The following is a 72,089-nucleotide window of genomic DNA, read 5'->3' as shown; positions in this document are numbered from 1 at the left end:
TATCTATTTCATTTCAGACAATAGTTGTTGTGGTATGTATATTCTACTAGATTGCTCATGCACTTGCAACACTGGATTTTGAGAATTGCTAGTAAATATTTATGGTTTTTGTCTATTAATATCACTATTTCACTCTTATGTTTTACTTTATGCTTTATATCACCGTGACTACTTATTTTTGGTTTCTTTAATAAATAAAATTCATGACTTTAAAAATAATAAGATGAACAATTAAATGGATAGTTCACCGTTGACTTTTCTAACGGTGACGTTGGGCGCCATTACGACCTATAGTGGGAACTGGGTCGTGACATACACAGTCGTCACCTCGTGTACACGTCTTCCACATAATACAAATAACACAAACAACCCAAATCCCAAGAGGTAGTTTCTCCCACACAAGGTTAGACAAAATACTTACCTCACCTAGGCCAAATCAACTATCGAAAATTGCTTTTCCCCTAAAATTTGCCTCAACATGGCTCAAATCTAACAAAAAATGACTTAATATCATCAGACAATGCAAGTGAAATAAATTACGATAGATAATGCTATGATCTTTACACAATTTACCAAAAGTCAACCTTGGGCCTGCCCGGTCAAAACTCGGGTCCAAAGGTAGATTTTGACTACCCATAACCCTACGAGTCTATATATGTGTTTTGTTTTCAAATCCGAGTTCAAATCGACTCTCAAAACGCAAATTTTTATTTTTAAAAACTTTGACAAAAATTCCCAAATTTCCTCTTTGATAATTTTGATGTTAAATCTGAGATATAATCATGAAATATAGTTGAAAATTAATTAGAATCACTGTGCAGATGTCAACTGATAAAGGCTGTCATATTTGGCATTCAAACCTGTAACATCCCGGAAAATTTCGAAGTACTTAAGTGTAAAGTCCGGTAAAATTTGTAAAAGAAAATAATGTTTCGTGATGCCGAATTGGGCTTACGTGTTGAAATGTTTTTGGGTTGAACAATGCACCAAAAAGTAAAGAAAAATATTTGGCAATGAAATGCGTTTCTGCGGTCCAATTATGCGACCACAAAATCACTCTGCAGACCTCATAATGGCCGCATAGTGAGGTAGTTAATTGGGCCAGTTGGAAGCAATTATGCGGTCGACTATGCGACCGCAAACACAGGCAGATATTTGGTCATTTTGGACACCAATTATGCGACTGATATGCGGTCGCATATGTGACCGCAGAACCTGTTCCGGAGCTCATTTTTGAATTTTTAAAACCCGACCCTATTTGGTTAAATACACTCTTTGGGCCATTTTTGAGCTATAATCTGATATTTTAGAGTGAGAGAGAGAGAGAGAGAGTGACCTAGAGTAAGAAGGTATTTTTCAATAATTATTCTTCAATTCTTGCTTAAGTTTTGGAAGATTAAGAAGGGAAACTCACTAGGTTTTCATCCTAGAGGTAAGATTCTACAACCTAACCCCTAATTTCAAAATTTTCTGAAAATGGGTAATTAGCAAGATAATTCTTGGGCATGAGAGTTGTTTATTTTACATGCATGTGATATGAAGGGGTGTAGGAAGATTGTTGAACTAGGAATGGTAAAGATTGGGTTGTGAGATGATGGAATTTTCCATAAAAGGACTTTGAAATCTTATGCACACATAGTGTTTGATAAAATACTCAAATGAGTTAGAACCATGATCATCGTCCTAATTTTGGTCCAACTTGTTATATTTCTACAATAGATTCAAGTTGCTAAGAATTCCGGAACATTTCGAGTGTAAGGAAGCTCAAGTGAGGTATATTGGCTAAACTCTTCTTTAAGAATTGGAATTCCTATTATCCTTGTAAGTTCCAAGATGTTGATTACAAATCGAGTATTCCAATAAGTTTTGTGATAAAGATATATGTTCAATTCGTGTTTCAAATGCTCTTATCATATTGCATTATAAATTGAAGATGTGTTCCAAACTATGGATTGTGTATCCATATGTTATAATTTCAAGTCATGATTTATGTGAAAGTTGTTATGCCAAGCTGTGTAGAGATTGTGATTGTGATACACCTCCACCCGTATATATTGGGGTAAGGCGACATGACCTCTTTGTGTGGGGATTATGGTATAGATATTGTGATTGTGATAGACCCCCACCCGCATATATTGGGGTGAGGCAGCATGACCGCTTTGTGTAGGGATTATGGTATTGTGGGACTGCACCTCCACCCGTATACATTGGGGTGAGGCGGTACGATCGCTTTGTGTATAGTTTTGATATTGTTGTGGCACCACCACCCACATATATATATTGGGGTGAGGCGGCATAGCCGCTTTGTGTTGGTATTGGTATCATTGATGCATTTCTACCCGCATACATTGGGGTGAGGCGACATAGCAGCTTTGTGTTGGTATGGGTATCGTTGATGCATTTCCACCCGCCTACATTGGGGTAAGGCGGCATAGCCACTTTGTGTTGGTATTGGTATCGTTGATGCATTTCCACCCGCCTACATTGGGGTGAGGCAGCATAGCCGCTTTGTGTTGGTATTGGTATCGTTGATGCATTTCCACCCGCATACATTGGGGTGAGGCAGCATAGCCGCTTTGTGTAGGTTCTTGGTACTGTGGTTATACATTCACCCACATACATTGGGGTGAGGCGGTGGGGCCGCTTGAGTAGAGTTGTGATATTGTACTTACACCTCTACCTGCATACATCGGGTGAGGCGGCGGGGCCGCTTTGTGTGAAGATAGTTACAGAGGATATCATCTTATATCCTATAAATGATATTGATAGCTCTTAATAAGCTTGCTCTAGTTTAAACGGTTAGCTATATCATGCTATTGTCGCCCGAATTCATCATATTCATATTGTATTTCTAAATTCTTAAATTGGTGTTTGGTTTTCATACTAGTACTATTCGATGGTACTAACGTCCCTTTTACCGGGGGCGATGCATCTTTAAATGGATGCAGGTGGTTCCACAGCAGTAGGTATTGATCAGTGATAGCAGCACACCTTCTTCCCAGCTGACTTTGTGAGCCCCACTTCATTCCGGGGTCATATATCTTTTGTTCTTTGTGTATTCTATTTGAGGTATAGCCGGGGCTTTATTGCCGGCATTATCATTGTACTCTTCCTTATCTATAGAGGCTCCGTAGACATAGTGTGGGTTGTGTATTGGTGCTGGGAATTTCAAAACATGTTATGTTGTGGCTGTATTATTTGTCCATTTGAGACATTAAAAATGATGAAAACTATTGGTATTGAAGACATGATCACATTTTTGTCTAATTAAAGAAAATATATATCATCTTCATTCGTGGATGAGTTTGGGTAGAAGAAAATTTAACAGGATTGCTCGGTCGGGTTCACTCGGTTGAGCGTCGATCACGCTCCTCGATTTTGGGGCGTGACGAAACCTACTGGGCACAAATTTTTGTCCTTCCAAAGAAGCTTATGAAGTTAATTGAGGCAATATGTAAAACATTCCTATTGACGGGTGCTGCTATTATCTCTAAGAGAGCACTAGTGGCATGGGAGAAAGTATGCAGGCCAACAGCTGCTGAAGGGCTCAATATACTGGACATCAAACTGTGGAATAAAGCAACAGTCATAAAACATATGTGGGATATAGCAAGAAAGAAGGTTTGCTTATGGATACTGTGGGTGCATAGCTTCTATATAAATAATAAAGACCTGGAAATAATGGCTACACCTAAGGCTGCATCTTAGGTGGTGAGGAAGATACTAGATGGCAGACTCTTGATTATGGAGCACCAACAACTTCAAGGTGACATCCATAGCAGATTAAAGTCAATGTGCACTGATACAAAGTTCCAGATAAAGCGAATGTACTTGAAGCTGATACCAACATATCCCAGAGCTAAATGGAAAAGTTTGATGTTGCATACCAACATACACCCCAGATATATATTTACTCTAGGGCTTGCAGCACAACAGAGACTAGCTACAGTGGAAAGACTATTGAAGATTGGCATCCAAATTCCTGCAGCATGTGCATTCTGTAGATATAACCTGGAATCTTTTAGTCACTTATTCTTTGATTGCACCATCACAAAGCAGTTGTGGTCCAGACTATGTTCATGGTTGGGATATAATAGGAGAATTAGTGATTGGAATGCAGAATTGGAATGGGTATGCAAGAAAGCCAAGAGCAGAGCAGGAGCAAATGCAATTACCAGCTGTGTGTTTGCCATGACTGTTGCATTGATTTGGAGAGAGAGAGAAACAAGATCAGATTTGAACAAGCTAAATTTGATGATTCTAAAATCTGTAGGGAGATAGTACTGCACCTGCACATTAGAGAAAAGGACATAGTCAAGTGGAAGGGAGCATTGCAGCAGCTGGATTGGGTTCCATAGATAATTAATTGATACACTAGGGAATCCTTGTTGTACATTGTTTTGAAACAAGTGTCTGTATGAAATTTTATAGTGTAGGATAGATAGACACAAGAATTGATAGAAGCAAAGTGTGATGTATATCTGGAGTAGCCTATCAAAGCTACTCCTCGGACTTCATTGTACATTTTTTTTTGAATATCAATAGAATTAATATTTAACTAAAAAAATTAATTAGAATCACTTACCTAATATTTCTAGATGAAAATTCCCTCTCTTTCGCCTCATATCGAGTCTAGGATTCTAAAATAAGAGAAAATGAGATGAAATTCTGACTTTCTAACCTTTTGTTCCGTTGCAGATGTCACAATTGCGACACTGGGTTCGCAATTGCAAACCCTCGCAATTGCGAAGAATTCATCGCAAATGCAGTACTGACAGTCTATAAAGGATGTCGCAGTTGCGACATTGGATTCGCAATTGCGGAGTCTGCTCCCTTCACAAATACGACTAAAATGTCGCAATGCGAACTTACCCAGAATGGCATACACATCGCAATTGCTAGTGGGGTATCGCAATTGCGATACCTGACCTTCACCTGTTCACTTCACAATTGTGAGGCAGGTACTCACAATTGCAACATTAGAGACACAAGTACACCCACAACCTGTTTAAGTACAAAACCATTCTGAAACATGTCCGAAACTCACCCGAGCCCTCGGGGATCCAAACCAAACATCTACACAAGTCTAAAAATATTATACGAACTCGTTCGTGCAATCAAAATACAAAAATAATATCTAGAACTGCGAATCGGACATCCAAACGCATGAATTTTAAAGAAAAGTTCAAGAACTTCTAGAAATACAACCAAGCGTATCTTATCAAATCAACTCCAAATGACATCAAATTTTGCAGCCAAGTTCCAAATAGCAAAACAAACCTATTTCAAGTCCCAAAACCAAATTTCAAACCCGATGGTCAAAAAGTCAACCTATGATCAAACTTGGGTAAACTTCTAAATCTCAAATTGTCAAATTTTGACAAAACAACACAAATCAACCTACAAACCTGGCCTCCGAATTTATTTATGGGCATACGCCTAAGTCTAACATCATGATACAAACTATCACGATCCAAAATCTATCTAGTCATGATGGCACCTAACCCAACCCACTAGGTAAGCCAAGTAACAGTCAACACATCTCAAATGAGAATAATAAAAGTAAATGAGGAAAATAACTGAAGTCCTATACATTTTCCCAAGTATTGGTAGTACAAGTCATGAACTTCTAAGACTTAGAATATAAAAAGCTGGTACAAAATAGATACATCATATGTTCCAAATATACATAAACACATTTGCAAATCTAAAGCTACTAAGGAAAAGTGGCAGCTATAACCGGAACACGTGTACATCTTCCATGCCAGCTCCCGCCATACACAGCAACATCAACTCCAAGATCTGCACGCAAAGTGCATAAGTGTAGTATGAGTACAACCGATACCATGTACTCAATAAGTAACAAACCTAACCTCAGGTTGAAAGTAGTGATGAGCTCGGAAGAAGGTTAGAGTCCAACACTAATAGCAAATAACAACTCGTAATAATATAATGGGAACAGTAAAGGTAAATAACTCAAGAGATATATGCTCAGCTCGTTCATAGTTACGAGAAAGTAGGCATGCTTTTCAAGTATAACAGTCAATTCCAAATCTCACCACTGAAATCAACTAAACACGAGTTTATCAAAATAACTGTATTCCCAATTCACAACACCAAATAAGAATTTATGTTTACTAATCAGCATGTGGAAAGTACATCTTTATGCCTACATATCAATATATATGTCAAGTCCTTAATTATCATATACCATCTATCATGAGGAATATACATCTGTATGCCTACATGTCAAATATACATGTAAAATCATTAATGTCACATTACCGTCTAACATGAGAAAAATGCATCTCTATGCCTACATGTCAAGTATGCATGTCAAATGAATGATTTCACAGTGATATTCTCAGGTACTCTCACTCTCAACATACTCATGCTGTCTGTCTCAATGCCCACTTCATCACACACAGAGACAATCACTCAGCACTGTACGAGTGCCTGGCACCAATACCTCTCACCAAAGCACGTGCATGTATATCATTGTTCCTGCGCTCACTGCTGGTATGTCAAACTCCGGAGGGGCAAATCCTGTCCAAGCGCTAATCAAAAGCCAATACGGCCTTCTGCGGTGTGCAGCCCGATCCACAACAATAATAATAAAGTCAATATGGCCCGCCGCGACGTGCAGCCCAATCCACAACAACACTCTCAACACAGCTCTAAAGCCTACCTCAGTCATCAACCTCTCAAGTCTCATGGGCTCACAATCTCATATCACTCAGCCCCGACAACACCACATATGGGAAAATAATAATAACATGCGATGTAACAATGAATCATGAACAGAGACTGAGATGTGATATGTAGTTGAAGAATCATGATTGAGCGTATAATTACAGTTAAATAAGATAACCCCAAACAACAGAGATAGCCTCATCATATCTTAACCATAAAGCCTAAATATGTTTTCTAACATGAATCATAGCTCAATTAATCTAACAAATAGGAAAAACATGGATAAGACAAGACATGATAGCAATACAGTACAAAAGTGTCACGACCCCAATTTTCCACCTTAGGATGTTATGATGGCACCTAGTCTCTAAGACTAGGTAAGCCTATCATGCATAGAGAGATAGATGGAATAATAATAAAACTTCAAATTTAAACCATCTAAACTATCATAATATAACTTAATAGTACAACCGACAATAAGTCCCAAAATCTGGTGGAACTGAGTCATAAGCTCTACATGAATATACTATAAAATCCCTAGTACAACACTGTCTAGATAAAGAGTAAACAGTAACAAAATAAGGATAGAGGGTGACTCTGAGGCATGCGAATGTCGGGAAGGTATACCTTGAAGTCTCCGAACTGAATGATCCACTCACTGATGCCTAGCCTGAGTTAAGGTACCTGAATCTGCACAAAAATATACAGAAGAGTAGTATGAGTATACCACAATGGTAACCAGTAAATATCAAGCCTAACCTCGGTAGAGTAGTGACGAGGCCAGGTAAAGATACCTACTAGGATAAGAAAAACAGAACAATATAGTATAGTCTAATAATGAAAACGAGGAAATAATAAAGCAATACAACAAGGTAAGTTACAACTGAATTTAAAGCAATATAGGCAACAAGGAAGTAACACATAATAAAGACATCAAGAAAATAATGCGTACAAATACAACTGAGGTAAATGAGATATAATAACAAGAATCACAACCGAGGTACCGCCTTGTAACCTCATTTCACAATCACAATCACAATCTTTCCTTATACCGCCATGTAAGCCTTACATTTAGATAATTTTGGAAATATTTTTCACGAAATAGCTACACACACTTTAGCCTACCTTATGTCGCCGCATGACTTCAAGTAATTTCCTTACTAGAAACACGCACATAAATTCCACCTTATGCCGTCGCATGCACATTAAACCCTATTCTTATACCGCCGCATGCACATCAATATCACAACACAATAACAACTCAGACCACAAGTGCCCATATGCCACAACTTGTTAAAATAATCAACAATACCAATAGTTCCACAACATATAACCCACGACTCAACCACAATGTGAACAAGAATCTCAAAAATAACAAAATAAAAGTGAACAGCTCAACAAGAAAGATATCTCAACAATTAACAACTTCACCTCAATGTGATAATGACTTTTATAATTTCTACACTAGTAACTCAACACAAAGATATTCTGTGAAATAGCAGCTTCAAGTAAGTAATTCAATAATTAAAGAAGTAACAGACAATAAGGAAGGCAATAACGTCGACCTAAGCATATAAGAAAAAAATAACAAGTAAGAGGTGGAACAAGTATTAACAATGTCAAATAAAGCATGTAAGGGTAGATTTGCACATATAAGGGTAGGTTAACAATGAAATGTATAACATATTATGACAATTCGATTAAGGGCATGACAAGAGTTTATTCCGAATAATAAAGTTGCAATCTTTACAGAAATTCAAAAAGTCAACTCAAATTATTAGACCAAACATACAAAATCCGAATACACATTCGGTAATGAGTCTAACCATATTAAAATTATCCAATTTCGACCTCCAAATCCTCAATTAATAGTTTAGGAAATTTTCACAAAAATCCCCAATATTTCCAATTCAAAACACTAATTAAATAATAAAAACAATGATGGATTCATGAATAATAAGCAAATCCGAGTAAATAACACTTACCCCGATCCAATCCTTGAAAATCCCCTCCAAAATCGCCCAAAATCGAGCTCTCTAAATCAAAAGATGAAAAGTAGAACAAAAACCTCGATCTCCACTATTTCTGCCTAGGTATTCCGCACTTGCGGCCTCACCGTCGCATCTGTGTCTCCGCTTCTGCGGTTAAACTTCCGCACCTGCGGATTCTACTTAGGCACCTGACCAAGTGCACCTGCGGCTAAGATTACGCACCTGCGAGTCCACTTCTGCTGAGAGTCCACCGCACTGCGGTCTCACGCTAAAATTCAAATTCCGCATCTGCGGAGCCATTCCCGCTTCTGCGATTATGCATCTACCCATCTTCATCCGCACTTGAGGAATTTGTGCACCATGCTCAATCTCTCTTCTAAGGCTCAGAGGCCGCTTTTGCGGTGCCGCACCTACGACAAAAAATGCGCAGGTGCGATTGCACCAGAACTAAGCAGGCCTCCAAAATCCATCAAGTCTCCAATGGGTCCGAACTCACCCCAAATCACACTCGGGGCTCCCCGGGATCCCGTACGAACATACCATCAAGTCCCAAAATACATAGTGAACCTACTCGAGGCCTAAAATCACATCAAACAATATCAAATCTATGAATCACACCCTATATCAAGTCTTTTGAATCCATGAACATTCAACTTCCAAAACTAACGCCGAATCATATCAAACCAACTCCGAATGAGTTTAAATTTTGTACACAAATCATAAATGATACAACAGACGTATTTCAAATTTCAAAACCGAAATCTGACCCCGATATCGACAAAGTCAACTCTCGGTCAAAGCTCTCAACTTTCTAACTTTTGCCAATTCAAGCCAAAACGACCTATAGACCTCAAAATCAATATCCGGACATACTCCTAAGTCCAAAATTACCATACGAAGCTATCGAACCATCAAAAATCTATTCCGGAGTCATCTACACAAAAGGCAAATTTCGGTCAACTCTTTCAAGTTAAGCTTCCAACTTTGGGACTAGGTATCCCCATTCATTTCGAAATTCATCTGAAACCAAACCAACTACCCAGACAAGTCACATAACTACAATTTAACATAGAGTAGGCAATAAATAGAAGAATGGAGCTACAATACACAAAACGACCGGTCGGGTCGTTACAAAAAGTTAATCCGGATCATGATTACCCCGGTGCACGCTCACACGTCCGTCACATAGCATGTGCGCCACCCCAACACAACACAAATAATATGGTTCCTAGGGATAATTACCCTAAATTCCAAGTTTGAAAATGTTACTTACCTCGAACAAGCCAAATTCAATACGAGTCTAACCTTATAAGTTTCATCCAAATCCAACCTCAATTTCATGTTCAAAACCCCAAAATTCATCCTCTTAAGTTCAAGTAAAAAACCCCCAATTTCTTCTCTTCAAATACTTGATTTAGGTGTAATAATCCATGAAAAAATAAAATATATAATAAAAAAAAGATAAATTTACTTTCCCTCAAGATTTGGGTATTTATCATCTCCAAAATCACCTTACTTGTGCTCCAAGAACTCAAAAGGTGAAGAAAATAAACTCAAAATCCCCAAATTTGATGTTTGAATGCACTGCCATTGGTCTTTCTTCGTGATCACGATATCCAACCTCGCGATTGCGATTCAAAAAAAAAAAGAATTCCAGCACAGTTTTTACCTGTAAGGCCCCGTAAAAGTTTTTCTAAAACTCGGGGTTTTGTGGTGCTGAGGTAGGCGTATGTGTTAATGCGTGGTACGAACTTTTTGGGTCAAACAGTATGCTGGGGAGTTGAAGGAAAATGCTTGGCAGAAAAAGGCATTCTGTGGCCCACTATACGGCTTCAAAATCACTCAGCGGGCTGCAGAATGGCCGTAGAGTGAGGCAATCAACTGGGCAACTTTTGGATGTCATTTCGCGGCCAATTTTGCGACCGCAAAATGATTTTGCGGGCCACACACCGATCGCAGAACCAACATGAAATTTTTTAGAGGGAGGTTCTGCGGCGCATTATGTGATCGTAGAACAGGTCTGCGGACCGCATAATGGCCACAAAGTGGGGCAGACCTGCCCAGTTCCGAAGGGCCATTTCGCGGCCTATTTCGCGAATCGCAGAAGCATTATGCAGTCGCATATGCGACCGCAAATCCCGTTTTGGAGCTTCATTTTTTTGGGTTTTTATAACCTTACCCCCTTCTCATAAAACACTATTAGGGGTCATTTTAGAAAGATAAAACTTACATTTTAGAGAGAGAGGAAGGTGGTCTAGAGTGAGAAGAGGAATTATAAGCCATTGCCATCAATCTTTGCCCAAACCTTGAAGATTTCTCTAGAAAAACTCACAAGGTCTTCAACCAAAAGGTAAGGTTCTATACCCTAGCCCTTAATTTCAAAATTTAACAAGAAATACGTAATTAGTAAGATAATTCTTGGGTATGAGAGTTGTTTATTTTGCATGCATGTGTTATCAAGGGGTGTGGGAAGGTTGTTGAGCTAAAAATTGTAAAGGATGGGTGGTGGGATGATGGAATCCTCCATAAAAGGACCTTGAAACCTTAATGTACACCTAGTGTTTGATAAAATGCTCAAATAAGCTAGAACCGTGATCATCTTCCTAATTTTGGTTCAATTTGTTATATTTCTAAAATAGATCGAAGTTGCTAAGAATTTATGGAACATTTTAGAGTATTAGGAAGCTCAAGTAAGGTATGTTGGCTAAACTCTTCCCTTAGAATTGAACCCCATAATGTCATTGTAAGTCCCAAGTTACTCATTATGAATCGATTATTCCGAATAAACTTTGTGTTAAAAGAATTTTGTGTTCAATATGTATTCCAAATGCTCTTGTTAAGTTGTACTACTATTTGGTAATGTGTTCAAAGTATTGGTTGCTTAGCTGAATACTATGGCTTCAAGTTGCATTTCAAATGATAGCTAATACCAATTGTGTAAGAAACCTCAATGATGTTAAGATTCTTGTTTGCTCATATGTATGCTTAGTGTCTTGAACATAAATGCCTTGTTGTTGATAATCCTTGATAATGACTAAAAGTGGAATAGTGAGCTTGAATTATGAAGTACGGCCAATGTGCCAAGAATGCTATTACGTTATGGCCAATGATGTCAATAAAATGAATGACATATGAAAGAATATGAATTGAGTGGTAAATACTTTTAATAACAAATTCTTTGGAAGTATCGATTAGCCACCGAGGAAGGGTAGGTCGGAACAACCTAACCTCAAAATTACACGTGCTGGTGTAGGAGTGATTGAGGGGTAAATCCCCGTGTTAACGTGATGAGATTGTTTCCCCTTACATGGGATGAGATTGGCGTGTTGAGATGTTTTCCCCTTAAATGGGATGAGATTATTTCTAGCTAGATGTGATGTAATGTCGACCCACACTGCATTGTGGTGAGACGGCTTAGCCCATCGGGTTGAGATCAGACGCCATGCCGTGCACATGGTGGGATTATGAGTGTATGTCTCGGGGTGAGACGACTTAGCCGATCGAGCTGAAATTAGACTCCTGCTAAAACACGGTGGTATATTGACGCTAAAGATCTCCCAACTTAAATTACCGAAACCTACTTGGAATTTACGTTTCCCCTAATGTGACACTTTGATACCGTTTGAGTCTCTTATTGATATCATGTTTTATTCTTCGTTTATTGTTGCTCGTTCTATTGAGAGGTTACTTAGTTTTACATACTAGTACTATTTCATATGTACTAACGTCCCTTTTGCCGGGGCCGCTATATCTTTAATGGATGCAGGTGGTTCCATAGTAGGTGGTATTGATCAGTGATAGCAACACACCCTCTCCTCAGCTGATTTGGTAAGCCCCACTTCATTTTGGGGTCCTGTATCTTCTATCCTTTGTAAATAGCATTTTGAGGTATAGCCGGGGCCTTGTTGCCAGCACTATCATCGTACTCTTCGTATTTATTAGAGGCTCTGTAGACATAGTGTGGGTTGTGTTTGTTTTGGGGAAGTTTAAACTAAAAATGTTGAAATTTTTTCATCTGTTCCACTTTAACTATGATTGTACAATGTACTGTTTTGAAAACTTGTTAATGACGTAACTAATGGAAATGAACCGGTGTTGTTCACATGACTTCTTATTGACTTATTAATGATCTGCATTCTTCTCTTTATTTGTGGGTGAGTTGGGTAGACAGCACTGTGCAGGCTTGCTCGACCGAGGTAACTCTGTTGAGCACCAGTCGCGCTCCCCGAGGTCGGGGTGTGACATTACCCTTCACGATCGCGGCCATATCCCCACGATCGCTATGAACAAATTCCAACATGCTTGCCCAACTCTTCCAGATATCCTCTAGTATAATAGCCATAACATTTTTTGTATATAACTCCAAATGACTAACATTTTGATATTTCTGAAATCTAGACAGAAAGAGCTACAACTTTCATTTTTACATCATCTCCAAATTCCTTATAGTTTGCAAGATATAAGCTTCCAAAGTCAGTCCTATAACATCGAAAATTCCTCTACGCGATCGCAAGAATGGCTTCCGCGATCGCGATTCAAAATGCCCAAACAACAATTTTCTCTTCGCGAATGCGACCTGAAGTCCGCGATCACGATGCACTCCCCTGTAGCCAAAAACTAGCAACTGAAAATGGCATAGAAATAGTCCGAAACCATCCCGAAACTCACCCGAGCTCCTCGGGACCCCGTCCAAACATACCAACAAGTACCAAAACATAACACGAACCTACTCGAAGCCTCAAATCACACATGACAATATCAAAACCATGAATCTTACCTCAAATCAAACTTTATGAACTATTAATTTTCAAAACGCGTGACGAATTATATCAAATCAACCCGAAATGACCTTAAATTTTGCACACAAATTCCAAATAATATAGCGAATCTATTCCAACTCCCAGAACAATAATTCGAATCTGATATCATCAAAGTCAACTCCCGGTCAAACTTATGAACCTTCCAAACCTTTGAATTGCCAACTTTCACTAATTTTGGCCAAAATCTTATAGAAGCCTCCAAATACAAATTCGGACATACGTCCAAGTCCAAAATCACCATCCGGACCTAACAAAACCATCAAAACTCCGATCCGGGTTCAAATATTTAAAAGTCAAACTTGGTCAACTCTTCCAACTTACAGTTTCTTAGATGAGAATTATTCTTCCAAATCAATACCGAATCACCCGAAAATAGAAACCGACGATACACACAAGTCGTAATATATCATGCGAAACTACTCATGCCTTCGAAACATCAAACGAAATGCAAATTCTCAAAACGACCGGTTGGGTCGTTACACAAACCTATCAGAGCCATTAAAATACTGTTCCAGGATCGTTTTCACAAAAGTCAAACTTTGGTCAACATTTCTTACTTAGGCTTCTAAGCCAAGAACCAAAGGGTCCAAATCAACCAAAAACCTTCCCAGAATGAAACTAACCAACCCCGCAAGTCATAGAATACATATGTGTGATGCATCAAAAAGGGAAACATTCCTCAAATATACAAAACGAACGGTCGGGTCGTTACATTGAATCCTACAAGTATCTGATATGAATATGTAGCCCTTCACGATTCTGAATGTATAATATTTCTTTTAACTTTGGAGTTTTGTCTTTGTTCGTTAACATGAATCTTTGTACGTATATATGAATCTATAGTCCTTCCTTGTTTTTATGACTTTGAATGTGTAATAATTCCATTAAAATTGAAGTTTTTGTCTATCTCCGTTTGGTAGTTTAGTAAATTAAAAACAATATATTAATTGTAGTAGTTATAAATTTATCTAACATGAAATGTTAGGCATTTACCAACAAAGGATATATTTTAGAAACCTTTGTGAAATTATTTTTTGAAAAACGTTTGTGTTAGGAGTAGCTTGAGAACCTACCTTTTCAATGTTTTGCATTTCAAGGAAACATCTTCTATTTGATTTTCCAAGAAAAAATAATTTCTTTAAAAATAAATCATAACATTTTTAGGAAAAAGTTACCAAAAAGTACTTTAATTCCAATAATACTCGTTTGACCGAGGATTTGATCTAATGGAAAAATGGTTTGGAATGTGTTTATCTCACAATATTGATTCTACATGGACAATTTTGTATTAATGAACATAAATATGCTTTAATTATTATTTTTTTATAATTTTTAAAATGTTTATCTTCATTAGTATAAGCTGAGTGTTGTATGGAGCTGAGTGTTGGCCCGTCAAGAAGTTCCATGTCCAAAAGATGAGCATAGCAGAAGTAAGGATGTTGAGATGGATGTGTGGACATACCAGGAAAGAAAAGATCAGGAATGAAGTTATTAGGGACAAGGTGAGAGTGACATCCGTGGAAGTCAAGTTGCGGGAATCGAGGTTGCGATGGTTTGGGCATGTGAAAAAGAGAGACATAGATGCCCCGGTCAGGAGGTGCGAGAGGTTGACCATGGCGGGCTTGAGGAAGGGCAGGGGTCGGCCAAGGAAGTATTGGGGAGAGGTAATTAGGCAGGACATGTCAGTGTTTCACCTAACCGAGGACATGACTAGCGATAAGAAGGTGTGGAGGTCGAGAATTAAGGCGGTGGGTTGACATGTAGTTGTGAGTTTCTCCTAGGTTTACCAGTAGTACTAGTAATATTCTTGTTGTGGGTTGAAAGTTACTTCCTTCTAGTTTGTTATTGTATCTGGTACATAGCAACCACGTCTATTATTTTTGAAAATTGCTACTGTGTTGCTCCATGATTATTACTATTTGATGCTACTTTTTCTCCCCTTTTACTGAATATTGTTGCTCCCTGATCGTTACTATTTGATGCTACTTTTTCTCCTCTTTTCTTATCGTCTTTTGCCTCCCTCTTCCTTCTTCTCCTCCCCTATTCTTCCTTTCCACCTTTTCTTGAGCCGAGGGTCTATCGAAAATAACCTCTCTACCTCTCCAAGTAGGGGCAAGATCTGCGTACACACTACCCTCCCCAGACCCCACCCATGTGATTATACTGGGTATGTTGTTGTTTTTGTTTTATCTTCATTAGTAAAAGATATACGCGCATTAAAAGTACAAAGCTCCTTAGTGAAATGTCGTTCGTTTTTTTAACCTTTAAAAAATAATTTTATATTAGATAGAATTATAATTAATTATTTTCCTAATTTTTAGGACTTTAAAATCATCTAAAATTTGGTTATTACATTCTTCCTAATTCGAAATATGTATATACTTATCTCACGATATTAGATTATTTAAATCTCCTTTTATAAATGAACTACTAAAATTTAGGAGTTTGAGATCATTAAATGAATTTTCCACTTCTATTCTCAAACAAATAAGTTTAACTTTAAAGTCTATATAAACGGAAAAAGAAGAAGTTAAAGTCTAAGGAGCTCCAAAATATGATTGTCATGATCTGAATCCCATCTTAAGACCATAATGGCGCCTAACCGAATTTTCTAAGCAAGCCAACTCGCATTTCACAAAAAAAAAAAACGAAATCTATTTTCTTAAATTAATGTTAAAATAACATAAATAGAGATAGTAATAATCCAAAACAATAACAAAACCTGATAAAGCCATAACTCGGCCTAAACACAGCCAACATCGCACAACCCCAAGACTAGGTAGTACAAGTACATGAGCTACTACGATCAGAGAATATGTCTGAATACATAACAAATTATCTGAAATACAAATAGACAGGAAAAATACTAGAACAGGGACTCGGGAATTGCGAAATAGATCCATGAAGTGCAACTCACCTTGAGTCTCTGTGTGAACTCTAAGCTCAGTCCGAAACTCTGCTAGAACCCATCTGAGGATCTGCACAAAAAGATGTGCAGAAGCATAATATGAGTACACCACAATCTGTACCCAGTAAGTATCAAGACTAACCTCGGTGAAGTAGTGACGAGGTTCAAGCCACATGATACTCACTAGTCAAATAACTTTCTCGATAAATCAATAAGTGGCAATATGATATGAAGTGAAAAATAATATCAATAATTCTTCAAATAGAAGAGGAGGCCTACGAAATAGCACGATGAACAATATTCCATAATCTTATGAAAATACAACACAAAGTTTCAATGAAAACGAGTACACGATTAACATATTGCGCTCGTCCCAGCACACCAATAATATCAAAGATAACATCCAATACATCACATAATCTCAGCAAGAATAACCCCCGAAAATATCACGTACAACATCACAATACCATCTTTATCTCACCACGTGTGCTAAAATAAAGTAAATGACGGCCTTGTCTCGCCACATGCATATTAATAATCCATCCCACCTTGTCTCGCTACATGAGCAAACCCGATATAGCCCGCTTGTCTCGACATATGTGCACTATCAACAATAATAATAGCACGGCAAAGACTTCGTACCAACACCCAAACAATCTGCCCAACATGTCCACATGTGTCACAATATAATAAAATAATAATATCACAGTCTCATCAAGATATAAGCTCACAACTTATCAATAGAGTGTACGAGGACATAACAATAACATAAAAGAACGGATGGGTATCTTAACAAATAAAGCATGACTATGACTAAGTCAATATAGTGATCATGATTATATAGTCACAAAATGATTTAAACATGCTTCATACAAAGTTCCTTATCAAATTATGGCATATTAAAAGCCTACGGTCTAACCCGGTCATAAATCACATATAGCACCCGTGTACACGCTCGTCACCTTATGTACATGTCATGTAATGACCCGACTGATTTATTTATGTATTTGCGCCCCGTTTTCCCTTTTGATATTTCACACGCGTTTTTGTTCCGGGAAGGTTTTGGGTTGATTTGGACCCTTTGATTCTTATCTTAGAAGCCTAAATTGATTATATTGACCAATATTTCACTTTTGTGAAAATGACCCCGGAACCGTATTTTGATGGCTCCGATAGGTTCGTATCATGATTTTGGATATGGACATATGCCTGGAATTGAATTCGAAGGCCCATATGCCGATATGGATATGGACCCTTTGATTCTTATCTTAGAAGCCTAAATTGATTATATTGACCAATATTTCACTTTTGTGAAAATGACCCCGGAACCGTATTTTGATGGCTCCGATAGGTTCGTATCATGATTTTGGATATGGACATATGCCTGGAATTGAATTCGAAGGCCCATATGTTGATTTGTGTTATTTTGCCGTAAGTTGGCTATTTGAGGTTTAGAAGATTTCTCAAGTTTGACCGTATGTTGATTTTTGTCTATCGGATATGAAGTTTGGTTTTGGGACTTAGATAGGTCTGTTATGCTATTTAGAATTTGTCAGCAAAATTTGGTATTGTTTGGAGTTGATTTGATCGGATTCGGACGCTTGGTTGCAATTCTAGAGATTCTTGAACTTTTCTTTGAAATTCATGTATTTTGATGTTTGATCCATAGTTCTAGGTGTTATTTTTGTGTTTTAATCATGTGAGCAAGTTTGTATGATAGTTTTGAATTTGTGTGGATGTTTGGTTTGGAGCCCCGGGGGCTCGGATGAGTTTCAGACGCGTTTCAGTATGGTTTGGACTAAAATAGGATTTTCTAGTATGTTGGTGCTTTGATGTCACAATTGCGAGCATGGCAGGGAAGGCTCAGGTATTGCAATTGCGATACCTTGTTCGCAATTGCAAAGTCGTACCTGGGTAGGGAAGGATCGCATTTGTGATAATCATGTCGCATTTGCGAACCCATTATCGCATTTGCGACTTAACCCTTAGGTTGTCAGTAGCTGCTTTTGCGAGGAATTCTTCACAATTGTGAGGATTCATAATAGTCGCAATTGTGACATCTGCAACTGAACAAAAAATAGGAAAGTCGGGATTTTACTCACATTTTCATATTTTAGAACCCTAGACTCGGTAAGAGACGATTTGGAGCGGGAATTTTCATCTACAAATATTGGTAAGTGATTCTAATTAATTTTCAATTATATTTCATGATTATATCTTAGATTTAATATCAAATTTATGAGAATCAAAGAGGAAAATTAGGAATTTTGTCAAAGTTCTGAAAAATGAAGATTTTAGTTTTGAGAGTCAATTGGGACTCTGATTTGAAAACAAAGCACATATATGGACTCGAGGGGTTATAGGTAGTCAAAATCTACCCTTGGACCCGAGTTTTGACCGGACGGACCCAAGTTGACTTTTGTTGACCTTTTGGGAATTATGTAAAGATCAAAGCTTTATCTATTGTAATTGGTTTTCCTTGCATTGCTTGATGATAATAAGTTATTTTTTTGTTAGATTTGAGCTGTGTGGAGACGAATTTTGAGAGAAAAGCTATATTCGAGGGTTGATTTGGGCTAGTTAAGGTAAGTGTCTTGCCTAACTTTGTGTGGGATAACTACCCCTTAGGATTTGGGTTGTTTGTGTTAATTGTATTATGTGGAAGACGTGTACACAAGATGACGAGTGTGTACACGGGCTATATGTGGTATTTGACCGATTTAGACTTTTGAACTTCTTCCATGTACCTAATTGAACTTGTTATAACATGTTACATCTTTCATCGTTAAATTTACTCTTACATGCTTTAATTGACATTACTAGCACTTGTTCTATCCTTGATTGCTGTAGTTTCTCTTATATGCTTTAGTTGAAGTGACTATCTCCATTATTGTTTTGTTACCCCTGTAATTGTTGAATTACTCTTACTTGAAGTTGTTATTTCGTGGAATATGTTCTTGTTGAGTTATTGGTGTTGATGTTGTAAAAGCCATTATCATATTAAGGTGAAGTTGTTAATTGTTGAGGTATCTTTCTTTGTTGAGTATCCCTCATCCATCTTGTTGTTATCGATATCATTGTACACATTGTGATGGAGCCATGGACCATTTGTTGTGTAAATATTGGTATTGTTGATATTGGCAAATTGTGACATATGGACACTTGTGGCGCGAGTTATTATTGTGTTGTGATAGTGATACACATGCGATGGTATAAGGATAGGGGTTGATACGCATGCTATGAGATAAGGTGCGCTTGATATGCATGTTTCTAGTAAGGGAATAACTTGAAGCCACGCGGTGAGATAAGGGGGCTAAAATGCATTTAGCTATTTCGGAAAAAATGATTTTCAAAACTAATTGTAAGGCTCACGCGGTGATATTAGAAAATATTGTGAATGAAATTATGAAATGTGAACATGAGGCAGTACCCTAGTTGTGATTCTTGTTGTACATTCCATGCTAAAAGAGGCTTGTTGGTTGAACAGTTCTTGTTGTTTTCTTCATTGTCTCACTTGTATTTGTCCATGCTGACTATTTGTTGTTTCATCATGTGTTCACTACGTGTTGCCTTTACCGCTTAAATTTCCACTGTTAGCTTATATTATTGAATTGCTTATCTGTCATTTACTTCCACGTTTTCCATTATTAGACTATGCTATATTCTGTTAGGCTTTCTTATCCTAGTAGGTGTTTTAACCTGGCTTCATCACTACTCTACCGAGGTTAGGCTTGATACTTACTAGGTACCATTGTGGTGTAGTACTCATACTACGCTTTTGCACATTTTTGTGCAAGTCCGGGTGCATCTGCTCGTGTTGGACGCCAGTGATTGATTAGCTTTGTTGGAGACTTCAAGGTACAGCTACTCAACGTTCGCATGACTCAAAGTCACCTCTGCTTTAGATGTTCTACTGTTTATTTCTTGTTCTAAAATAGTACTTTATTTCGAGACTATTAATACACTCTTGTAGAGCTTATGACTAGGTTCCACCAGGTTTTAGGGGAGTTGTTTACAACTGTACTGTTAAGCTTTATTATGACAGTTTAATGGTTTAATTTGAGGTTTTATTATTATTTCTTAATGTATTCTAGGCTTACCTAGTCTTAGAGACTAGGTACCATCACGAAATCCTAAGGTGAAAAATTGGGATCGTGACAAGTTGGCATCAGAGCTCTAAGTTCATAGGTGTTACGAGTCATAATCAAGTTTAGTAGAGTCTGGCGGATCGGTACGGAGACGTATGTACTTATCTTCGAGAGGCTACAAAACTGTTAGGAAATTCCACTTCCTTGATTCCTTATCGTACAAATTAGTTGACTTTGAACACTGAATCTTTGCCTTTCTATTCTCTCACAGATGGTGATAACATGCACTGCTGGATCCGATGATCAGACACCCGTGCCCCCTACTAGAGCCACAGGAGCCCCGGGGCCGGGGTAGAGGCCGAGGAGGGGCACGTGTTATAGCCATATCACCTGCTCGAGCTGCGACTGAGGAGCCACAAGTAGCTCCGATTGGGGACAGGCACCGGGACTCCTATTACTGCCCCTGAACTTCAGGAGACCCTAGCATAGTTTCTAAGCATGTTCGTCACTCTAGCTCAGGCGGGATTGATTCCCCTTGCACTAGCCACATCTCAGACTTTGTTTGGCCGGATATTATTTCCATTTCATAGGGGGTTTCTAATCTATTGATGTACCGTTGACGAGATTATACCTGAAGGGTACTCTTTTCAGATGGTATGAGGAGTGTGAGGCGAGTTTTCAAAAGCTCAAGACTGCTTTGACTACAACCCCATAGTTGGTGTTGCCTACAGGCTCAGGGTCTTACACTATGTAGTATGATGCATCACACATTGAGCTTGGCGTGGTGTTGATGCAAGTTGGTAGGGTAATTGCCTACGCATCTCAGTAGCTGAAGGTTCATGAGAAGAATTATCTGGTACATGACTTGGAATTGGCAGCTATTGTTCATGCATTGAAGATTTGGAGGCACTATTTGTATGGTGTTCTATGTGAGGTCTATACCGACCACCGAAATCTCCAGCATATGTTCAAGCAAAAAGATCTTTACTTGCGGCAACAAAGATGGTTAGAGTTGCCAAAAGACTATGATATCACTATTCTATATCATCCCGGGAAGGACAATATGGTGGCCGATGTATTGAGTAGAAAGGCAGAGCGTATGGGTAGTTTGGTATACCTAGCAGCAGTAGAGAGGCCGTTAGCCATGGATGTCCAGGCCTTAGCTAATCAATTTGTTAGAATGGATGTTTCGGAGTCTAGCCGGGTTCTTGCTTGTGTGGGTCTCGGTCTTCCTTGTATGAGCGCATCAGAGAGCGTCAGTATGATGACCCCCTATTTACTTGACCTTAAGGACACGGTATAGCACGACGATGCCAAAGAGGTTTCTATTGGAGATGACGGGATGTTGCGGATGCAGGGCCGGATATGTGTGCCCAATGTGTATGGGTTGCATGAGTTGATTCTTTAGGAGGCCCATAGTTCACGGTACTCTATTCATCCGGGTGTCGCTAAGATGTATTAAGATTTAAGGCAGTATTGTTGGTGGAGAAGAATGAAGAAAGATATAGTGGAGTTTGTGGCTCGGTGCTTGAACTGCTAGCAGGTGAAGTACGAGCACCAGAGGCCAGGTGGTTTGCTTCAGAGACTTGAGATTCCCAAGTGGAAGTGGGAGCGTATTACCATGGACTTCGTTGTTAGGCTTCCACGGACTTTGAAGAAATTTGACGCAGTGTGGGTGATTGTGGATAGGCTAACCAAGTCGGCACATTTCGTCCCACTAGTGACTCCCTATTCTTTAGAGCAGCTGGCTCAGATCTATATCCGTGATATTGTTCGTCTCCATGGCATGCTGGTGTCCATTATCTCCAATCGAGGCACGTAGTTCATATTGCATTTCTGGAGGGCCGTATAGCGTGAGCTAAGCACACGGGTTGAGTTAAGTACATCATTTCACCCCTAGATGGATGGACAATCCGAGCGCACCATTCAGATTTTGGAGGATATACTACGCGCCTGTGTTATGGATTTTGGGGGTTTATGGGATCAATTTGCCGCTTGCAGAGTTCGCGTACAACAACAGCTACAAACTGATTATTCATATGACTCATTATGAGGCCCTATATGGGAGGCGGTGCCGTTCTGCAGCTGGTTGATTTGAGCCGGGTGAGTCTATGTTATTGGGCACTGATTTAGTTCGGGATGACTTGGAGAAAGTCAAGTTGATTCGGGATCGGCTTCGTATACAATAGTCAAGATAGAAGAGTTATGCCGATCGAAAGGCTCTTGATGTAGCATTTATGGTGGGAGAGAGGGTTATTTCTACGGGTTTCACCCATGAAGGGTGTGATAAGGTTCGGGAAGAAGGGCAAGTTGAGCCCAAGATATATCGATCCTTTTGAGATCCTAGAGAGAGTTGGTGAGGTGGCCTACAAGCTCAAATTGCCACCCAGCCTATCGGCGGTCCAACCGGTGCTCCATGTTTTCATGCTCCAAAAGTATTATGATGATCTGTCCCATGTATTAGATTTCAGCTCAAACCAATTGGACAAGGATTTGACTTATGTTGAGGAGCCGGTGGCCATCTTGGACAGGTAACTCCGAAAGTTGAGATCAAAGAGTATTGCTTCAGTGAAGGTTCAATGGAGGGGTCATTCGGTCGAGGAGGCGATCTGGGAGACCGAGCACGATATGCGGAGTCATTATCCTCACATTTTGATCACTTTAGGTATGTCTCTATGCACGTTCAAGGACGGACGTTTGTTTTAAGAGGTGGGGAATGTAACGACCCGACCGGTCATTTTGTGTATTTGTGCCCCATTTACCTTTTTGATGATTTACACATGTGTATTTGTGGTTTTATCACTTGCGGGGTTAATTAGTTTTGTTCCGGAAAGGTTTCAAGTTGATTTGAACTCTTTGTTTCTTAGCTTAGAAGCCTAAGTTGATTATGTTGACCAATATTTGACTTTTGTGAAAAAGAACCTGGAACGGTCTTTTGATGGCTCCGATAGGTTCATATCGTGATTTTGGACTTGAGCGTATGCCTGGAATCAAATTCGGAGGTCCGTAGGTTAATTTGTGTTATTTTGCAGAAAGTTGGCGATTTGAGGTTTAGAAGATTTCTCAAGTTTGACCATAGGTTGACTTTTAGATATCAGGTTTGGAATTTGGTTTTGGGACTTGTAATTGTTCCATTATGCTATTTAGAACTTGTCTGCAAAATTTGGTGTCATTTGGAGTTGATTTGATTGGATTCGGACGCTTGGTTGCAATTCTATAGATTCTTGAACTTTTCTTTGAAATGCATGTGTTTTGATGTTTGATTCATAGTTCTAGGGTTATTTTTGTATTTTGATCGCGCGAGTGAGTTCATATGTTATTTTTGGACTTGTGTGGATGTTTGGTTTGAAGCCCCAGGGGCTCAGATGAGTTTCAAACACGTTTCAACATAGTTTAGACTGAAATAGGATTTTCTGGTATGTTGGTGCTCTGATGTCGCAATTGCGAGCTGATAAGTGAGGATTCTGACTACTTATTAGCACCTTTTAGCTTTTGTTTTAGTTTAAAAGCATTGAATTGTGTTCCCAAAACTGATGAAATGTGCTAAATGGCATGAATATTGGAAGATAGACTCCCGAGATAAACTCCAACTCATAAAGGAGTAATCTAAATGCAAGGCACAAAAGCTCACAAAGTGCGGACAGTAGAATTTCATCTGCGGCCGCAGATGATGAAGGAAAGTCCAGCAGACTTTTGTGCAAAGAGCGGACCGCACATGAATTGTGTGGCCACAAAAGCTGGGCTAGGAACAAAGTTCAGAGAATGTGCAAATTCCCAAGTTCCAAGTCCCTCAGAAGTGCGAACCGCACAAAAAGCCACAAAAAAAGTGCTTTGCGGCCACAAAAGTAAAAGTGCAGACCGCAGAATTACGACCGCAGTTACAAATCTGCGGACCGTAAAAAGAATGCCTCGCGGCCGCAGATCAGAATTATGCAGCCGCAGACCTCCAGTTCCTAACAAGTTGAAGAAATCTGCAGACCGCACATGGAATTGTGTGGCCATAGAACCTCCCGAGGGAATTTTTGTCCGAAGTTGTCAGCTTTGTATAAATAGAAGAGTTTCACGAAAATAGGTCAATTTTTGACATCAGCAGCTACAGTAGCCGTTTCTCCTTGCTTCTTTTAGTAGTTTTTCATATTTTGGGATATTTTAATAGAGATTTTATCATTTTAATTTTTACAATATGAGTTTAATTAGCATTTCTTCTTCTATTTCTTTAATTTCAAGCATGAGTAGCTAGATTTTTACTAGGGTTGTGACCCAACCCTAGTGTGTAAATCTTATGGGTGTTTAAATTAATGCTTGTTTATGATTGGGTATTTATTATTTAGTCTTGTTCATGCTTTAATTTGTGGAATTAATGGTTGCAAACATTAGTTCATGCCTATTTGACTTAGTCTCTACTTGAGAAAGAGAGGCTTAGTCTGGGACAACTCGGCTAACAAGAAATTGGGTCAATCGAGAGATTGATAATCCCAATTAAAGGGTTCAACCTAGAGATAGTAATAACCCGACTTAAGCTTTTATCAACCGTTTTGTGCAATACCCATTTGGACTTGAGAAAGCCAAATTGGGCAAAATCACTCTCTGACCGAGAGGTATTGAGTGGGTAATTGAGAGCTGATAGCTATAATATATCCTAATCAATAAAACAAGCATTAAGGTTTATATCCCATTAGGCAAACACCTAGGTGATGGTCATAGCCCTAGGCTTTTTACAAAACTTGAAAAATAACAAAAACAATTTTTTAGTTTTACTTCTTAACTTTGCAATCTTAGTTTAAATTAGACATAGAATCAACCCCAATTTTTGGAAGTGTAAATTGAGGTAGTTCAAACTCACGTACTACAATATATACGCCTAACTCCCATACATAACTCCCTGTGAAAATCGATCCCGACTCTTGTTGGGTACTACTATTGCAATCGACCGTTTCATAACCATGAATTGAGGTGTGAAATTGGACGAGATCAATTTTTGGCACCGTTGCCGGGGAGTTAAAAAATGGTGTTAACTATATATTTAGGTGTGTTTTTGAAATATCTTCTTTTCCTTCCTTGTTACTAACGTGTTGAGAAATTGTAGGCACAATCATAGCAAACAATGATCTCGTAAACATAGCTTTGGGGGACGTGGATGCTGAGGATAATCAAATGGATGAGGTCCCTCTTGAACCTCAAGCAAATAGACGAGGTCGAGTGCCTCATGACAATGTACCCGCTCCACCCCCACCTCCACCAAGAGTGGCTCCACACCGGGTGTTGCCAAATGAAGGGTATGCAAGTGCTATAGTCTCTCCCCGTATTAGGGCGGGCAACTTTCAAATAACCCACGTGATGCTCACTTTGCTCGAGCAACGAGGGTTCTTCACCGGTGCATCGGGTCAAAATGCATACAAACACTTGAAGGGGTTCGTAGATACTTGTTGGGGGAGTAAACAAACTAATGTCTCCGAGGATGCCTTGAGGCTAAGGCTTTTTTCCTTCTCTCTACGGGGGAAAGCTTTAGATTTGTTGGAATGTTTGCCAAATCATTCCATTCATACTTGGGATGAATTAGCAGAGAAATTAATTTCTAAGTACTTCTCTCCCGGGCACATGGCTATTCTTCAGGATGAAATTCTAGCATTCAAGCAAGAGCCCAATGAACCACTACATGATATATGGGAACGATATAGAACAATAATGAAAGAGTGTCCCAACAACGATATGACGGAGAACATGATTCAACAAACTTTCTATCGGGGGATCAATACAACCAACCAATGAGTAGTGAATCAACTTGCCGGTGGGAACTTTATGACTACGCCTTATGCGAAGGAGTGTGATATTTTGGATGAGATGGCGGATACTCATCGGCGTGGCAATCCCGGGCTAATGTTCCACAAGGGGATCCCAATGTGATTCACCTTCACAAAACATTGCATGACCATGGGCAAGCCATAGCTGAATTGACCACCACCATGAACCAATTGGCAAAGGCTCAACTTCAACAAGTGCAAAACCCAAGGCAAGTCAATGTAATAGAGGGAGTAAACATGATGGTGAACAAACGGAGAACAAAGGGTCCGAAAGTACAACAAAAGAGTGGAAAATTTTGTGCAAGAAGATAGTGAGTTTGAGCAAGAGGATTCCTACAATGACCAAAAAGAAGAGGTCCAATATGTGAACAACTTTCAAGGGCAAAGAAACAACTTCCAAGGCCCAAGCCAACAACAATGGATACCTCAAAACAATCAAGGAAATTGGAATTCTCACAATCAAGGTATTTGGAGTGGTGGAAACAATCAAAGCAATTGGAATAACAACAACAATCAAGGCAATTGGAGGGGTGGAAATAATCAAGGGAATTGGCTTAACAACAATAACCAAGGCAATTGGGGAGCCAACAATCAAGGCGGGTGGAATAACAATCAAAGAAATCGGGGGTCGGGTTTTCAAAGGCCCCCGATGTATCAGCAACCGAGCAACTTGCCTCCTTATCCTTCCCATGGTCCTAGTTATTCCAATAATGAAATGGGCCGTATTGAGAAAATGTTCAAGCAAATGATGGAGAAGAATGCTGATTATGATGCCCAACTTGCTTCACACAACATATTGACCCGCAACTTAGAAGTGCAAATGGGGCAAATCTCTCAAGCTTTAAATTCTCGTCCTAAGGGGGCACTACCAAGTGACATGGTGGTGAACCTAAATGGTGGGAACAATACGGGGCATGCCATGGCCATTACTACAAGAAGTGGAAGAGGTGTGAATGCACCCACCTCAAGTCAAAGGCAACTTGTGGATGATGAGCAAGTGGTAGAAGAAGAATAAGAGATCTCGAACAATGTGGTGCAAGCAAATGATGAAGTGCGGATTGATATTGATGACACTATGGAAGAGACTCAAGAGGAAGTGAACCCGTCTAAGGATCATGTTATTGACATACTGTAACCAGTAGTGCAAAAGGCTAAGGCACCATTACCTAAGCCACCTCCTATATATACTCAAAGGCTTGCCAAGCAAAATGGATAGAATCAATTCAAAAAGTTCTTTGACATGATGAAGAGTCTCTTGATAAATGTGCCATTAGTTGAAGCCTTAGAGAAAATGCTTGGTTATGCAAAGTTTATGAAGGATTTGGTGACAAAGAAGCGGTCGATGAATTTTGAAACTATCAAAGTCACTCATCAAGTGAGTGCAATTGTGCATTCGATGGCTCATAAATTAGAAGATCTTGGTGCTTTCACAATCCCTTGTACCGTTGGAAGTACCGATTTTGCTAAAGCTCTTTGTGATCTTGGGGTAAGTATCAATTTGATGCCTTATTCGATTTTCAAGACCTTGGGAATTAGGCAACCAAGACCCACATCTATAAGATTACAAATGGCCGATCGTACAATGAAGAGACCGTTGGGAGTGATTGAAGATGTATTGGTTCATGTTGATAAGTTCATTCTTCCGGCGGATTTTGTTATTCTTGATTGTGAAGTGGACTATGAGGTACCGATTATTCTTGGAAGACCTTTCCTTGCTACGGGGAAGGCTCTTATTGATGTTGAAGCTGGAGAACTCACTTTCCGGGTGGGTGATGAAAAGATAGTGTTCCACGTGTGCAAATCTATCAGGCAACCAAATAGCAATGAAGTGTGTTCTTTTGTAGACTTGGTGACCGATGTTATTATTGATGATACAAGTTCCATGACTAATGTGGGTGATATGATGGAGGCCGTCTTGCTTAACTTTGATGATGACGAGATGGATGGCTTCATAGAATATGTAAAATCTTTGCAAGGAATGGGGTCGTACAACTATCCACCCCGGAATCTTTCCTTAGATCTTGAAAATAGGAAAACTCCTCCTACAAAGCCTTTAGTTGAAGAGCCTCCTACCTTGGAGTTGAAGCCATTGCCTCCACATCTTCGATATGAATTTCTTGGTCCTTGCTCTACTTTACCGGTTATTCTTTCCTCTTATTTGACTAACGTGCAGGTTGACGCAACATTGGCGGTGCTCCACAAGAGGAAGAAGGCTATTGGGTGGACTTTGGGGGATATTTTGGGAATAAGCCCCGCATTTTGCATGCACAAGATTAACTTGAAGCAGGATGCCAAACCATCTATTGAACATCAAAGGAGACTCATTGAAGATATGCAAGACGTGGTAAAAAAGGAGATTATCAAATAGTTGGATACCAGGGTTGTCTACCCTATTTTCGATAGTTCGTGGACTTCTCTGGTGCAATGTGTCCCAAAGAAGGAGGGCATGATGGTGGTCACCAATGACAAGAATGAGTTAATTCCCACAAGAACGGTGATTGGGTGGAGAGTGTGTATGGACTATCACAAGCTAAACAAAGTCACAAGGAAGGATCATTTTCCACTTCCCATCCTTGACAAAATGCTTGATAGGTTGGCCGACCGTGCTTTATATTGCTTTCTATATGGATATTCAGGCTACAACCAAATCCTTATTGCTCCGAAAGATCAAGATTAAACAACTTTCACATGTCCCTATGGTACTTCCGCTTTCAAGCGGATGCCATTTGGCTTATGCAATGCACCGACGACTTTTCAAAGGTATATGATGGCGATCTTTACGGATATGGTTGAAGGCTACCTTGAAGTCTTCATGGATGACTTCTTGATGGTCATGGATTCCTTTGATGATTTCTTAGCAAATTTGGATAAAGTATTGGCAAGGTGTGAAGAAATGAACTTGGTGCTAAACTGGGAGAAATGTCATTTCATGGTCGAGGAGGGAATTGTCCTTGGCCACAAAATTTCAAAGAATGGCATAGAGGTCGGAAAGTCAAAGGTTGAGGTGATTTCTAAACTTCCACCTCCAACTTCAGTGAAAGGCGTGCGAAGTTTCTTAGGTCACGCGGGGTTCTACCGGCGTTTCATCAAAGATTTTTCTAAAGTGGTGAACCCATTGTGCAAGCTCTTAGAAAAATATGCTAAGTTTCACTTCAATGATGATTGCATGAGAGCCTTTGAATTGCTAAAGTTCAAGTTGACAACCACTCCCATTATCACTGTTCCTAATTGGAGTATCCCTTTTGAGCTCATGTGCCTAGTGATGTAGCGGTTGGAGCAGTTTTGGGGAAACGCATCTACAAGATTTTTTATCCGGTCTATTATGCTAGTAAGACCATGAATGATTCCCAAGTCAACTACACCATTACGGAGAAAGAGCTCATTGCTATTGTGTTTGCAATTGAGAAGTTCCGCCCGTACTTGATGGGTGCAAAGGTTATTGTTCATACAGATCATGCGGCACTTTGCTATCTTATGAGAAAGAAAGATTCCAAAGCTTGGTTGATGAGATGGGTGCTATTGTTGCAAGAGTTTGATATTGACATCCAAGATCGAAAAGGGAGTAAAAATCAAGTGGCAGACCACTTGTCTCGTTTGGAGGAGGAGGGGAGGCCGCATGATGGCCTTTAAATCAATGACTCTTTCCCCGATGAGCAACTTTTAGATATTTCAATGAAAGAGGTTCCATGGTTCGCGGATCTAGCAAACTTCTTTGTGTGTGGAATCATCCCGGATGAGTTCTCTTCGAATCAAAGGAAGAAGCTCAAACGGGATTGTCAAGATTATTATTGGGATGAGCCATACCTTTTTCGGATTTGCACGGATGAGGTAATTAGAAGATGTGTGCCGGAAGAATAGCAAAGTGATATTCTTGAGGCTTGTCATTCTTCGCGATATGGTGGTCACCATGGCAGAGCAAGAACGGCGGCCAAAGTGCTAAGTTGTGGTTTCTATTGGCCCATTCTTTACAAAGATGCAAGTGATATGGTGAAAAGATGTGATGAATGTCAACGGGCCGGTGGAATTTCAAAGAAAAATGAAATGCCTCACTACCATTTTGGAGATTGATATCAATGATGTATGGGGTATTGACTTCATTGGTCCTTTTGTGAGTTCTTGTGGAAACACCTACATCTTGGTCGCGGTTGATTATGTGTCTAAATTGGTTGAGGCCATTGCTCTACCCAACAATGAAGTGAGAAGTGTGGTGGCATTCTTGAAGAAGAATATTTTCACAAGATTTGGTACTCTGAGGGCTATCATAAGCGATGGAGTCGCATTTTTGCAACAAGGCTTTTGACACTTTTCTTAGCAAGTATGGTGTCACTCATAAAGTTACGACTCCCTATCATCCACAAGCTAGCGGTCAAGTGGAAGTCTCTAACCGGGAGATAAAGAGTATCTTGTGCAAAACAGTGAATGCTAACCAGACGGATTGGTCAAAGAAGCTTGATGATGCACTATGGGCTTATTGGACTGTTTTCAAAACTCCTATCGGGATGTCTCCATACCGGTTGGTGTTTGGCAAAGCTTGTCATCTTGCGGTGGAACTTGAGCACAAAGCCATGTGGGCTTTAAAGAAATTGAATCTTGATTGGGATGCAACTGCTAACTTGCGGGTTTCACATTTGAATGAATTGGATGAGTTCCGGTACCATGCTTATGCAAGTTCGTCCTTGTACAAAGAGAAGATGAAATACCTCCATGACAAATACATTCGGAATAGGGAGTTCAAGGTGGGCGATCTTGTTTTGTTGTTCAACTCACGGTTGAAGATGTTTCCCAGAAAGCTAAAATCTAAATGGAGTGGTCCCTTTGAAATTGTGGGTGTAACGCCTTTTGGTGTATTGGACTTGAAGAACAAAAAAATAAGGCTTTTCGAGTCAATGGTCACCGGGTGAAGCACTATTTGGGAAAGGTTGATGATGGCCATGTGGTGACAGTGATTCATTTCAAATGATGGTAATCTGCGTCGTGCCGCGACGTTAAATCAGGTGCTTCTTGGGAGGAAATCCATATTCTTTTTTCTTTTCTTTTCATCTTTTGTAGTTAGGTGTTATTTTGGTGCTAACTCGATTTGAAGTATGTAGCAGGAATAAGTGTACTTTACAGGAATTATGCCCAGAAAACTGACTAAGTGTGGAAAGAATTGCGGACCGCAAATGTATTGTGCGGGCCGCAAAATTTTGGTTGCTACTGCAAAAGGTGATTTACGGCCGCACAATTACATTGCGGACCGCACAATTTGAAAGGGAAAAATGACAACTCTCTAAAGTTAGTTTGTCAGAGAAACGGCCAAATTGCGGCCGCAAGACAAAATCCGCAGTCCGCAACATATTCTACGGCCGCACAGAAAATTTTGCGGACCGCAGCACAAAAGGACTCCTGAGCCCCCAGGTAATAGAGTGCGGACCGCAACAAGAATTCTGCGGCCGCACTAAACTCTCTTTCCCTCAGTCAAAACCGTCTAGTATAAATAGAAGGCCTAGGGCTACTGTTACTTATTTTCCCTCTCTGAGCATTCACAAATCTAAAACATTAAAATTATCTGATAAATCATCTGCCACACACACTCAACATCTGTGATCACTCATTTGCACTACTTCAAATCTGGTATGCCTCAATTACTTGTAGAAATTTTCAATTTTTAGTTAAATTTACAACTTGTTAGTTAGTTTTAGGCCAATAGTCACTAGAATTCAATTATACAACCATGTGGGGTTAAAACTGTAGTAGGTCAACTAGTACTTGCTCTATAGGGAATGGGTAAATAGGTTTTCATGATTATACACTACCACCATGTCCAATTTGTGCAAAAATTGCAAACCCTATAACTCTCTGCGGTTGCACAAGAAATTGTGCGGTCCGCAGAAGTTGAAATTAGGGTACTTTAGTCAAGCATGATTCTGCGGCCGCAATGAAAAATGTGCGGACCGCAGAATAACTAGTTCTCTGTTATCCGAGAGTTGTCAATTTGATGACTCATATGTGCGGCCGCAATGGAAAATGTGCGGACTGCAGAAAAGTGATTGCGGCTGCAAAACAATCCATTCTCTGTTATCAAAAATTTGGCATATTGGTGGTATCTGAGTTGTGGCTGCAAAGAAAATTGTGGTCACACTGATAATTGTGCAGATCGCAAATCCAATTCTACGACTGCTAGATTAAATTGTGCGGTCCGCAATGCCCAGTCTGCGGCCGCAATGATAATTCTATGGACCGCACTCCCCTACCCTGCAAGTATATTTTACACTGTATTGTTCATTGTCTCTCTGGTGTGTTCTTGTATGTTTGAACTTGAATTACAACTGACACCTGATGTTGTTTGGTACAGAAAATGGTTAGATCTCGAGGTAGAGGTGATACTTCATAGGGGAGGGGTGAACCTTCCAGGGGTCGAGGCAAGAGTGATTTACCCCTCGCCCTCCAAAAGATAATCACAAAGAAGGCTACAGCCGACCGAGGGAAAAATGTAGATCCCTCTGAATCCAGTTCTTATGCCCCGTCTAGGGAAGCATCGGAGGGCAACTCAGTTCAAGAGTTGCCAACTATCCAATCAAAACCATCAGGGAGGTATCAACTCTAAGACGAGCCTTCTACATCACCTAGCACCTCCAAGGGTTTGGAAAGTGCTAGTCAGGCTTTTGAGCCCTCCTCTACACCTGTCCCGAAGGCACCAGCGACTACAGTTGATGACATCCCAGATGATGGCCGAGAGGGAGATACTACAGTTACCGGCCTTTAGCGCTTGAAAAAGAAAGAGGTCTGGGAGGACCGTTTCGTCAGTCTGGCTGCCTTCACTAGCTTACGTGTGAGGTCGCTCACTCTTGAGCGACAGTTCCAATTACAAGATCTAGAAAAGTATAACCTGACAGTCTTGAGGTAGTTCCGAGAGTAGAAGGGGTGGATGTGGTTCACCTAGAGTGTAGTGTATTCAAAGGAATATATTGTTCGGGTGTTCTACGCCAATGTGGAACACATCAAGAAAGGGACGAAGATAACTAAAGTGAGGAACCAGAAGGTGTGTTTTGACCAACACACATTGAACACCTACTTGGGGTTTGATTGTATTGAGCTCTCACAGTATTTGGAGAAGTTGGCAATGGGAGATGCAGCTCGCCCATGGCTAGCTGAGATTCTGGCAACTCCTGGGCCACCACCACCATGGATTACCGCAGGGGTGTCTATTCACAGAAACACCCTGAGTTTTGAGGTGAAGGGGTGGAAAACCTTTGTATGTAGCTGACTCAACCCGTGTCAGAATGAGACAAATCTTCCTATCCCGCAGGCAGTTCTAGTCGCCTCCATCATGGTTGGGTACCCGATCAATGTAGGTGCAGTGATGTCGGCCAACATATCTGTGGTCTCCAGGCAAGTTGATACCTCCTACCCATATCCCAACACCATTACAGAGTATCTTGCGGATTCACGGGTAGAGCCGAGAGATTTTAATACGAAGGTGCAGGCGAAGAAGCCCTTCTCATGGTATTCGTTTATAGGTGCACACAACCCTAAGAAAAAGGGTAAGCCGACTACCACCATAAGCCAGTCTGATGAGCCATCGGTGGTAGCTGCAAAGATAGTCGACATGCCATCTACATCAACAGAGCCTTCAGCCAGTGCAGCAGCTATGCCCTAACCTCCAGCCTCAGTGCCTCCAATAGCCCCTATTACAGGTTCCACCTCAGCTTCAAACCGGTGCCGATGCCCACTGTTCCACTATCTGCACAACGAGTCTCCTAGACACTAGCGAGCCTCAACAACTGGATGCAGACAACTACTGCAAAGCTGTCTGACATATCTAGTAATTTTGTAGCACAGTCCTCGACTCCGGCACCCCAGATTCCCCCCCCCCACCCTACCCACAGTTGAAGAAGCTCTTGGAGAATCAGAACACAATCATGGCCACTTTGGTGCAGCATGGGTCAGTGATAAAAGAGCTGGGTAAGGAAGTGAAGAAGATGCAGAAGTCCTAGGACTCCAAGAAGTCAGTGGACAAGCTCCAGAGACAGGTTACCAAGCTTGCAGCAGCCGGAGACATTCCATTTGACATGTTGATTGACCCGCACCACCCAGGCCCAGATCCTACAGCACATACAGCACCAGTTGGCCTGTCTGAGGAGCCAGACCTTACTATTGACACTGCCAAGGTAGTACATCAGATGTTCACCAATCTTTTCAAAGGTAGTTTTTGTGTGAACCGGGTGACTCTTCCTAACGATGGATGGCGTGACAACCTTCTTAAGGGACTGAGTCCGTTTTGGTGTTTAGGTAATAATACTAGTAGTAATGAATAAAAGACCTAATTAAGTCATGCTCGAAGAGTCAAACATGCTTCACTTAGTACCAACACACTTAAGTACGTGCTTATGGTTAAAAACAAGTCTTTTGGAAAGAAATAGCTCTAGTTAGTGACTTTATGACTCTTGTCTTGACTTAGGCAGTCATCGAGCGGTTTAATCAAACTATAGTAATTTTCAATCTTGAATGTGGTCGTTGTGGGCCCTCGACTCTATCCTCTTTAACAATCCAGTTGTGTGAGAGGTGATATTATTTTGTTGCAAGTCCAAGTACCCGTGCGAATGGTCTAGAACTTGCCCCGAATGTGTTTAAAGGCGAAATAGTAAGTTTTGCTTGGCTTGAGAAGTGATTGTAGGCTTTCCTTAACCCGCTTGAATTCTCCATTACCTACCAATGTTGTTATCCCTAGTCAACCCATTTGAGCCTCAAGCCTTTCTCATTTGATAACCATGTTATAAGACTGTACCCGTTTTGTTGTGACCCTTTCTTGGCACCCGAGCTTTCCTTAATATTCTTGTAAAACAATTGGCTAAAAACATAAGTTTGGGGGAGAGACGAGGAACTTGAAAGAGGTATCAAGGCACAAAAAGAGAAAAGAAATGATGAGAAGGAAAGGCAAAGAAAAAAAAAAGAACAAAAAGAAAAATGCCAAAAAAAGTGAGTAAGTGAAGGAGTGGAAGGGATTCAAAGAAAAGTAATGGTACAAAGCATGGAGAAATCAAAGAGGGAGAAAATAAATGTCATAATCAAGAAAGAATGATGCTAAGTCTCTCTAGTTCTCCCAAGGAAAAGAAAATCCCTCAAAGAATTGGCAAAGCATGAGTCGAGGACAAAAAAATTGGAGTGCTTAAGGAAAGATGAACCCACTTTATCATAGCATATCCAACCTTAGTCCAAAAGCCTTCATTGCATTCCGAAAAAGCCCTACGTTATTTCAAGCCGAGTGAGCTTACATTAGTGGCGATCTACATTAGGGGCAAGCCTATGGTACTTAAAATTGTACTTGCAAGATTCTTTTGAGAGAGATGAGTGAACCTTTCGTAAATCTTTGGATTGAGTGCTAAAATTCTAAAGTGAGATAGGCAAGCGGAGAGTAGAGGAGGAAGAGTTTGGGATCTACAATGACCTACATGAAAGAGCGAGCTTCCACGATGAATAAAGTCAACTCTTGATGCTGAAGTGTCACATTAGAACTATATGTGCATAAAGGTTTAACTTGTCGCCTTGTTGATAATACATAAGTATTGTTGGTAAATGTTGGTTCCAATTGATGTGTGAATGACTCACCTTTGATTGGTTGTAATGGCCCTTAACTTGTGGAAGTGGAGACTATTTTATTTGCTTGAGGACAAGCAAAGACTTAAGTTTGGGGGAGTTGATAAGTGGGGATTTTGACTACTTATTAGCACCTTTTTGCTTTTGTTTTAGTCTAAAAGTATTGAATTGTGTTCCCGAAACTGTTGAAATGTGCTAAATTGTAGGAATATTGGAAGATAGACCCCCGAGATAAAATCCAACTTAAAAAGGAGTAATCTAAACTCAAGGCAATAAAAGGCACAGAAGCTCACAAAGTGCGGACTGCCGAATTTCATATGCGGTCACAAATGATGAAGGAAAATCTAGCAGACTTTTGTGCAAAGAGCAAACCGCACATGAATTGTGCGGCCGCAAAATCTGGGCTAGGAACAAAGTTTAGAGAATATGCAAATTCCCAAGTTCCAAGTCCCTCAGAAGTGCAGACTGCACAAGAATTGTGCAGCCGCAGAAGTAAAAGTGCAGACCGCAATTACAAATCTGCGGACCGTAGAAAGAATGCCTCGTGGCCACAGATCAGAATTATGCAGTCACAGACCTCCAGTTCCTAACAAGTTAAAGAAATCTGCGGACCGCACATGGAATTGTGCGGCCGCAGAACCTCCCGAGGGGCATTTTTGTCTGTAATTGTTAGCTTTGTATAAATAGAAGAGTTTCACAAAATTATGTCAACTTTTGACATCAGCAGCTACAGTAGCCGTTTCTCTTTGCTTCTTTTAGTAGCTTTTCATATTTTGGGATATTTTAACTAAGATTTTATCATTTTAATTTTTACAATATGAGTTTAATTAGCATTTCTTCTTCTATTTCTTCATTTTCAAGCATGAGTAGCTAGATTGTTACTAGGGTTGTGACCCAATCCTAGTGTGTAAACCTTATGAGTGTTTAACTTAATGCTTGTTTATGATTATGTGTTTATTGTTTAGCCTTGTTCATGCTTTAATTTGTGAAATTAATGGTTGCAAACATTAGTTCATGCCTATTTGACTTAGTCTCTACTTGAGAAAGAGAGACTTAGTCTAGGACAACTCGGCTAAAAGGAAATTGGGTCAATCGAGAGATTGATAATCCTAATTAAAGGGTTCAACCTAGAGATATTAAAAACCCGACTTGAGATTTTATCAACCGTTTTGTGAAATACTCATTTGGACTTGAGAAAGACAAATTGGCCAAAATCACTCTCTAACCGAGAGGTATTGAGTTGGTAATTGAGAGTTGATAGCTATAATACACCCCGATTAATAAAACAAGTATGAAGGTTTATATCTCATTAGGCAAATACCTAGGTGATGGTCATAGCCCTAGGCTTTTTACAAAACTTGAAAAATAACAAAAATAATTTTTTAATTTTACTTCTTAACTTTGCAATCTTAGTTTAAATTAGAAATAGAATCAACCCCAATTTGTGGAAGTGTAAATTGAGGTAGTTCAAACTCACGTACTACAATATATACGCCTAACTCCCATACATAACTCCCTGTGAAAATCGACCCCGACTCTTGTTGGGTACTACTATTGCAGTCAACCGTTTCATAACCTTGAAGTGAGGTGTGAAATTGGACGAGATCACGAGCACCAGCCTCGCTATTACGAGCATGGAAGGGGAGGCTCAGGTATCGCAATTACGATACCTTGTTCGTAATTGCGAAGTAGTACCTGGGCAGGGTAGGATCGTATTTGCGATAATTGTGTCGCATTTGCGGCTTAACCCTTAGGTTGTCAGTAGCCGCTTTTGCAAGGAATTCTTCGCAATTGTGAGGGTTCGCAATTGCTAACCCAATGTCGCAATTGCGACATCTGCAACTGAACAAAAGTTAGAAAAGTCAGGATATTAGTTTCATTTTCATATTAGAACCCTAGACTCGGTAGGAGGCGACTTGGAGAGGGGATTTTCATCTACAAACATTGGGTAAGTGATTCTAATCAATGTCCAACTATATTTCATGATTATATCTTAGATTTAACATCAAATTTATGAGAATCAAAGAAGAAAGTTGGGGATTCTGGTCAGAGTTTTGATAAATGAAGATTTGAGTTTTGAGAGTCGATTTGGACTTGAATGTGAAAATAAAATAGATATATGGACTCGTGGGGTTATGTTAGTCGGAATCTACCCTTGGACCCGAGTTTTGACCGGGCGGGCCCAGGGTTGACTTTTATTGACTTCTTTGGGAATTATGTAAAGATCAAAGCTTTATCTATTGTAATTGATTTCCCTTGCATTGTTTGATTATAATAAGTTAGTTTTATTAGATTTGAGTCGTGTGGAGATGAATTTTAGGGGGAAAACTATATCCGAGGGTTCATTTGGCCTAGTTGAGGTAAGTGTCTTGCCTAACTTTGTATGGGGGAACTACCCCTTAGGATTTGGGCTGTTTGTGTTAATTGTATTATGTGGAAGCCGTGTACACAAGGTGACGAGTGTGTACAAGGCTATAAGTGGTATTTATCCGGTTTAGACTTTTGAAACTTCTTCCATGTACTTAATTGAACTTGTTATAACATGTTACATCTTTCATCGTTAAATTTACTCTTACATACTCTAATTGACATTACTAGCACTTGTTATATCCTTGATTGTTGTAGTTGCTCTTATATGCTTTAGTTGAAGTGACTATCTCCCTTATTGTTTTGGTACCCATGTAATTGTTGAATTACTCTTACTTGAAGTTGTTATTTAGTGGAATATGTTCTTGTTGAGTTATTGGTGTTGAAGTTGTAAAAGTCATTATCACATTAAGGTGACGTTATTAATTGTTGAGGTATCTTTCCTTATTGAGTATCCCTCATCCATATTGTTGTTATTGATATCATTTTACACATTGTGATTGAGCCATGGGCCATTTGTTGTGTAAATATTGGTATTGTTGATATTGGCAAATTGTGGCAAATGGACACTTATGGCGCGGGTTTTTATTGTGTTGTGATAATGATACGCATGCGGTGGTATAAGGATAGGGGTTGATACGTATGCTGTGAGATAAGGTGGGCTTGATATGTGTGTTTCTAGTAAGGGAATTACTTGAAGCCACGCAGTGAGATAAGGGGGCTAAAATGCGTGTAGCTATTTCGGAAAAAATAGTTTTCAAAACTAATTTTAAGGCTCATGCGGTGATATTAAAAAATACTGTGAATGAAATTATGAAATGGGAACATGAGGCGGTACCCTAGCTGTGATTCTTGTTGTACATTCCATGCTAAAAGAGGCTTGTTGGTTGAATAGTTCTTGTTGTTTTCTTCATTGTCTCACTTGTATTTGTCCGTGTTGACTATTTGTTGTTTCACCATGTGTTCACTACATGTTGCCTTTACCACTTAAATTTCCACTGTTAGCTTATATTATTGAATTGCTTATCTGTCATTTACTTCCACATTTTTCATTATTAGATTATGTTATATTTTGTTAGGCTTTCTTATCCTAGTAGGTGTTTTGACCTGGCTTCGTCACTACTCTACCGAGGTTATGCTTGATACTTACTAGGTACCATTGTGGTGTAGTACTCATACTACGCTTCTGCGCATTTTTGTGCAAATCCAGGTACATCTGCTCGTGCTGGACTCTAGTGATTGATTAGCTTTGTCGGATACTTCAAGGTGCACCTGCTCGACATTCGCAGATCTCGAAATCACATTCTGCTTTAGATGTTCTACTATTTATTTCTTGTTCTGAAATAGTACTGTATTTTGAAACTATTAGTACACTCTTGTAGAGCTTATGACTTGGTCCACCAGATTTTGGGGAGTTGTTGATAGCTGTACTGTTGAGTTTTATTTTGACAATTAAATGGTTTAATTTGAGGTTTTATTATTATTTTTGCTATTTCTTAATGTATTCTAGGCTTATCTAGTCTTAGAAACTAGGTGCCATCACGACATCCTAAGGTGGGACATTAGAGTCATGACATGTCACTTTTCACATAGCACAAACAACCAATTTAAGGCTAAATCCCAAGTGATATTCTCCCACACAAGGTTAGGTAAGATACTTACCTCAAACAAGTCAAATTAACACTCTAAAAATCCCTTCCCATGTGAAGCAACCTCCGGACAGCTCGAATCTAGCCAAAATAACTTAATAATATCAATAAAAACCATAGGAAATAACTCCAAACAATAAAGCTAGGATCTTGATTCAAATATACAAAGTCAACCCAAAACGTCAACCCCGATCCGCATCCCAGAATCTGACAAAACTCACAAATCCTGAATGCCCATTTTAATACGAGTCCAAATATATGTGTTTCATCCCAATCCAACCTCATATCGACCCCCAAATCATCAATTTTCATTCTCCAAAAATCATGACAAACCCCCCCTAATCCCACCTTTAAATTACATAATCTATGTGTAATAATCCATGGAAAATCAATATCTAACATCAAAATCAAGTAGAGTGTACTTACCCCTTCAATTGTAGTGAAAGACCCTCCAAATATCGCCTCTAGCCGAGCTCAACAACTCTAAAAAATGAGAAAAGTCCAAACCCTCAAAATAATATAATCTGCCTAGTGATTTCTGCATTTGCAGAAAGGTTACCGCATCTGTGGTTCTGCTTATGCGGAGAAAATCCACCCAACCTACCGCATCTGCAGACACCAAGACACTTCTGCGGAATCGCTTCTACAGTTTCTTCATCGCAAATGCAGCAGCGCACCCGCACAACCCCTTCCGTATTTGCGGATTCTGCCACTGCCAGGCCAACTTCACATATGTAGTCTCAGAGCCGCTCTTGCGGCCAGACCCTTACAGGTGCGAAAATACCAGAACACGTCTGCCCAAAATATGGAAATGATCTGCAACTCATCCAAAACATACCCAAATCATTCGGGACCCCGTCCAAACATACCCACCAACCCCAAAATATAATACGGACATACTCGAGACCTCAAATCACACAAAATAATATATAAATCACAAATCTCACCTCAATTCAAGCCTAAAGAACTATTCAACTTCCAACTTTTCAAAACTCATGCCAAACCATATCTAATCAACTCGGAATGACCTCAAATTTTGCACACGAGTCCCAAATGACATAACGGACTTATTCCAACTCCCAAAACCACAATACAAACCCGATATCAATAAAGACAACTCCCAGTCATGAGCCTTCCAACCCTTTAACTTTCCAACTTTCGTCAAATTGAACCAAATCAACTTAGGAACCTCCAAATCCAAATTCGGACATACCCTTAAGTCCAAAATTAGCACACGAACCTATTGGAACCATCAAAATACCATTCTAGGATCGCCTATACAAAAGTCAAACTTCGGTCAACTCTTACAACTTAAGCCTCCAACAATAACAACCCAGTGTATTCCCACAAGTGGGGTCTGGGGAAGATAGGATGTACGCAGCCTTATCCTTACCCCGAAAGGACAGAAAAACTATTTTTGGTAGACCTTCGGCTAGAGAAAAGATGGAAGAAGCACTGATAGCAAGTAATAACAATATAGGATAATTAGAAAACAAAATCCAAGATAGCAAAAGAGAAGATGAAATAAGTACTGATAGCAAGTAATAATAGTGCAAGATATATAGTGATAGTAAACTAAGAGAGCATTGATGGCTAGTAATAACAGTACAAGATATGTGGTACTAGAAAACTAAGGATAAATGTGATACCATATTAACAATAATACTATTGTACTAAGGAAGACAACGATAAATGTTCGAATACCTACTAACATTTTACCCTAATTCTCAACCTCTGCACCCTTCTATCAAGGGTCATGTCCTCGGTTAGCTCAAGCTACGCCATGTCCCACCTGATCACCTCTCCCTAAGAATTCTTTGGCCTACCTCTACCTTTCCTATTACCCCCAAGTCCAACCTCTCACACCTCAAGACGGGGCATCTGTGCTTCTCCTTTTAACATGCCCGAACCATCTCAGCCTCGCCTCTCGCATCTTTTCCTGCAGAGGGGCCACTCCCACCTTGTCTCGAATAACTTCATTCATAATTCTATCTAACCTAGTATGCCCACACATCTATCTCAACATCCTCATTTCAGCTATTTTTATTTGCTAGACATGAGAGTTCTTGACTGACCAATCCTCTACCCCATACAACAAAGTCGTTCTAACCACTACCTTGTAGAACTTACCTTTAAGTTTCAATGGCATATTCTTATCACACAAGACACCAGAAGCGAGCCTCCACTTTATCCACCCTGCTCTGATACGACGTGTGACATCCTCGTCAATCTCCCCATCATTCTGAATCACAGACCCAAGATACTTAAAGCTCTCCCTCCTGGGAATGACTTGCGTATCAAGCCTCAAATCCCTGTCCGCTTCCTAGTAACATCGCTGAACTTGCACTTCAAGTATTTTGTCTTGGTCCTGCTCAACTTGAAACCTTTAGACTCAAGGGTATGTCTCCTGAATTTCAACCTTTTATTAACACCACCTCACATCTCATCAATCAGAATTATGTCATCTGCAAATAAAATGTACTAAGGCACCTCCCCTTAAATGTGTCACGTCAATATGCCCATTGTCAAATAAAAGAAAAATGGGCTAAGTGTTGATCCCTGATGCAACCCCATCTCAACCGGGAAGTAATCAGAGTCTCCTCATGCTATCATTACTCGTGTCTTAGATCCAGCATACATGTCCTGGATCACTAGAATATATGTTACCTGCACTCCTCTAGCCTCCAAACATCTCCATAAAACCTCTCTCGGGAACTTTGTCATAAGCTTTCTCTAGGTCAATGAACACCATATGCAAGTCCTTCTTCATCACCTTATACATCTCCACCAATCTCCTCACAAGGTGAATGACGTTAGTAGTCGACCGTCCCGGCATAAAACCAAACTGGTTCTCCAAAATGGATACACTCCTCCTCATCCTCCCTTCAATCACCCTCTCCTAAACTTTTATCGTATGGCTCAATAACTTGATACCCTTATAGTTATTGCAGTTTTGAATATTCTCCTTGTTCTTGTACAACAGAATCATCGCACTCCACCTCCACTCTTCAAGCATCCTTTTCGTCCTAAAAATTAAGTTAAACAACCTAGAGAGTCATTCCAAGTCCGCCTTACCTACGCTCTTCTAGAATTTCACAGGGATCTCGTCTGGATTGGTCACTCTACCCATACTCATCATGTGGATAGCCCCTTCAACCTTTTTCACTCTTATGCGTCTACAGTACCCAAAATCACCAATAGAAGTTCATGGCTGCGGATAAAAAAAGAGGCCAAATAGTGATAATTTGAACCCTTAGGTAACATGACAAGGTTGGTGGTGAAAAAAGAAAATTTATGTGTGTTGCACATGTACTATCAATTTTCTTTTGTATACTCATGTATTGACAATTATTTATAAGATAAATGTGGTATCTGTATGATTCCTTAAAATAAGACAAAGAGCTATGAATTGGTTTTACTTTGTCATGCATTGCATATGATTTGTTCCATGAAGATTTGTTATAAATACACAATATATGACTAAGATTTATTGGAGGAATTTCTTCTATAATTCTTCATAGTTATATTGCTAAAAGTTTGACATTACAAGAATATAAAGAGTGAAACTTCCTACCTTTGAGTACTTGACTAATTTTTGCATTGAGATATTAACTTTCCATCATGTTATCTTGGTGAACAATTTTTAAGAAAACTTGTAATTTTAAAGATGGTACCCCTTGAATGTGCCTGCTTTTACTCACACACATTCTAGAACGAAAATAAATTTATAAGTTTTAGGTTGAAATCTTTTATTAATTCATATATAAAAAAAAGTTTTAGTTACTGATTCAAATCTTTTGTTGCTTTTAGATACTTTTTCTTATATACCTATGAAAATGGGACTGAGAGAGAGAATGAGAGTTCACACACCTAATTATCTTTTACCTTAGCACATTTTATAGTATTGTAGTGCGGACATTGGAATCTGATTCAATGAAACTGTCCTTCAAATTTATACATGTATTTTGCGCATTGGTATAGTATAATAAAACATTACAACTTAATTTTTGAGAGGATTTATTTGAAGGAATAAAAAATTTTATAAGTGAAATTTTTGTAGATTCCGTAGGCATATGTTAAGTCAAAATAAATTCTTACGAAAATAAACTGAATGCAAAATTAAAATGAGAGTCTCCTATATGACCTTTAACATTGTTGATGAAGAGGTGAAGTTTTTCTAAAATTTCCTTGCTTTAGTTTGGTTACGACGTTATAAAAATTCAACTTTTAATGATCTTATTAAAAAGTTGGAAACATTTGTTGAAACCAATAAAATAATAGACTAACAAATTATAGAAGAGACATAAATCAATGAATCATCATGTCATAATTACAAAATATAGAAGCCATAAATTAGTTAAATAAATATTACTTCGCTCAACTCCCACGGAATGTGAGGACGTAAGTATTTCAGATAATTTAATATCTATTGTATAACTCAAAAAAAGTCAGTTTAGGATATGTACGCAATAAAAGCTTTTATAATTTTTAGATACAAATTTCGTAATGCTTGACAAATACATTAAATTATATGTGCAATGCACGTACTCTAAATCTAGTTAGAACAAAGTGAAAAAGGCCAAAATTATCCCTATGCTATCGAAAATTAGTCACGTTTATACCCGTTTCTACTTTCGGTCCAAATATATGCCTACCGTTAGTAAAGTATACAAAATCATCCATAACCCTAACGGATTTCCAATGTGGCAGTAGGACCCCACACTTAATGTGCCAATTAGGCAAATACCAACCCGAATCTCATTACCCGGTCATACCCATTCAAACAACCCAAAACTCATACCCATTCAAATAACCCATTACCCGGTCAGAACCATTTTCCTATTTAAAACCCGTTTCTTCTTCGACCCTACCCAAATGGCGGCAAACGAGGGAATAATATTTTTTAGCCACCTGAGTGGCTAAAACGCAAGCAAACCACTCATCAAAATATCCAACTTCGGATACATCAACAATATCATTGTCAGAATCGTCTGCTATCCTTTAGGGAGAAAACCAGTGACGAAGATCTGAATTTGATACTGTTTTGAGTTGCGGCGACAGTGGAAGCTGATGAGCCATCCAAAATAAAACTCACTATATCCACTTGCTGTGAATTGCCATTTTTTCCACTGTCCTTTTGTCTTCGTCTTTTTCGGGTGAAAAAGTTACAATTTGTGGGTGAGAAAGGTGACCTCAAATTAGAGTTAGTTCGAATTTTATTCTAATTTTATGGAAGTTTGTTATGGCCAAGTAAGTGCTAAGGTAAATTAAATTTTAGGAAATGATTGTTATCTGGATTTCATGGGGTTTGAAAAGATAGGGGAAATGGGGCAGTTTAATATCGAGGAGGAAACGTAAGAAAGAATAACTAACACATCAACAATTCTTTTGAAAGCAAACTCCATAAATTAGAGCAAAGAGTAAAGATGGCGGAAGGAGAACGGAGAGAAGCTGATGCAATTGAAGCTGGACTTTATTCGCTGGTTACAGAGCACGGAAGTTCGATGAAGAATTGGGTTAGATAGCGGGGTCGGGTCTTTTAAAATTGGGTGTTGTAATTTTGTCTAGTTGGCAATTTAATAGAAGGGGCCCAATGCCACGATGGACTTCTGGTAGGGTTAGGTATAATTTTGTTTACTATGTTAACGGTGGGGATATAGTTTGACAAATAATAGAAATAGAGATAAATGTGGCTAATTAATTAAAGTAGAGTGATAAATTTGACCTTTTTCCCTAGAACAAAAGCCTCTAAATATAATTAGTCAACTATTTTCAAGTCAAGGTAATGAAAAGAGGTTGACAAATTAAAGTCATATATGACTTATAGAAATGAATTTGTTGTTGTCTGTTTTTCTATTGCTTTTTAAAGTATCAAAGATTTTAAAAGTTTTATTTTCAGTTCTCCTTTAGGTTCTAAAAAAATGAAAATAGAAAAAACAAAATCATAAAAAGCTCGGACTTTTTCCGACGATGAATTTTTTAGATAATTTTCTTGAGGGATTAAAGTCCGATTAAAAAAAACACCAAAATTTTTTTTTCTTTTAGGATAGTTAGGTAGTATCCCTTATATTTTCTTTGGACGCCGGTTATTTTCCAAGGATGTAGCTCGAACCGGGTACTTTATTTTTTTAGGAGTAGGTTAGGAAGAAACTGAGTTGCTCTTAGATATCTATTGATGTGTTTGGTGCTGGCACATTAGGTTATGGCATGCGCTCTGTCTTCCCGTATATTTGATTTGAATTGTGATGACTAAGTAAAATAAATAGCCTACTCTGTGACGCCTTTTCTCAGTTGTTTGACTTGTATGTCACATAGTTCAGTATTGCTTAAAAGTTCTCAACTATATGTGCTTGCTTGACTTGAGAGTTGAACAGAACCGTCTTTATTGAGTCGTGTGTAATGTGTGTGTGAGGATTTGTGATCCTCTGTGCTATCTTGTGTAGTCTAGAACTTGCCTCGTGTGTTAATCGAAGCAAAATCATTAAGTTGTACTAGTTTAGAAGATGACATAGGGGTTTCTTGCTTGATCATCGATGTGCTTGGCACATAAAAATAAACTTTTCCGTTGCTATCCCCTTTGAGCCTATAGACCTTTTCTTTGGCACCCACATTACAAGCCGTATCCCTATTTTGTTCATAATTTGAGATTGTTGAACCTTTACCTCCTAAGTCACTTAGTCTCTAAAAGAAGTAAGGTGGGAGATTGGGGAGTAGCTTTCGAGTGGAAACATGGAAGGACCCTTAAGGTGCACTAAAATTGTGAAAACAGGTCACTAGCCGATAAACCTTAATGTATGGAGTGTGTAGAGGAAAAAAAAGAGAAAAAGAAAAAAATTGCAAGAAGAAAAAAAAATAATAGTTCAAATAATGTAAAAAATCACACCTGCTAATCTTACTAATTCCTGCTAGTGAAAATATAGAGGTGCTTAATTGAAAAGGGGTTATGATATATATACGGTGTATGACGAGTGAATTGGTTGAGAAAACGAGGTGCACAAGTTTTTAGTCTAGTGTATTAAAGTGCTTAGGAGGGTTAGTCACTATTTCTAAATGTATCCTACCCGTCCCTTAGCCTGCATTACAACCTTAAAGTCCTAATTGATCCTACATTTTGCTAGCTTAGATTAGTAGAGATGTACACTACATGCAAGCTTATGGTACGACCACATGATGCGCATGAATTCTTTGTGAGAGTGAGTGAATTTTGTTCAATTGTGTGATGTCCTTAAATTATGTTTAAAGGCATACTTGAATGTGTGGACTATTCTATATTCACTCTTTTGTTTGTTAGTGAGGGCATATGATCTCATGAAAGATTGGTAATGTTGTAAACTTCTCTTGTTGGGTGAGTATGCGAGTTGAGGGTGATTAGTGGTAACGAGTCGGCTTTTGAGGTAGGATGGTTACAGATAGATTGTTTGAATTGATTGAATTGAAATGGATATACTTGGGCATGTTTAAAACGGGAAGAATGTGAATTTTGTATGTTCATACTTGATTACCGGTATCGATCATAGTCAAGGGTAAAGTGTATGATTAAAATTTGAAGTGCTCCTCTCTAGTTGAGATGTGTACGTGGTTGAGGTGTAGTTGATAGTCCCATTGCTCGAGGACGAGCAAGAGTCTAAGTGTGGGGTATTGATATTTAGCTTAAAGTGTGTGTGTGTATATATATATATATATATATATATATATATATATATATATATATATCGCCTCATGTTTTACTCGTATTTTATAGATTTCGGATGTAAAATGTATTGATTTATGTTAATTCATGGTATTTTTATGTGTAGGAATTATCAGGAGGCAATAGGGGGTGAAAGGTGTGAGATTAGAGCCAAAACGGAGAAAAAAATAGAAAATATTGAATTCCAGCGCCAAAGGCGTGCCCCACGCCATATGTGGCGCCGTTTATAGAATGTTCAAAGGGCCAGTGCTAGGTCTAGCGCCCGCTGCCCTGGGCGCTGGTGACCAAAATTTCTCCAACTTTGTCCGGTACAAGGTTATTTCGGCCCATGACCTACCCAACGCTTATAAAAGCAAGACTAAGCCTATTTTGAGGGGGGGACGCCACTTTGAAGGAAAAATACACACGAGGAACATCCGGGAGCAAGGATATCTCAGTTTTCTTCATCTTTTCTTAGTATTATCAATTTTTAACACTTGTAAATTTATTTTGATACTATCATGAGTGGCTAAACCCATAGTTCTGGGGTTGTGATTTAGCCATGAATATTGTCATTTAAAGTTGACTTAACCTTGATTACAATTTACCAATATAAGATTATTTCTTCAATTATGTGACTAATTGCTTAATTGTCTCTCCAGCAGTTAAGTTCTATTTACTATCTATGCTATGCTTGGGAAAGTTATGTTTAGATTATAGAAAAATTGAAGAGGGCATGATCTTAACTCTGAGGGGGCGGATTTGTGGTTAGGAAAGGAATATACCTAGTCACTGTGCTTAATTACATATCGTAATCTTAATGTGTACTTAATAGTTTGATTCCATAGGAATATAGGCGTTAATCTATTTTGAATAGGCGAGTAGTACTTTGGGAGAAGGCTACGAGAGAAATTGTTCGATTAATTAGCAACCGTGAGTGAATTATATGAAAGGGAGAGTTAACTAGAGCACAATAGGATTGGTGAATCGATCACAACCCTGGAATATTCGTCTCTACTAAATACACAACAACCATTTTGCTGATTAATAATTTAGTTACTAGTTAGAATTATTGTTTAGTATAATAACACTTTTGAACTCTGAGTGACTCGACTGAATAATAATCTTGGTGAATTTAGTAGGTAGTTAATATAAGTCTATGTAGGTTCGACACTCGACTTATCATTTTATTACTTGTACTACCATATATACTTGCGTGTGCGTTTGGGAGAAACACCATTGTTGCTCTATTTATCAGTCTCGAAAAATGCCTTCGGCTACGTATTGGGCAGCATGACGAAACTGGGAGAAAGGAGAAGGCCATCTACTACTTAAGCAAGAAGTTCACACCATGCGAGGCCAAGTATACTTTGATAGAACACATTTGTTGTGCTCTGACTTGGATTGCTCAGAAGCTAAGGTTTTACATGTCAGCATACACTACACATCTAATATCTTGGCTCGACCCGCTCAAGTATATTTTTTAGAAGTCAATGCCTACCGAGAATCTAGCTAAGTGGTAAATTCTCCTCAGCGAATTTGACATTGTGTAAATAACTCAGAAGGCTATCAAAGTACAAGCTTTAGATGATCACCTCGCCGAGAGTCCAGTGGATGGGGATTACAAACCGCTTACTATGTATTTCCCCGATGAAGAAGTACTATTTGTTGGGGAGGATATTGGAGAATTATACCCTGGATGGAGAATATTTTTCGATGGAGCAGCAAACTTCAAAGGAGTCGGGATTGGGGCAGTCCTGATTTTGGAATCTGGACAACACTATCCAGCATCGGCAAAGATAAGATTCTCTTGTACCAATAATATGGCAGAGTACGAGGCATGCATCCTTGGAATCAGAATGGCAGTCGACATGAACATCAAAGAACTTTTAGTCATAGGAGATTCTGATTTGCTGATCCACCAAGTCGAAGGAGAATGATCAACTAAGAATGTCAAGATACTGCCATACCTGCACGACATGAAAGAGCTATGCAAGAAGTTCACAAAAATAGAGTTCAGGGATGTCCCCAGAATTCAGAATGAGTTCGCAGACGCCCTTGCGACCTTATTATCTATGATTCAGCATCCAGACAAGAACTACATCGACCCTATCGAGATAGAAACCAAGGATAAATATGCATATTTCTTCCATGTGAATGAAGAACAAGATAGTAAACCTCGGTATCATGATATCAAGAAGTTCCTTGCGACCTAGGAGTACCCAGAAAGTGATACTAATGGTCAAAAGCGAGCCCTCAGGAGGTTGGCAAACCACTTTTCCTCAACGGGGAAGTCTTGTATAGAAGGACCCCAGACTTAGGTTTGTTGATATGTGTGAACGCCCGAAGCAACCAGACTGCTGGAAGAAATACATGCAGGGATGTGCGGACCCACATGAACGGTTTCACATTAGCCAAGAAGATTTTGAGAGCTGGATACTTTTGGATGACTATGGAAAGCGACAGTATCCGCTACGTGCAGAAGTGTCACCAGTTCCAGATTCACAAAAATTTCATCCGAGTTCCACCAAATGAGTTAAATGTAATGGGTTCACCCTGGCCTTTCGCCACCTGGGGAATGTACGTGATAGTGCCTATAGAGCCTACAACGTCAAATGGACATCGTTTCATCTTGGTAGCCATCAATTATTTCATCAAATAGGTCGAAGCATCTACTTACAAGGCCATAACAAAGAAGGTAGTGGCAGGTTTTGTCTGGAACATCATTTTGCAGATTTGGGATATCAGAATCTATTATCACTGACAATGCCGCTAACCTCAATAACGACTTCATGATGAAAATTTGTGAGATGTTCAGAATCATCCACCATAATTCCATAGCTTACAGACCACAAATGAATGGGACAGTCGAGGCAGCTAACAAGAATATCAAGAGGATTCTACGAAAGATAGTGGAAAATCACAGACAATGGCACGAGAAGTTAGCTTTTCGCTTTATTAGGTTACCGGACTACCATGAGAACATCTACTGGGGCAACGTCGTACATGTTGGTATACGGCACCAAAGCAGTGATACCAGCAGAAGTTAAAATACCATCCTTAAGAGTCATTCAAGAAGTGAAATTGGACGATGCAGAGTGGATACGTGTCAAGCAAGAACAGCTCATACTCATTGACGAGAGAAGAATGGATACAGTATGTCATGGCCACTTATACCAGAACAGGATGTCTAGTGCATTTAACAAAAGAGTGAAACCTCGATTCACTCCTAGGCAGTTGGTTCTGAAGAATATATTTCCCCATCAAGAAGAAGTTAAAGGGAAGTTTGCACCAAACTGGCAAGGTCCTTACATGGTCCATAAAGCACTATCTGGTGGAGCTCTAATCTTAGCAGAAATGGATGAAAGAGTCAACATGAAGCCTATCAACTCGGACGCAATTAAGAGATATTACGCCTGAAGATAGATAGAGTTAGGATTTTTGATGTAACAGAACTACGTTCAACCTGACTTCCCACAGAGGGATACATAGGCAACCCACGTAGGGTTCGATTTCTCTCCCCCTTTATCTTATAATAGGAAGCCAAATATCATTTTTTGTATGTTGTTCAGGAACTACGCCGGCTTGATTTCCTCAGAAAGGAATACATAGGCAATCCTCGTCGGATTTAGTCGTCTTTTGTAATTGAACTACGTTTTGGCCTGATTTCACTTGTATACGCAGGTTGTCTAAGTCAGACTCGGCTATTTTTCATTTCTTAATCTCATTATTTTGCATTTGTTGTAATTGAACTATGTTCTGACCTAATTCTATTTTGGATACGTAGGCTGCCTGAGTCAGGCTCGGTCGTTTCATCACATTTCATCATTATCCTACAAACTACGTTCAGACTCATTCAGTTTTGGACACGTAGGCATTTTGAAAGGGTTCGGTCATAACCTTAGGAAACCTATGCAATGCATTAGCCTCAATTAGGACACAGTCGCAATAGCAAGTAGCCACATTTGTCAGAGACGTCACGAAAGATCGACAGCAACGGGACAAAGTTCTCAGAGGGATACGTTCGCATGTGGAAAACCCTTCGTAATATGTCATACTCTGGAACGACGGCATTTGCCTTAAAATAAACAAGTATTTTCAATATATTTTCTAAAATATATATATAAAGTAATATGTTCCATCTACCGAATTTCATGGCGCAATCATGTCGAAGGATGGGGCAAAATCAATATCATGGTCGACGCAAACCAACTTTCTCCCCCCCCCCCTCCCCCAAATAAAAAGTTTTCTTTGAGTGTAGGGTCAATAGGGAGTAAAGAATCGTTGGGACCACACTGGGCAAATGATGGACCTACTACTTACCTAAGATTATCTCCTCCCTTTTACCAAAAACTTTCAAGCACAACTAAAGATAACTCTTGAATTCTCTGCAGGTGCCTCGGAATCAGACAACTGATACAAAAATTTGTAAATAGCAAACTGCATGCTCAATCAATCGGAGCTTCCTGTACAAACCGCGCTGCGTTTTCGCCAATCGAAGTCCTGTAAATCGCAAACCATCAGCTCAACTAATCGGAGCACCTTGTACAAATCGCATATCGGCTTCACCAATCGAAGTCATGTATATAACAAACCGTCATCTCAATCAATCGGAGCGCCTTGTACAAATCAAACGTCGGCTTCGCCAACTAGAACCTTGTATATAGCAAACTACAAACTTCGCCAACAAAAGCAATCCTCAGCACCGCTCCGTCAATCACGGATGCTGGAATAGACAATCGCAAACCTCAACACCAATGTTCTGCCAGTTAATGGCCGCAACCTAGCTTCGCAGACAAGAGTATCTCTTGGGCATGCTTATATTTCATTTCGCTATTACTTTGAATGTTTTAACATTTTGGCCGTGCATGTTTAGGCATGATTACAATTTTAATCAATCACCCTCGAGCAGAGAATACTTCACATTTCAGTGCAAGGCTCTCCCAACAAACGGAGATGCACTTTACAAATCAAGCTCTCTCAACGAGCGGAGACATTTCTCAGTGCAAAGATCTCCCAACAAGAGGAGACGCACTTTAACAATCAAGCTCTCCCAACAAGCGGAGACAATTTTCAAATGCTCCGACAGCTGCCGAACGGTACACAACCCGGCTAACAAATCGAGTTAGGATCAAGTATCTTATCACCCCAATCCCAAATAGCGGCTCGCCGATAGCCAGTCATCATCATTCTTGTATCATTTACATTGCATCTTAATATATTCTGTATTACAATATATTTGTATGCATGTATTTCATTTGCTTTGCATGAACAAACATCGTAGCATGGAACCTTTTCTTAGCAGCAGACCGAACTACAACACTATGAGAACAGCCAACCCAATAGCGGGCCAATATCTCAGCTCAAAATGATCAGCGAGCTCTAAATTTTGAATCATTCAAATTAGGTAGTAAAATTCAAGCTACCATGAGTGACCAATCTTCTATCTCATTGTATCGTCACAATATGATACTGGGGCAAATTCCTGCAACTATCGTTTTACCAAAATCCCTACTCCAGAACTGCATGAGGCCTGATCCTCATTAAGCTCGAGATATGTAAGCAATTGAAAGCTAGAATTCGGCCCAATATCCCCAAATCTTTCCTAGATTCTTCCTCAACTAAATTCTACAACTCATAATCCTCATGCCATTCTTGCAATGTGTGCCTAAAGTCGGGATACAATTGGCTTTGGTTCAAGTTCTTTGCCCGAAAACTCTTTCATCATCTCCGATCAAAGAGGTGCAGTTGTTGATAGCCAATTTTGACCCTCCCCTTTTAAGTTAATTTATTTATACTTAATAATTTACAATAAATGTTCTCAAAGTATTTTCCAGTAATGAACAACTATTTTTCACAAATTAACCAAGCATTAGTTTTAAAATTAATCACATAGTATTAACATTCTATAATTACAAATATATTTGCTAGTTTTGGATTATTAAAATAATTTCTATACATAGGTTCTATAATTAATTTAGTAAATTACCCTTTAATTTCTGATTAATTAGATTACTATATTAAAATTCGAAATTAGTACAATTTAGAAACAAAGTATTTTTACAAATAATTAATCACAATAATTAGTAGTATTTAACAATTATAAATTCTACTACGTTTTATTGAAAATAATTAAGTTATTTAAATTAATCTCAAAATGGTAAAAGACAAAGAGGCTACAATTGCAATTCCTCAATTAAACACAAGATGGTCATTTCTTAAATTATTTTAGCCCAAATATACAGCCCAATCCGGAAATACACTGCCCAAGTCCACCCCTCTTTCCACCATGGTGATCTATTCCATCATGTTTGAACCAATTACAACTTGCCACATCATCACTCTCAAACACACATAAGAAACACACAATATCCGGGTCGTTGATACAAATGATCAACAGTACAAAATTAAACTAATTTTTCATCTGTGATTTATCTCTGTCATTGGATTAAAGGAGATCCAAGGGTCGCCTTTTTTTCAATAAATGTTTTATCTCTGAAATATTGGAGTCATTGATCACAATTGATCCAACGGCTCCCGTTCCATCTCCCGTTTTAAACCTGGAGACAACCCCAACCCTAATCGTTCTCGCCCAAGACCAGCCGCCCCCTTTCCCAAAACCCTCTCTTTTCTCTCATCCCTTCCATCCCCATCAGTCATGGAACCTTGCACAAATCAGTGCAAGATCACAAAACCCTGAATCAAATCGTTCTTCCCTGCTTCTCCATCCCAAAATCCTGATGATCTTTACCTTTTGTTCTTGGAATCTGAAACACCAGAGCATAACCAGTAAAATCAAAGCATTATTTTTGTTATGTTTCTCAAATCCAACTGGCAGAATCGAATTGCTTTGTCCCTAGGCTGTGAAGTGTGAGGCTTTATTTCATTTTTCTCACCGATTGGATTTTAAAATCCTAATCTAAAACCCTAGACTAATCAATGCAAGGTCAAATCCTCAGAATCCTTTGTGCTCTGTCAAAATTGGTGGCATGCATGGCCTTTTCACAATATTCATTATCATTATTCTTGGTCCAGAGGTCAATCGCAGAGACCTCTGGACATTGGGCCTTTACCCAGCGGATTTTGCTCTCAACGGGCAGTCCTCCTCTCTCGCAGGTAAAGCTTCATAATTTCTCCCTCTGTTTTTTTAGATTTTCCCCAATCTTTCTCACATCATCAGCTCCTCGTCATCTTCCACTATCATTTTAAATCTTGTTGAACCCTAGAGGCATTGAATGCCACTATAAAGGGGTCATCAATGCTCCCACCTAACACACACATACAGATACGAACACTCTAAGCACACAAAGACACTAAGAAATTTAGGGTTTCTAGTATTAGCTTTCTTACTATTTTTCCTCTCTTTTGCTGAGTTCTATTGCTCGTTTAAACTCGAGAGCTCTGAGATTTTAAGCAACAAAAAGAGTTTGTTTGGTCTGCTGCCCTCGAAAAGGTCAGCACCTCTCTCTCACTTTTCTCTTTTATTCGTCTCTTTAAATGAGCTGATATACTGAGATAGGTGCTATATATTATAATTATATGTTCGACATGTTTGATGTTTATGCTTCATTAGTTTTATGACCTTTTGTGGTCAGCTTGTTCTGTTATGATTCTTTAAGTGATAATCGATTAAGTCATTGATAATTGTTGATCTTTGTTTTGAGTTTTTCAACAGTCTCCATGCCTAAATTGTTATGTATTTATGCTCAATATGAACTTCATAATCCTCATTAACTTGTAGTAAGCTTATCTCTATATCATTGCAACTCTGTAATTTCTTGTGAGCTTCGAAGTTGAGTTTAATACCTGACATTATAACTAAGATGACCTATATCCCCTTACCTTTTAAACCTTGAGTCTGAACTTACAATGTCTAAATACTTTCCTTTCTGCATGTGTTTGTTAAACTATTTCTGAGTTACCACTATAGTCTTTACTTTGTTTAGTTATTATCATTGTTAAACCAAATCATGTTCATGTTCACTAATGATACTGTTGTGATCTTCACTTCTGCATAGTATTCCATGCATCCTATTTGTTTTATGATCGAGTTCATTATTTGGTAATCTTAACTAATATATACCTGAAAGTTCAATAAGCCCATATCACTTAACTAAGGTGAAAGAATCTAAGTGATTAGATACTTTCCTTCTCTGCATCTACATCTACTAACTCTGAGGTTGATCTCTATGCTATCACTATGACCTTCTCATGATCATACTCAACTGTTGTATATATTTGTAGGAAACTATCATATTTGCATCAAACTGTCTTCTTCTCATGAATCTTTGTTGTGTGTATATATATATATATATATATATATATATATATATATATATATATATTCTGTTAAGGATAAGCTATATTCCTCTTCATGGTGTAAGTCATGATCTTGTTTGGATAAAGTCAATTGGTGATTTGTTGCATAATTAAGTTTGTTTGTCCCAATATCAGTTGAGATTCTCATATACATGTATAATTCAGAACTTGTGCAGTACATCCATGTCCTTAATCTCTTTGAGCCACTATTGATTCTGTAAAGCCTACATGCATCTATCATTAACTTATCTTCCATGAAGATAGGACTTAGACACTATGTTATAATCAAGTGACACTTTAGAAGCTGAAGCATGATCACTTTATACCTACATACTGAACTAGACTTATGTTTGAGTTTGAACTTGTTTTGATGCAATGTTTCCATCTCCTTTCTTTACAAACATGTTGATTTGGTTCTATAATTGGTTCTATAGTGTGCAAAGTTCCCTGCTGGTATGAGGTCACTACCTCACTTACCCTACCTATGAGTAGTTGATTAAATATTACATGTACATTTGTTTGGGCCTCTGAGTTCCTCAGGAACTCAGGTCCAATTCCAGCCTTATTGCATTCCGTTGGGGAGTCCAAAGTCAGCCATATTCGCATCTTGTTTATCGCTGGGCCTGTTTTCCTTGAGGCCCAATCACAGAGTCCAGTCCTTTTTCCCTCAGCCCTTTTATCATTATTTACTATCTCGTTAGTACAGTTTACTGTTTCTGTTAGTTTTAAATTAATGTTAGTTGTACTTGTTATGTCTTTATTGTTATTTTATCTCTCATGTATATAACACGTATATTAGATCACATGCTTTTTTTATGTTTTAATATCATATAAACTTAGGCAAGCCTTAAACAACATAGTATTTTTAGAAAAGGAAATTAGTTAGTAGTAGATCCTTATTTCGCTAATTATAATCTGCTGGCAAATTATTATGTTTTCGCTCATTTTTATTTCCTTTAAAGATTTTAAAATTCATAACTTAGCAAACAACAGCTCTATCTCAAAAGGAAATCAGATCTCGGCTTCATTCTTCAAAAAGGAAAAAATCATAATTTCAAGAACCATCGCCTTAAGGGATTTTCAGCAAAATATTCTTTTCTTTAAGGACCTTCAATCTAAGGTAATTTTAGGCTCACTTTCTTACAAAATGCCCCTTTAGAATTATATCAATAACCATCCCCCAAATCAAAGTATTTTCATAACTCAATCTCTTTTATAAGCTTGTAAAATCTAGACCACTCATATACCAATTTCAAAACTCTCTCGACATATCTTTAAACTCCTTTACAAACTCACACTTCTCTTAAGTCTCACACCCCTTTTATACTCTCTATTAGATAATTAGTAAGATGTACTCTTTAATAGTAATTAAGCATAGTACAAATAATTGATCCCAAATTTAGTCTAAGTCCTATGGAGCTACCTCAGGTAGATTTTAAGGGGTGCCTAACACCTTTCCCTTAGAAGAACAAGAACCCTTACCCATAATCTCACCAGCTAGCAGACTAATAATAGAATACGACTAAGTAATTAAATAGTTACTCTAATATACCTTTAAATATTAGGTGGCGACTCTCCTTCATCAACAATAGAGAAACCACAAGTTGAATCCCGTCTTGACTAGTGCAAAATAGGGTGAAACAAACGACATCAAATTTATGCACAAAAGTTCCAAATAACATAACGAACCTATTCCAACTCCCGGAACCAAAATCTGAACCAGATATCATCAAAGTCAACTGCCATGCCCCAAAACCGAGGAGCGCGACCGGCGCTTAACCGAGTGAACCCGACTGAGCAAGCCTGTTATATTTCATTCTACCCAGATTCATTCATGAATAAAGAGGAGATGTACTCCGTTAATCAAATACTGAAGAGATTTCATTAACTGCTTCCATTTCATTCCCATTAACAGCATCATTCAATATTTCCAAAATAGTAAGAGTTTATAGATTTAATGAAAAACATGTTGCCAAACACCAACAGTTCTAATCCAATTCCCAACATCAAATACCACCCACAACCTATCTACGGAGCCTATAAGTACAACTGAAGAGTAACATAGGAATGCCTGCAGCAAGGCCCCGACTATACCTCAACCACAAAGTACATGAGAAACAAAAGATACATGACCCCGAAATGAAGTGGGGCTCACCAAATCTGCTGAAAGGAGTGTACTGCTATCACTGATCAAAGCCACCTATTATAGAACCACCTGCATCCATTAAAGATGCAGCGCCCCTGGCAAAAGGGACGTTAGTACTGTCGAATAGCACTAGTATGTATAGCTAGAAATCCTCTTTCAAAATAGAATGCTCATATGATCTATACGTGGAACACATAATATAATGTAATTGAAACAACCTATACAAACAAGGACAACAAAAGGGGCACCTATTGTCTGCATTAATAATGTGTCTCATTAGACCGTCCTTAGTATTCACATATCATCTTATACACTTATGTGTTTCTTAGACCGTCCATAATGTTTATTCATACCGTACATCTATACCTCTTATATACAATGCACCTATGTGTTTCATAGATCGTCCACAAGATTTTATATCACAATGGATTTCATAACAAAATGTACCTATGCGTTTCATTGACCGTCCACAGGATTTCATAACACAATGTACCTATGCGTTCATAGACCGTTCACAGGATTTCATAACACAATGTACCTATGCGTCTCATAGACCGTCCATAGGATTTCATAACACAATGTACCTATGCGTTCATAGATCATCCACAGGATTTCATAACACAATGTACCTATACGTTCATAGACCGTCCGCAGGATTTCATAACACAATGTACCTATGCGTTCATAGACCGTCCACAGGATTTCATAACACAATATACCTATGTGTTTCATAGACCGTCCACAGGATTTCATAACATAATATACCTATGTGTTTCATAGACCGTCCATAGGGTTTCATAACACAATATACCTATGCATTTCATAGACCGTCCATAGGGTTTCATAACACATTTTAAACAAAAGTACAAATACGTACATCTCATAACCTTTCACATCACATATCACCTAATCCGTACTTTCAACCACTTACAACATTATTATTTTATTGGTTCTCTTGGCCATACATATGGTTCTTTATTCATGGCACAATGGCCATATTTTATATTCCACACTTTCATTTTTTCCCTTTCATATATCATCATCATAATTATCAACAAGTAGAATATTCCGAAAATCATAACTTTAAGTTCATTAGTAATGAAGGCTTTAAACATAATCGATTTCTTTCCAATAAATGGAGTAAAAGGATTGGCAATCGAAGCACAAATTAAAATCATACACAATTTTCACTCACGAATATGTAAGAATGCAAAGCACATTGAAAATTACTTACAAAGCATAGCATTAGCTAAAACAACCACATATGGGCATCACTTGAGTTCATAAAATTTTAGCCGATTATATTGTCGAAGTCAATTTTGGAATAGTTGAGTCAAAGCTCATTTTATAATCTTTCTCACATTATTTCATTACATCGGCACCATTGGCCACAAGTATACCTTTCAATATTGGCACGTTGGCCACACTTTATATCCCCAATTCACTGATTTTACTTCCAACCATCTTTATAGGTTATCAACAATAAGGCATTCCCAATCAAGACTTTAGGTACACATATGAGCAATTAAGAGTCTTAAGAATATTGAGATTTTCTCACACAATTTGGCATACTAGATTTCATTTGAAATACGATTCAAAGCCACAACATTTTTAATATGCAACCCATACTTTAAAACTCACGGTAACATTATGGAATTCAATTCCAAGAGATAAAGTTTAGCCAACATATATCAATTGAGCTTTCCTTAAATTACTACAACGTTCCGAAAATTCTATCAATCACAATCTATTTTGAGACATAACAAAATTGAACCATAATTAGGAAGATATTCATGGTCTCAGCTCATTTGAGCATTTTATCAAACACTATGTGTGCAAATTTAACCACAAGGTTCTTCTACAAGATTTCCTTCACTCCATAACCCAATCCTTACTTATTTAAGTTCAACAATCTTCCCACAATTCTTATTGGTACATGCATGTATAAATAATACTCTCATACCCATGAATCATACTCCTAATCAACCATCTTCTACCCAAATTCGAAATTAAAAACTAGGGTATGGAACCTTACCTCTTAGATAAAGAACTTGTGGGTTTTCCTTGTTAATCTTCCAAGATTTGAGCAAGACTTGATGAATAATTAGCCTAGGGTTTTCTCTCTCTCTAAAATACTCTCCCTTCTCTCTAAAATATCAGAATATTTGCTCAAAAATGACCCTTTGCGTGTATTAAAAGAAGTAGAGTCGGATTTTAAAAACCCAAAAATGAAGCTCCGGAACAGGTTCTGTGGTCGCATATGCGATCACATAATGGTTATGCGGACCGCATATCGGTCGCATAATTGGTGTCCAAAATGACCAAAAATTTGCATGAGTCTTCGGTCACTATGTGGTCCGCATAACAGTTATGTGGTCGCATAGTATACCGCATAACAGTTATACGGTCGCATAGTCGACCGTATAATTGCTTCCAACTGACCCAATTAACTGCCTCACTATGCGGCCATTATGCGGTCCGCAGAGTGATTCTGTGATCGCATAATTGACCGCAGAAATGCACTTTTCCGCCAAAAAATTTTCTTTACTTTCCCGTGCATTGTTCAACCCTAAAGGTTCGAGCTCGCCGCGAAGAATTTCTATAATCCTCAAACACGTAAGCCTAGTGCGGCACCATGAAACATTATTTTCTTTGCAAATTTTACCGGGCTTTACACTTAAGTTTTTCAAAAATTTTCGGGGTGTTACATCAACTTTCGATCAAACTTATGATCATTCCAAAACTCCAAATTGCCAACCTTCACCAATTAACGCCAAAAACCTTCAAGAAACATCCAAATGCAAATCCGAGCATATGCCAAGTCCAAAATCACCACTCGGACCTAATGAAACCATCAAAACTTCGATTCGGGGTCAAATATGCAAAAGTCAAACTTGGTTAACTCTTCCAACTCAAAACTTCTAACATGAGAATCCTTCTTCTAAATAGATCCCGAATCACCCGAAAACCAAAACCAACGTTTCACACAAGTCATAATATGTCATATGAAGCTACTCAAGACTTCAAACAGTTGAACGAAATGCAAATTCTCAAAATGATCGGTCGGTCATTACAAAGACCGTATACCGCAGCTAATGCTACTAATGTTCGTATAGACGTAATTCTTGTAAATGGAGGGTATGTTTCAAAATAGTCAAGACCTTCTCATTGTCTTTACCCTTTGACCAAAAGTCTTGCCTTATATTTGTCAATAGTACCATCATCTTTCATTTTCTCTTAAAAATCCATTTAGAATCCAACAGTTTATTGCCGGGAGAAAGATCAACCAATTCCCATGTATGGTTGTTCAGTATGAATTCTATTTCATTATTGACTACCTCTTTCCAAAATAATAATTCCAAAGAAGGCATAGCTTCTTTAAATATTCGATGCTCATTTTCCAACTAGAAAGTCACAAAATCTGGTCCAAATGAAGTAGATGCTCTTTGACGTTTACTACGTCTTGGATCCTCCTGAATAAATGCACTTTCTTTTATTTCTTACCGAGGTCATTTATATCCTTCACCAGTCGACTCACATTCCTTATTATATGGATATATATTTTCAAAGAATTCAACATTATCTGATTCTATAACCATATTATTATGAATATCCGGATCTTTTTATTTATGAACCAGAAAAACAATCAACGGTTTTCAGTCCTATCTTTACCCTTTTGGGTTTAGGAACTTGCACTTTTTCTAAACACCCCCACACTATAAAATAATTCAAGTTGGGCTTCCTTCATTTCCATTTCTCACATGGAATAGATTGTATTTTGCTAGGGGGTACTCGGTTAAGTATTCGGTTAGCCTTAAGAATGGCTTCCCTCCACAAGTTATGTGGCACACCAGAACTTATTAACAAAGCATTCATCATCTCTTTTAATGATCGATTCTGTCTTTACGAAATTCCATTGGATTGGGGTGTGTAAGGGGTTATTGTTTGATGAATAATTTCATATTCTAAACATATTTCTTCAAAAGGAGATTCGTATTGACCACCCCTATCACTTCTTATCATTTTGATTTCTTGTTAAGTTGCGTTTCAACTTTATTTTTGTATTCCTTGAATGCATCTATTGCTTCATCTTTACTACTAAGTAACTAAACATATCAATAGCGAGTACAATCATCAATAAAAGTTATGAAATACTTCTTTCCACCATGAGATGGTATTGACTTTATGTCACAAATATCTATGTGAATTAACTCTAAAAGATTTGAATTCCTTTCAACAGATTTATAAGGATATTAGATCCCCCACATATTTGATAATTTTATTTGTTGCATTCAAACTTAGGCAATACTTCTAAATTAATCATTTTTCGCAAGGTTTTATAATTGACAAGTCCCAAACGTATATGTCATAAATTATTTGACTCAAGTAAGTAAGAAGAAGCTGAAATTTTAGTATTCTCAATGACCATTACATTCAGTTTGAAAAGGCCCTCTGTAAGGTAACCTTTTGCTACAAACATTTTGTTCTTACTTATTACAACCTTATCAGATACAAAAATGCACTTAAACCCTTTCTTGACGAGAAGTGCAGGAGAGACTAAATTCTTCCTAATTTCAGGAACATGAAGGACATTTTTCAGAGTCAGAAGTCATTTTCAGAAATATCTCCTTCAATCTTGGTCATTGTAGAATTTTTCATAGAAAGCGTCTCTTCGGGTCCAACGGGAGCATATGTAGCAAACGCTTCTCTAACAGCACAAACATGGTGAGTGGCTCCAGAATCAACCCACCATTCCTTGGGATTTCCTACCAGGTTGCATTCAGAAAGCATAGCACACAAGTCATCAATATCTTCGTTCTTTTCAACCATGTTTGTTTGACTCTTCTTCTTGTCTTTCTTTGGAGAATGACAATCTACAGACTAATGTCCAGCTTTCCTGCAGTTGTAGCAATTTCCTTTGAACCTCTTCTTGCTTGGATTATTCTTTGGTTCAGAAGGCTTTTTTTTGTGGAGCATCCTCAACAATGGTAGCTCCCATTATTGTTGAGTTTCCACGAACCTTCTTATCAGCAGCTTTGTTGTCCTCTTCGATCCTCAACTGAACAATGAGATCTTCGAGCGACATCTCCTTGCGTTTGTGTTTCAAATAATTTTTAAAGTCCTTCCACAAAGGAGGCAACTTCTCAATCAATGCTGCAACTTGAAATGCTTCACTGATGACCAAACCTTTAATGAAAATTATATTAGTAATAAAAATATAATTAATACTTTACTTGCAATTCCTGGACTTAGGAAATAACAAACTTGCTATCTACCATTTTATAGTCCAGAAATTTTGCGGTAATAAATTTCTTTATTCCGGCATCCTCAGTTTTGTATTTCTTTTCAAGCGTAGTCCACAGTTCTTTCGACGTCTCCATATTACTATAGACGTTACAAATTGTCCTCCAATCCGCTAAGAATATAATTCTTGCACAAAAAATCAGAATGCTTCCATGCCTCAGCCATGAGGAAGTGTTCATTATCTGGAGTTTCGTCTGGCAAAACTAGAGCATCTTCCTTAATAAAACTCTAAAGGCTAAGAGTAGTCAAATAGAAAAATATCTTTTGTTGCCAGTGCTTGAAATCAATCCTGAAAAATTTTCCGGGCTTTTCTGCCGGTGCCGGTGTTGTTCGTTTTGTCGATGCATTGGCAGTCACCATAGGAACAGACTGGTTTTCGTTCTCAATCGCCATTTCTATAAAAATTACATAAACAAATGTTTAATATACGGTGAAGTTTTTATATCTTCAAACCGAATACAACTGGGGTAGAAAATCACGTAGATTTTAATCTCCAACGTAGTATAAAATCTCTAGGATTTTAATCTCCAAATAATAAATGAAACAGAATATACATTAAAATATAAAGAATTGACTCTGTCGACCTGGATAACCACCCTGATAACTCTGTATCAGAGGTGCACTAATAGAAGCTGAAGGTGCGTTGTAGGCTAGCGGCTCAAGATGAAACCTATAAGAACCACGACTACCCGAAGCATTGTAGGATGCCTGAAGCGCTGATTGAATTGGCATGGAAGATAGCCTCTACCAAATGAACCCCTGCCTCTAGATGAGGAATCACTGAAACTACCAAAATGATGAGGCCTCTTCTCAGATACCGCCTCCCTACCCTGACCTGAATCATCTCGATCCGTCTAGCAATCTCTACGGCCCGCTGGAAAGAAATATCATCCCTAGTCTCCTTGGCCATTTGTAGTCTAATACCAAAAGCAAGACCATTAATGAACCTCATCACTCTCTCCCTCTCAGTAGGAAGCAAGAAAATTGTATGGCGAGCTAAATCCATGAATTTGGTCTCATACTGAGTAACAGTTATACTACACTGCTGAAGGCGCTCAAACTACCTGTGGTACTTCTTTCTCACAGTAAAAGAAATGAACTTCTCCAAAAATAGCTACAAAACCAGTAATCCTGCCACCACCTCTTGGCAGAACCAGTCATTTGAAATACTGCAAAGTCAACTCCATTGGACTCCATAATGCCCATGTTGCGCAACACATTGTGGCAACGGTCAATAAAATCCTACGGTTCCTCAGAAAGAGTGCCACCAAAGAGAAAAGGAAATAACTTAGTGAACTTGTCTAATCTCATTAATCCCTCAGAAGACATCACGGGCCTCTCCCCGGTCTGTGTAGCAATAATAGGCTGAGCCACTCCGACTGGCATAACTGCCGGAGTCTGATATCTGTGAGCCATCTGCTCTGGTGTGTGAGTAGTGGGAGTTTATGCTCCTACCCCACCCTAAGAAATGGCTTGTGCCACTGAAAATTCACTAGTCTGGGCCACGCTCTCCATAAGGCCCACCAAGCAAACTAGAGCATCTTGAAGTACCAGGGTAGCAATAATACCCTCCGGGACCTGAGGTAGTCTAACTAGCATGGTCTGAATAGGAACCTCCTCCTCTCTCTCAATTTGAGGCTCCGGAATAGGTGCTACTGCACGTGCTCTAGGCTGAGCTCTGCCTCTAGCTCGACCTCGGTCCCGGCCTCTACCCCTGGTAGTGGCAGCAACCTGGGGCTTTGACTCCTGACCCTCCGTGGATGTTGAGCGTGTCCTCACCATCTGTAAGAGAACAAGAATGGAATGATTCAAACTTCAGTGGTATGATAAAATCGCACGATAGAGAAAGAAAGAAGGGAAATTTTCCTAAAGCTCTATAGCCTCTAGAAGATAAGTACATACATCTTCGTACCGATCCTCCAGACTCTAGCTTTAGCCTCTACAAGATAAGTACGGACATCTTCGTAGCGATCCTCCAGACTCTACTAAGCTTGCTCATGACTCGTGATACCAAAGCAACCTAGTGCTATTATAACAACTTGTCATGACCCAGAATCCCACCCTCGGGACCGTGATGGCACCTAACATTTCACTTGCTAGGCAAGCCAACGTTAGTTAGATAACTTAACCAGTTTCCAATAATTCGAATCAAATCATTAATAAAAATAAACTGCAATGGTCTGAAGTAGATATAATAAGTAACATGTGGCATAACTAAACATATCCCAGAAACCTAGTGTCACGAATACATAAGCATCTACAGTACTACAGATAAAGTCTGAACAAATATACAACTGTTTGAAACTAAATAAACAGTAAACTGGACAAAGAAGGGGACTTAGGGTTGCGGACGTCATGCAGCTACACCTCAAGTATCTGATGCAGCTAAATCGGAGCAAAGACAACACTAAATGTCATTGGGACCAACAGCAGTATCTACACAAGAAGTGCAGAAGTGTAGCATGAGTATAACTGACCCAATATACTTCATAAGTGTCGAGCCTAACCCTGACGAGGTAGTGACGAGGCTATGACAAGACACCTACGTAAAACTTGTACAAGTATATATATATATATATATATATATATATATATATATATAAAGCAACAAAATAACCAATAGGACAATTATAGTATTAACTGGGAGGGAACATGTAGAGAGGGAATTACAAAAAGAACGGCAAGTACAAAATCACCGAATAACCTCCTTATGAAAAGGAACAATAATAATTCAACAAAGTAAATCATCAATCCGATATCCAAGTAAAGCAAAGAAATCAACAATGGCACGACATCACCCTTCGTCCTTTTACTCTCGTCCTCACCATGTAATATCATAAATAAAATGGCACGGCATCACCCCTCGTGCTTTTACTCTCAACCTCACATGATGTGATAAATGATAATAAGCAATCAAATACATGACATCACCCTTTGTGCTTTAACCTTACAATCTCTCAAATAAATGATATTGTTTGCAAATAAGCCACGACAACACCCTTCGTTCTTTTCACTCTTCCTCACCAAGCAACAACATTAATTTAAAATAGCAAAGCAAGGTGGGAAGTTATTTCACTTCAATCTTAGTGCAATGATAATTCATCTCAACTTCAAAATTCTAACTACTCCACAAAAATCAATAGATATGAAAACGAACAACTAAAGAAATAATAATCTAACTACGGCATGGGAAACACAATCATGGAAACAGCATAATATAATAAAAAATTTCCACCCACATGCTTTAACCCAATAACATTATATATACGTCATCCTCACACATAATTCACATAGAAAATAGACCAACAAGTTATAATCCCTCAAGTCAAAGTTAACCACGATACTTACCTCACTCTGTAACCAAATCAATGCTCAACCGTGGCTTTTCCTTTAGAATTAGCATCCAAACCAGTCAAATCTAGCAAAATATAGTTCAAATAATTCAAAATATGCTTTAGAAACTACCCATAATTGAAAAAGATTCAATCTTTGATGAATTGGGGAAAAATCAACAAAAGTCAACCCCGAGCTCGCTTGATGAAAACCCGAGATTCAGACCAAAATCCAATTACACATTCACCCTAGAGTCCAGTTATGTATTTTATTTCGAAATCCGACCTCAATTCGAGGTCTAAATCCCAATTTCTCAAAATCCCAAATTTCTACCTAAATCCCTAATTTTTACTATGAAAAATCTAGATTTAAGGTTAAAATCAATGGGTTTTTATGGAAATGTAACAAAACAAGTTAGAATTCACTAACCAATGAAGTTGGGATGAAAAACCTCTTCACAATCGCCTCTAGGCCGAGCTCTAACTTGAAAATGGTAAAAAAATGGTTTAAATCCCGACTTTTATATGTTTTAATACTTGGGCGTCAGGTGTTCTTCATGTTCGCGAAGCACCTGATGCGTTCGCGAAGAACAACGGCCAGAAGGCCTACGTGTTTGCGATGTACTCTTCACATTCGCGAAAGGCTTACTCCCCCCTGGACTTCGCGTTCGCGAGCCAAGGCCTACGTTCACGTAGAGTATCAGACTGACTCCCCCTCCCCCTTCGCGTTCGCGAGAGGACAGTTGCGTTCGTGAAGGGTAAGCCCACCCTACTTCGCATTCGCGACCCTATAATGGCCCAGCCGGTCATTTTGAGCTTTAAGTTTCTGTTCAGTGGTTCAAGGCCTTGTGTACCTTCATATTGTATTTTATGACATGTGTGCATGGTCAGATTTGAATTTCGGATGTTTCGGGATGAATTTGGATGAGTGACTCACACTTTAGAAGCTTAAGTTAAAAATATTAACCGAGGTTTGATTTTTGTGAAAACCAACCAGGAACGGTGTTTTGATAGTTTCGATAGGTTCGTATCGTGATTTTGGACTTGGGCATATGCCCGGAATCAAACTTGGAGGTTCGTAGATTGATTTGTGTTGTTTTGCCAGAAGTTGACAATTAGGCTTAGAATTTTGATAAGTTTGACCGTAGGTTAACTTCATAGAAATCGTGTTTGGATTTCTATTTTGGGACTTGGAATAAGCATGTTTTGTCATTTGGAACTTGTCCTCAAAGTTTGGCATCATTCCGAGATGATTTGATAGGAATCGGACGCGCGGTTGTGTTTTTAGAAGTCCTTTGAGTTTCATGTTGATTTCATGTGTTTTGGAGGTCCGATTCGTGGTTTCGGATATTATTTTGATAATTTGATCATGCGAGCAAGTTCGTGTTATGTTTTTAGACTTATGTTGATGTTTGGTTTGGAACCTCGAGGGCTCGGGTGAGTTTCGGACGTGTTGCGGAGTGTTTGATAGAGTTTAAGTTATGCTGGTCTTTGCACAGAAGCTTCAGGTCTCGCATTTGCGATGTTTGGCTTGAGTCTGCTGGGCTCGCATTTGCGAACCCTGTGTTCGCATTTGCAAAGGGGAGTTGGGCATAGTAGTGATTGTATTTGCGATCATTTTGATCGCTTTTGCGATGGTCCAATGTTCGCATTTGCGAACCAGACGTCACATTTGCAGTGACAGTAAAGATCTGAGGAGTTTCGCTTTTAAAATAATGTCTTCGCATTTGTGGGGTTCACATTTGCGCATTTGCGACACCTGCGACTGGACAAAAAGCTGAGGGATGGGATTTTTAGTCTCATTTTCACATCTTTGAACCCTAGACTCGGTAGGAGGCTATTTTGAAGAGGGATTTTCATCTACAATTATTGGGTAAGTGATTTTGTTCAATTTCAAAGTATTTTACATAATTATATGTGAATTTTAACATCAAAATTTTGAGAATCAAAGTGAAATTTTGGGAAATTTTGTCTATATTTTGAAAAATGAGAGTTTGAGTTTTGAGAGTCGATATGGACTCAGATTTTGAAACAAAATACATATATGAACTCATGAGGTTATGGGTAGTCGGAATCTACCCTTAGGCTCGAGTTTTGATCGGACGAGCCCGAGGTTGACTTTTGTTGACTTTTGAGGAATGGTGTAAAGATCATAGATTTAATTATTGGAATTGATTTCTCTTGCATTATTTGATGTTATTAAGTCGATTTTTGGTTAGATTTGTGCCGAGCGGAGGTGAATTGTAAAGAAAAAGCTATTTTTGAGTATTGATTTAGGCCTTTTGAGGTAAATAGCTTGCCTAACGTTGTGCGGGGGGAACAAACCCGTAGGAATTAGTTTGTTTGCACTATTTGAACTACGTGAAAGACGTGTACACGAAGTGACGAGTATGTACACGGATTATATGTTGAAATTTGACCGATTTGAACTCTTTGGTTCTTATGTATATTAAAATGAAGTTGCCTTATCATGTTAAATCCTCCATTTGTGAAATTTAACCTTACATGTCTTAATTGAAGTTGAGTAATTCATGTTCTATGTTTTATCCCTAAATATACACTTATATGCCTTAATTAAAGTTGCTACCTCTTTTATTGCCATGTTATCTCTTCCGTAGTTGATTATCCTTAATTCGAGTTACATGTTATCTCTCTTATTGTTGAGTTATTCTTATTTGGAATCATTGTTACATGTTGTCTCTCCTATTGTTGAGTTACTCCTATATGATAGCATTGTTATATATTATCTTTCTTATTGTTGAGTCGTTCTTATTGAAACTATTATTACTTATCATGTCTTTCATTATGAGCTCGTTCTTTCATTTCTTTGTGTTTTGTAATTCTTGTGTTGACTTACTTGTCGTACTCCCGTATTATTATTGTTGTGGTGGTGATACTTAGTGTTGTTGAGCCAAGGGCTATATGTGGTTGTGGTATTGGAATTATTTCGAGGAAATGTTGTGGCATATGGGCACAAGTGGTGCGAGTTGTTATATTGTGTTGTTATGTATTTGGCACACGTGATATTATTGAGAGGATTGTCGGGATGTTCGCATGTGAGTTGTTCTTGCTATTGTTATTATTGATATTGCACATGCGGCGTGATAAAGCGGGCTATATATGTGGGTTTGCACATGTGGAGAGACAATAAGGGAATATTATTATGCGCGTGTCGCGAGACAAGGCTGACATTTACTTTATTGGTGTGCACGCGGTGAGACAAGGGGGCTATGTTGGGAATGAATTGTGATGACTTGTGATGGCCTGGGGGCATTATTGTTGATAATATTTCTATAGTGGTGTGCCTACTTAGTGTGAGTCATGCATTTTACGTTTAGTTGTGTTGTTTCCTATGTACCATTCGTTGTCTCTGATCTTACTTGTTGACTCGAGTTGTGATAGAACACTTGCACAAGCATACACCGTAGTTAGTCACTCATACCAGTCCAAGAAGATGAACCTTGATATTTATTGATCATTTACATGTATTCTTGTATATTGCCTTTTGTGCGTGAGTTGTACTATTGGCACGTGAGTTGTCCGTGTAAATATGAGATATTCCTGCTATTGGCACGTGAGTTGTCCATGTGGTTATGAGATATTGTTACTGCTAGCACGTGAGTTGTCCATGCAGATATGAGATATTTTCACTCTCTTAGCATGTGAGTTGTCCGTGCAGATATGAGGTATTAATGGTATTGGCATGTGAGTTGCTCGTGCAGCACGTAAGTTGTCCGTGCGGTTGTGATTTTTAATGTGAACACAAGATGCCAAGTGACTAGGGTTCATGTTTTGGGACTCGTGAATTGTGATTATGAGGTGTGGTACCTCGGGGAAGTTCTTGTATAAACCTTGTGTGAAAGCGGATTTATTTGGGTTGTTACTTGTTTTCCTTTACTTGGTTTCACCGGACTTAAACTGTATTCTGCTTACTTTATATTGTTATTATATGTTGGCTTCTTGTTGTTAATTGTTGTTCTAGTTCTTATTGCAAGTGTTGCAGAAACATTCTTATCATGTTTAGTTGTATATTGTTCCTTGTTAGTTTCATACTCATACTTGTACAGGTTATTATATCTAGTAGGTGTCTTGATTATTCCTCGTCACAACTCCACCGAGGTTAGTCTTAATACTTACTGGGTACCGCTATGGTGTACTCATGCTATGCTTGCTGCACATTTTTGTGCAAATCCAGGTACCTCGGAGCATGTTGATTATTAGTTAGTTGATCGAGTGTAGCTGTGGAGATTCAAGGTATACCTGTCGTCGCGTTCGCAAGAAGCGGAGTCACCTTCTGAAATTTTACTTGTATTTTTTATTTCTATTCCGGAGCAGTTGTATTTAGAGATTTTCTAGTGAACTCAGTAGAGCTTATGACTTGTACAACTGATTTTGGGATGTTATATATCTACATTAGATCCTTGGCTTTATATAGAAATTTTAGGTTCATAATAGTTGATTGGTTGAAATCTGTTATTAATTCAATAAGTGTTACGCATACCTAGTCTTAGAGACTAGGTGCCATCACGACTCCTATGGAGGGATTTTGGGTCGTGAAAGACCCAGTCCCCGCATTCGCGATGAACAACAGCCCAATTTCCCCTTCGCGATCGCGAAGCGCAAAGCACCAGACATCAGAAACAACTGAAAACCAGCAAGTTCTTAAGTCTGAAATGGTTCGTAGCCTATTCAAAACTCACCTGAGCCCCTCGGGATCCAAACTAAACATGCACACAAGTACAACAACATCATACGAACTCACTCGCATGATCAAATTATCAAAATAACATCTAGAACTATGAATCGGACGTCAAAATGAATGAAATTTCAAAGAAAATTCAAGAACTTCTAAAATTACAACCGAGCGTCTGAATCCTATCAAACCAACTCCGATTTGCACCAAATTTTGCATACAAGTTTCAAATAGAAAAATGGACCTATATCAAGTCCCAAAATAAAAATCTCAACCTAATAGCGATAAAGTCAACCTACGGTTAAACCTAAAAAATTTCAAAACTTTTAAATTTCCAACTTTCGGCAAAACAAGTCAAATCAACCTAGGGACCTCAAAATTCAATTTCGGGCATACGCCTAAGTTCAAAATCCCGTCAAAATACTAATCCAGTGTCGTTTACATAAAATATTAACCGTAGTCAACTCAAATTATTTTTAAAGCCAAAAATCATATTTTCTTCAAATTTTTATGTAAAAACTTTCAGGAAAAAGGACACGGACTGCGCACGCAAGTTGAGAAACATAAAATGGAGCTAAAAGAGGTCTTGGAATACAGAAATAAGGGCTAGTACTCAAAACGACATATCGGGTCGTCACATCTTCTTTTTTTCTTTAAGTCTCCTTGAAATTGAAAAAGCTTTTCTAAACCTTTTTTTTTCACTTTTTGGATTTTTGTTTGTAAACTTTTTTAA

The 72,089-nt window shown here is 38.7% G+C and overlaps 2 protein-coding genes across 2 annotated transcripts; one reads left to right on the top strand and one right to left on the bottom strand.

The window, feature by feature from the left end:
* Positions 1-34,273: 34,273 nt before the first annotated feature.
* LOC138898607 (uncharacterized) lies at positions 34,274-42,771 on the bottom strand. Its single transcript, XM_070184686.1, has 2 exons — positions 42,597-42,771; positions 34,274-34,443 (listed from the first exon to the last, which is right to left on the bottom strand). The coding sequence occupies exons 1-2, from the start codon at positions 42,769-42,771 to the stop codon at positions 34,274-34,276; spliced, it is 345 nt and encodes a 114-aa protein (XP_070040787.1).
* Positions 42,772-50,538: 7,767 nt separating this feature from the next.
* Positions 50,539-50,982, top strand: LOC104113243 (uncharacterized). The gene has a single exon (XM_009623353.1). It carries the CDS (start codon positions 50,539-50,541, stop codon positions 50,980-50,982), a length of 444 nt encoding a protein of 147 aa, XP_009621648.1.
* The last annotated feature ends 21,107 nt before the right edge of the window (positions 50,983-72,089 follow it).

This window comes from Nicotiana tomentosiformis, chromosome 9 (genome assembly GCF_000390325.3).
Source record: "Nicotiana tomentosiformis chromosome 9, ASM39032v3, whole genome shotgun sequence".
Taxonomy (NCBI): domain Eukaryota; kingdom Viridiplantae; phylum Streptophyta; class Magnoliopsida; order Solanales; family Solanaceae; genus Nicotiana; species Nicotiana tomentosiformis.
This window is presented reverse-complemented; position numbering and strand designations above follow the sequence as displayed.

Coding starts and splice junctions, on each gene's coding strand:
- LOC138898607 (XM_070184686.1), bottom strand. CDS start 42,771: ATGAGGAGGAGTGTATCCATTTTGGAGAACCAGTTTGGTTTTATGCCG. Junction 34,444..42,596: donor TGACAAAGTTCCCGAGAGAG/GTTTTATGGAGA, acceptor CTACCTTGGCAG/TGTCAATAGTAAGGTCTGGC.
- LOC104113243 (XM_009623353.1), top strand. CDS start 50,539: ATGAGAACATCTACTGGGGCAACGTCGTACATGTTGGTATACGGCACC.